The 72,089-nt window shown below is 36.0% G+C and overlaps 1 pseudogene; it reads left to right on the top strand.

The window, feature by feature from the left end:
- Window positions 1–36,386: 36,386 nt before the first annotated feature.
- On the top strand, window positions 36,387–63,427 carry LOC122755027 (annotated as a pseudogene).
- The last annotated feature ends 8,662 nt before the right edge of the window (window positions 63,428–72,089 follow it).

The raw sequence follows: 72,089 nt of genomic DNA, 5'->3' as shown, positions 1-72,089 counted from the left end.
GCAAATACACTAATCATGCCCGTGGAACAGCTCTGAATTCCAGTATACCCAAAAGGCAAATATGCACATTAAATTCTAGTAACAACCCTGAGATATATTTGATTATACCAATTTCTCTTCAAGGAAACTGCAAGAGCTTTGGTAATCAAAGGGAGAGAGGTAAAAGTGATGGCCTCCAGGAGGGATTTAAAATGGAAGAAAAGCTGGAGAAAATATTGAGAAGTGCTGATTAAGGGATTGAGTGAAGGCAGGAAGAACTAACGTGAAGAAATATGGCTCTTACTGAGAGAGTCACTAAGTGAAGAAAAGGGGGTAAATGTTACAGGCAAAGATATCTAAAAAACCACAACAAAACAGGTTGAGAGTATTGAAGAAGCTAGGTTCTGTGCATGTCAGTTGTTATTGCCCCCACCTCACCAATCACTTTATATTTATGTTATATTATCTGTTATGATATTTATTACTCCCCCCAAAGATGTAAGCTTCTTGGGGACAGAGCTTTCTTTACTTTATATTTTTGTCCCCTATCTCTAAATTACACAGCATACATTGTATCTACACAGAAATATATGTATTTTATGTGCATGTATATGTATATACCTAAAATAACTACTTATCAATATTATTTGAATGATTATTTATTCTTAAATAAAAGCTGTGTGTGTGGTCAATTCTATGGCCATTAAAGACAAGTTGTGCAAATGTATGGAGGTGGGGTATGGAATGCCAAAATATGGGGAAGACCAAGTAGGCTAATATGTCTAGTATATGGTTTAATGGAAAGTAATTTTGAGCTGAAACTAGAATTTTAAGGGACTAAAATACACAGCTGAAAGTGTGTTTTGTACTAGAAACCATAGGCCAATATAGGAAGTTTCTTGAAAAAGTGAGTAAAGTGAAGAGAATTATATTTTGGGAAGATTCTTTTGGGAATTGCATGAAGGATGGACAATGGAGGAGTGATGGGAACCTGAAGATTAAGTCAGGAGGTTCTACCAGTAGTCCCAAGAAACTTCTGAAGGCCTTGAACCAAAAATAAGGCTCTAGCTATGTAATAGAGAAAAAAATGAGGATGCAGAGATGTAGATGATTAATTTGAAAAGATTGACAGCCAATTTTACAGTGTATTACTGTGGGAGAGAGCAACAGACTAGAAGTAAAGAGTATCTGAGATCAATTCCAATTTTAAAATTTATTTGTTGGGTGTTAGGTGAATACGTTACTTCTTTGTTCTCATTTCTTTCATCTGCAAAATGAAAGAACTGGACTATATAGCCTCTAAATCCCCAATAAATTGATACAACCAGTAAATGAGAGGAAAGAATCAAGGATAACTGTGAAGTTGTATGCTTAGGTGTTAAACAGTATGGTGGTGCCTTCAACAAAAATACAGAAATTTGGAAAAAAGAGAGGCCTTGGGCATAGATGATAGTTGTCTTTATTAAATGATGAGATACTCAGCTGGATATATAAAAGGCAGTTGTTTTACACATGCATAACTGATGCTCATGAGATATTTATATAATGTACAACATGGAGACCTCTAATTAAACAGTTCATTGAATAAATATTTTCATTAAACAGATATTCATTTATTACCTAATATTCAGTTATGGGCTAGGTACAAATTGAAGGATACAAATTATACATATTGCACATGTTTAAAAGAATATACATACCTCATATATATATATATATTTATTGAGACTTTCACTCTGTCTTGAAGCAGAGAAAAACATATATATGCATACATATGGAATATATATTACATATAAATATGTATAGCATACATAAATTCATACATATATATTCTGTTGAAGTAGAGACATATGTGTATTATGAATACACATGCATATATACATATACAACATATATAAAATTGAGGTATTTGTACATGTCTATAAAATGTAAAGGCATCATGATATAATGGATGGAGAACCAATTTTAAGCTAAGGAGAAATTAAATCAAGTCCCATCATTATAACATATATCGACTTTGACCCAGGCCAAATTATTTAACTTGTAAGACCTCTAAGAAACTCTTTAAGATTATAAGTTGCAAAAAATGTGCTACCTTGCAATAGTACAGAGAGCTACCATTTCAGGGACATTCATATGACAATGAAGTCACAGGTTCAGTTCCTATCCCTATAAAATCAGAATATTTGTGTGTGCATATGTATCTATGCCTCTATTCAAAACACAGATACACAACCCATATCTATATCTATGTCTACATATACACCATTTCCCAATGCCCAGTACAGTGCTTGACACATAGTAGGTATTTTCATAAATATTTTGTTGATACGCACACTGACACACATTTACACACACACACACACAAACACACACACACACACACACAAACCCCTAAAAACATCTCATTGTCCCTGACTTTCAGAATGTTGCAATCTAGCAGCAATCCCAATCTCAGCTAGAGAGACAGCGAGCAAGGCTGGGGTGCTTTGTTGCTGGCAAAGATGTCCTACTCAGTAGAATTTTTTTTTGTCTCCACAAAGTGTACCATTCTTGTTCTCAAAATGACTCAGCTCATCTCTGATTACCATTGCAGTCTATCTAGCAACACCCTGACTCTTGTTATTAGTATGGAGCATTATGATAACATTGAAATATGTGGTCACAAAATAAATAAGCTTTTAAAAATGTACAAATTCAACTATGACTTCAAAGTCTCCACATATTGATGACTTGCTAGTTCCTAGTTCAGCAGTGTCTTAATATAGAGCAAGGGATGCTGTACAAGGAAGATAACCTTCTGACATTCATAAAAAATACATCATCAGAGTATAGAAGGCACTTAATAGGGATCTACATAACTTTAATGGCTAGCAATTGTTTTCTAAAGACTAGCAAGCACCTTAACAAGACACCATTACTATTATAGGATTAGATTTTACTAAACTGGTGTAACTCATTTATTAATTAATAGTTAAAGTTTGTTTTCATAGATTGCAGGCTGTATCCAATTAGTTATCACTGTCTATACTTAATAGCCTTGGATGAAATCTCCTTCCTTTATTCTTCATCATTCACAGTGAATGTAATAATAGTTTTTTTAATAATTCTAAAAGTCCAGTTAAAATACATCATTCTTCTCACTAACACATTTTTTTCAATAGGAAATCAATCTAATTGAGTCATCATTGCGTTTTTGCTGCCACTCTTGTAGCAGATTTCTGTTCAGATGAAGAGGAACTGACCAGGCTGAAGCAGTCTCAGGACATCAGTATTATTGTTAAAACATCACACAGAAGTCACTTTTCATACTTTGGGTCTTTTGCAGATGTGTGCTCATTGGGTACTGTCAATCAAGGCTACCAGCCATTAACTTGGGAGCTATGTGTTCAAGTGGATGGGATGTTCCCAGTTTCACAGGAGGCTTGTGGGATGGAGGAGGTGTGGCTCATTCTCTTTGTGAGGACTCTCCTGGAGAGTGGAGCTAAAATGCCCTCTCCCTTTGACAGATGAATCTAGGCTTTTCTCTCTCTCTTCACCAAGTTCTTATTTTCCTTAATAAATGCTTGAAAGTCTAAACTCTTGGTGTGTATGTGTTTTGTTTTGTTTTTGGTGAGGCAATTGGGGTTAAGTGACTTGCCCAGTGTCACACAGCTAGTAAGTCTTAAGTGTCTGAGGCCGGATTTGAATTCAGGTCCTCCTGACTCCAGGGCCAGTATTCTATCCACTGTGCCACCGAGCTGCCCCAAAGTCTAAACTCTTGCTAATGCTTATAATTTTTGGTGACCACTCATTAGAAATTTTAGAGAGACTAGGTTAATTTTAGCCCCTTACAGTATATACACACATATTTGTGCATATACACATATGCATATATAAAGTACAACTATAATATTCTTATTTCTTTTTATGTTGCTGGTCATAGCTTCCACAACTTGGTTGTAAACATTTTAAGAGAAAAGATTTTGTCGTTACTTTCTTCTTATTCCTACCAGTCCCACTGAATGAATGGCACACATGGTACCTGTGAATGGGCTATCCTCGCCTCTCTAACCAATCTTTTTTTTTTTTTTTGGTGGGGCAATGAGGGTTAAGTGACTTGCCCAAGGTCACACAGCTAGTAAGTCAGTGTCTGAGGCTGGATTTGACACTCAGGTCCTCCCGAATCCAAGGCCAGTGTTTTATCCACTGCGCCATCTAGCTGCCCCTCTCTCTAATCAATCTTGAACCTTTGGTGAAACAATTCAATGTTAAATGGTTCTCTCAGGACCAAAGACACCCTTCTTATCAGCAAACTTTCCTTGCAAAAATTCAACCTTGGATTACTCCTAGTATGTGCTGCCTTCATTTCTACTCAGGTGCTGAACTAAGTTGGGGAAAATTAAGAAACAATGCTGACTAGCTCCACTACAAATTTTAGTATATAATTTCAACTTAGCCTTCATTGTGGTGAGGAAGTCTTCTTATGCTACCCTAATACAATTCACTCTTTAACTCACCATCATGACTTCTCTGAACCTTTTCATTCCTTCTCAAATGACACTCATTTAGCTGAGAAACTTATTTTAATATGTTCACTAAAATAAACAAAACCAAACTTGTAACCATTTTCCTATAGCTCCCTCTTATTGTTCCTTCCTTTTCATTCTCACATCACTCTGATCATTTTTTGTCAAGATTTCCTCCTTCATGCTTTCTTACATGAAGAGATAGCCATTCTTACAAGCCCACACTCTATAACACACAAGTGATTCCATTCCTTTCCATTCCAATCCAGCAGATTGTTCCCTCTATCATTCATACTATGTCATTAATTTTCAATATTTCCTGGTCTACTGATGATTCCCTACTGCCCACAAACATTACCACAAATATTACCATCAAACAATTACCTTTCAATTGATCTATTAATTTTGGCTAGATATCATTCTATATCTCTTCTATTTTTCATGGTTAAACTCCTTGAGAAGGTTATATACACTTGGTGCCTCTTCATCCTTTAAATTCACTCTCTACTTTTTTTGTTTGTTTTTTTCACTCTCTACTTTATGGTCTGGCTTCCAATATTGTTATTCAACTGGAAGTGATTTCTTCTTCTTCTTCTTCTTCTTCTTCTTCTGCTGCTGCTGCTGCTGCTGCTGCTGCTGCTGCTTCTGTTTCTGCTTCTTCTGCTGCTTCTGCTGCTTCTGCTGCTTCTACTCCTGCTCCCGCTCCTACTCCTGCTGCTCCTGGCTGCTCCTCCTGCCTCCTTCTCCTGCTCCTGCTCTCCTGCTCCTTCGCCATCTCCTCCTTCTCTGCCTCCTCCTTCTTCCCTCCTCCTCCTCCACTCCTCCCCTCCTCCCATCCTTCTTCTCTATCCTCTCAGCCATCAGGCTTGTAACCTAAGTGTTGATCCTTGGCTCCTCATAGGTTCTCAACCGAGATATTCATATCAGTTGTCAAATCCTTTTCATTCTATACTTCTCAATACAACTTATATAAAATCCCCATTTCTCCTCTCCACACCGACCATCCTTGTGCAAATCCTCATCATCTCAAGTCTGGACTATTGCAATAGCATTCTGTTGATCTCTGTGCCTCAAATCTCACTAGGCTATGCAATCCTTCACTCAGCTTCAGAATGCATCTTCTAAAGTATACATTCCAATAGAACTTAATAAATTCTGTTTGTCATCCTTTATAAGACATCATAATCTTATGCCTTCCTTTCTCTCCCATATTCTTACACTTTATTCTCCTCCACATAGCTTTGACTGCAGTGACTGCAAGATGTTGTTGTTATTTATTTAGTTATTTATGTATATTTAATTTACTGACTCCAAGCATTTTCAATGGTCAACTTATATTCCTGGAACTTTCACTCCCTCATCTCTACTTTTAGGCCTACCTAGCTCCTTTCACATTCCAGTAAAAATATCATATTCTGATTTCAGAAAAACCTGGAAAGACTTACATGAACTTACACAGAGTGAAGTGAGCAGAACCTGGAAACGAAGTACACAGTAACAACAATATGTTCAACAAACAACTGTGTATGACTTAACCAGCTCAGCAAGACCGTGATTCAAGATAATCCCGAAGGGCTCATGAAGAAAAAATGGCTCTCTACCTCCAGAAAAAGCGCTGATGGCATCTGAATAAGACAAAATTATCTACTTCTAATTTCTTCCCTCCCTCCCCTCCCTCCCTTCCTTCCTTCCTTCCTTCCTTCCTTCCTTCCTTCCTTCCTTCCTTCCTTCCGTCCTCCCTCCCTCCCTCTCCTCCACCTTCCTTCCTTCCTTCCTTCCTTCCTTCCTTCCTTCCTTCCTTCCTGCCTTCCTTCCTTCCTTCCTTCCTTCCATCCTTCCTTCCTTCCTTTCCCCCCCGTTTTCATTTTTGGTTGTTTTCTTCCACAAAATAACTGATATTGAAATATTTTACATATTTACACATATATAACTTACATCAGATTGTTTACTATCTCAGGGAGGATCGAGGGCATGGAGGAAGGAGTAGAATTTGGAACTCAAAACTTTAAAAAATGTTAAAATTTGTTTTTATGTAACTGGGGAAAAATAAAACATTACTAAAAATACAATCCCATTCTCCAGATATTTTTAAAGCTAATGCTCTATATGATTATCTCCAATTGATCCTGTATTTATCTTGTGTCTACATATTGTCTCTGAATAAACTATGAACTTCTTGGGAACAGAAGCTGTTTTTATTTTTGCCTTTATTTCTATCTTCAGTGTTTAGCAAAATGCTTGGCACAAGGTAGATATTTTGTAAATGCATGTTGACTTGTTGATGATGCTTTCCACTCACAAGAGTCATTCTTAACTCCTCACTGTCTCTTGTCCCTCATAACCAATCTGTTTCCAAAATCTATTAATGTCACCTTTGCAATATCTCATGAATATGACCCCTTCTCGCCTCTGACATTGCCACAGTTTTTGTACAGGAACTCATCACCCACACCTGGACTATTATAATAGCCTGCTCATACATCTGCCTGCCACAAGTGTCTCCCCACTCCTATCCATCCTCCTTTCAGGAACTAAAGTGATGTTCCTAAAGTGCAAGTTCTATCATGTCATCCTCATATTCAGTAAATTCCAGTGGCTAAATATCTCTCCTAGGATGCTCTGTTTGGCACTCAAAGACTTTTATAACCCATTTTTCCCTATGTTTCCATTGGAGTTACACTGTATTTCCTTCTACAACCTCTTACATCTAGTGATACTGGCTTCTAGCTTCTTCCATGAATTAGACACTTCATCTTTAGGCTTTGATAATTTGTTCTGGCTATAATCAATGTCTACAATGTTCTCACTACTCTGCCTACTAATCTCTCAGGGACAACTAGGTGGTGCAGTGGATAGAGAGAGCACTGGACCTGAATTTGGGAGAACCTGAGTTCAAATCTCAGCTCAAAACCTTATTAGCCTTGTGACCCTGGGCAAGTCACAACCCCAATTGCCTTAAAATATCTGGGTCATCTCTAGTCATCTTTATGCATATCTTGTCATTGGACCAAGATGGCTCTGCAGGATAGAGTGAGGTCAGTGTCCCTTCACAGCCCTCCCTCTCTTAAATCCAATTCAATGCAAGTCATGACATCACCCAGATGTCATGGTCCTCTTTGAAAATGAAGGAAAACAACAACAACTACTCTCTCTGGATCCCTGAAATCCTGACTAAACCACATCTTTTACTACATATATCTCAATTAATAATTAAATCCCTCTTAATAACAGTGCCTTTTTTAATTAAGAATTTTGGTTCCCAAATTACATGTAAAAAATTAACATTGATTTTTTAAAACTTTGTGTTCCAAATTCTCTACCTCTCTCCCTACCCCCCTTAAGAACTCAAGCAATTCATATAAGTTATACATGTGTAGTTATGCAAACAACAAAAACTTAGAAAAGGAACTAACAAAAAATTTTGCTTCAATCTATATTCAGATACCATCAGTTCTTTCTCTGTAGATGAACTGCATTTACCATAACACCTTCAAAGTTGTCTTGGATAATTTTATTGCTAAAAATAACTAAGTCATTCACAGAAGATCATCTTGCAATATTGAATTTATTTTGTATGCAGTACATTGCACTTTGCATCAGCTCAAGTAAGACTTTCCATGCTTTTCTGATAGCATCCTGCTCATCATTTTTTATAGTAAACTACATTTATATAGTATTTTAAGGAGAGATTTCCTTACAGTAAATCTATGATGTTGATTATGGCAACAATAATAATACAAACATTTATATAGTACCATTATACCTGACAAAAGAATTTTCTTCACATTAGCCCAGCAAAGTAAGTACATACATTTATCATCCTCATCTTCATCCTCCTTCTCCTCCTCATCTTACATTTCTCTTGACTCTGCTTCAAAATTTTTCACAGTTACTATTGCTGTTTCCCTCCATCCTATTCTCTACCCATGATATTTACTCTAGTTTGTATCTTCTTTCACCCTATCCTTCCTCAAAAGTGTTTTGCTTCTGAATTCCACCTCCCCCAATCTGTCCTCCCTTCTTTCAACCACCACACCACTTATATCCTGGCCATCCTTTCCTGCAGGGTAAGTTATATTACTATACTCAAATGAATGTGTATGTTATTCCCTCTTTGAGTCATTCTGATGAGAGTAAGGTTCACTCACTCACAACACTTCCCCCATCTTCCTGTCTACTACATAAGCTTTTTCTTACTTCTTTTATGTGAGATACTTTACCCCATTCCACTTCACCCTTTCCCTTTCTCCCAGTGGATTCCTCTCACTTCTTAATTTTATTTTTAAAAGATATCATTTCTTCATATTCAACTCACACCTGTGCTCTCTATCTAAATTTACTCCACTCAGCTGCCCTAATAATGACAAATTTCTTATGAGTTATAAGCATCATCTTCTCATGTAGGAATGTAAAGAATTTAACCATTTAATATTCCTTATGATTTCTTTTCCCTTTTTAACTTTTTATGTTTCTCTAGAGTCTTGTATTTGAAAGTCAAATTTTCTAAATAAAAGTATTTTATTATTTTCCAGTTACACGTAGAAACAATTTTCAACATTTGTTTATATAAGATGTCAAGTTTGAAATTTTTCTCCCCCCTCCCCTAGACAACAGGTAATCTGATATAGGTTATATATACATAATAATATTAAACATATTTCTGCATTAGCCATGGTATAAGAGAAGAATCAGAACAAAAAGGAAAAACCTCAAAAAAGAAAAACAACAGCACCAAAACCAAAAGAAATAGTATGGTCCAATCAGCATCCATATCCCATAGTCCTTCCAGGTTCCTCTGAACTCCTCTTGCTCATTGTTTCATACAGCACAATAGAATTCCATTACTTTCATATACCACGATTTGTTCAGCCATTCCCCAATTGATGGACATCCCCTCAATTTCCAATTCCTTGCCACCACAAAAAAAGCAGCTATAAATATTTTTGTACATGGAGGTCCTTTCCCCTTTTTATGATCTCTTTGGGAAAAAGGCCCAAAATTGGTATTGCTGGGTCAAAGGGTATGCACAGCTTTATAGCCCTTTTGGCATAATTCCAGATTGCTCTCCAGAATGGTTGGATCAGTTCACAACTCCACCAACAATGCATTAGTGTTACAATTTTTCCACAGCTTCTCCAACATTTATTATTTTCCTTTTTTGTCACATTAGCCATTTTGATAGGTGTTAGTTGGTACCTCAGAGTTGTTTTAATTTGCATCTCTCTAATCAGTAGTGATTTAGAAGCATTTTTTTCATATGGGAATAGATAGCTTTGATTTCCTCATCAGAAAACTGCCATTTCATATCCTTTGACCATTTCTCAATTGGGCAATGGAGAGTCAAATTTTCTATCCAGCTCAGGTTGTTTCATCACAAATGCCTGAAAGTCCTCTTTTTTATTACATTCCCATGTTTTCCCTTGAAAGATTATACACAGTTTTCCTGGGCAGTTTATTCTTGGTTGTAATCCCAGTTCCCTTGCCTTCTGGAATATCATATTCCTAGCTCTCTGATCCTTTAATGCAGAAGCTGCTAGATCTTGGTTTATCCTGACTGTGGCTCCACCATACTTGAATTATTTATTTTGGCTGGTTGTAATATTTTCTCCTTGACCTTGGAGTTCTAGAATTTGGTTATATTATTCCTGGAGGTTTTCATTTTGGGATCTCTTTCAGGAGGTTATCAGTGGATTCTTTTGATTTATATTTTACCTTCTGTTTCTAGAATATCAGGGCAATTTTCCCTGACAATTTCTTGGAACATAATGTCTAATCTCCTTTTTTGATCATGTCCTTCAGGTAGTACAATAATTTTCAAATTATCTTTCCTGGATCTATTTTCCAGGTCAGCTGTTTTCAAAGGAGATATTTTACATTGCCCTCTATTTTTTTCATTCTTTTGGTTTTTCTTTATTGTTTCTTGATTTCTCATTGAACTTGGAATCAAAAGATTAAGATTTGTATTTGTACCCTGACATTCTGTAGCTCTATGACAATGAATTTAGTGGGTAGAATACCAGGCCTGACATCAAATCCAGGCTCAGAAACTTGCTAGCTGTGTGACTCTAGGCGAGTCATTTAACCCTGTTTGCCTCTGTTTCTTCATTTATGAAATGAGCTGGAAAAGGAAATGGCAAGCCACTCCATTACGTCTGCCAGTAAAAGCCCAAATTGGATCACAAAGAGTCTGAAACAGTGTCAACAACTGAACAACCATAAGCCTAAGTTTACCCATCTATAAACAGTACCTGGCACATTATAGACACTTAGTAAGTAGAAGTTACAATGCTTCCTCTACTGTCACATAAAGTTTTTAAAAGAAAATACCTTGTAAACTTTCAATTTTACTGGTGTATGTTTTGTTTGGGTGTTGGTGGCCATGGCCTCTGATTTCATTAATGTGTGGAACTTTCCCATGAGGAATCAGCCTCATAATGCAGATTGGCAATTTGTCTTCAAGTTTTAGTCTCAGAGTATTTCCTCTGATTCTGAGTTTAATCAATTAGCCCTGGCTCACACAGCAAGGATTTCTTAAAAATTGGATTTGAAAGCAGATCAGTCTGAATCTATGGCTGACTTTATCTGCTCTCTCTAGAATTATTATTAGAAATAAGATTACCTTTAATACTATTTAGATTCTTTGGTGCTATAAATATTCTGAAGTATATATATTTTTAAATTCCATAAAAATCAAAGAAGAAAACATTTTGGACTAAGTCATGGCTGCAGTCAGTCAGTCAGCAAGTTAATACACATTTATTAACCATCTACTAGGTTTCAGGAACTGTGCTAAACACTAGAAGCATGAATTGAAAAAAGTAAATACATATGGAGTGGAATCATAAAAGAAGTACAGGTGAAGGTGAGATCATCTTCAACAGGATCTATGGGAAGAGAGTGGAGAAGGGAGTACAAATGGGCCAAATGTAATGATAGATGCAATATATATAGCTATCAGTTATGAGACCAGGAGAAGTAGTAAAAAAATGTCCTCAAATCACTTTTATAATGTATGATGGGGAAATAATATAATAAGTATACAATTCAAATTCAGTTGTTTGGTGAGAGAGGAAATGGAGGCCATGTAGATGCTGCAGGTACACTATTGATGATGGAAGGAGTAGAGTAAGACCAGACCAGGGAAGCATTTCTTGTGGTAGTTTCCTCTTTTCAACAATTACTCTTAGATACCTAGGGACAATTTTCCTGTGCTGCTGAAGTGAATGAAAGTGCTATCAAAATTTCAAAGTAACAAGTCTATAAAGGATGTATTATTTCAGAATCATGATCCAAAATTTTTGTACCTTCTAAATGTTGTTGCCCTGAGGCAAAGTGCTAATTATCATGCCCTAATTATACCTCTACACAGATAATTGGGAAAACCAGCAAAAAAGTAATAAAATGAAATCAATCAGTTCTTATTATATATTTTCTTTTCACTGAGAAGGAAGCAAATATAAAAAAATCTTTATTCTTGTTGAATGTCTGACTTCTGCATATAAGCAATTGATTCTGGCAAAATGTATGTATTGTAAGTAGAAGTTTGGTAGGTAGCTATAAAATGATAATAAAGAAAAAAGTCCTTGTATATGAGGGAGAAAAAAGAATCAAATATAATCAATTAAGTTAGGCTACAGACAGATGTTAGATAAAGTGTAAATCAATGCCATTTCAAAGGTAGATTTAAACCATCCTTCTTTTCACTGTTTATGGGTGAGGCAGCCAGAACAGATAGGTTTGTTGTTCAATTTAAATTTAAATTAAAAAAATAATAATAACCTTGGAGCTGAAAAGCCACTGGCATGAAAAATCAAAAGGCCAGGGGAAAAAGCAAATGATTAGTCATGGAAAATCAAAAAGAAGGGGGATGTAGAAAAGGTAAATAGAGAAGCACTGAAGATAAAAGCAACAAATTATAAAATTCATCTTTGCTCTGGTTCTTGTTACTTTGGAACCTTCTATGCTTTGTATGGAACGAAAGAGGAATAAATACTGACTACTTTAGGAAACTCAGCCAATCATTATTTAGATAAATATTTTTTTATAATTTAAATAATAAATAAGTATATGATTTAAAAGAGACAAAATAATGAAGCTCAAATAACAAGGTAAACTAAATATAAGTCATTTATTTCAAGGCAATGCAAGCTTTCAGAGTATGTGCTTAATCTCACCAAACAATAAATGTCCCCAGTGTAAAAATACTTCTCAAAAGACCCTACATTAAGCATTGGCTAAGTATAATTGTTCTTTGTTGAAAAGATGGGGAAAAAAAGAGATAAATGTGAATTTGAGTACTTACAGGAATTTAGAGCTGTCAGATCATCTGAAAAGGAATGCAAAAAGTAGCTCACATTTGGAAAGCTAATCTGTAGCACAAATGATTGTAAGAACATAAAATGTCTCTAAGTCTAAGAATATCAAACATGGCTAAAACTATAAATAAATTGTGAAAATTGCCATATTACCTGATAACATTTATACAGAAATTAATTTACCAAAGAAAAGATCAGTTACTTTGGTTTTAAGTTATTTTATATATTCACACATCAGAGGAACAGAAACCACTTATTTGACAGTTGCAAAACAACAACAACAACAACAACAACAACAACAACAACAACAACAAACCAGGAGTAGCTCCAAATTAGAAAGTGAAACAGAGTAGTAAAAATTATGTAACTAACTCTATTAATTCATGTTCAGATACATTGCTCATTGGAGAGTTTATAAGCTTGTAAATAGAATATCATTATTTGATAAAGAATTCATTTTATTAGTTTTCAATTATATTTTCTGTTTCTTACATCACCACAGTATTCCACGTTTCCCTGCCACTTCCCCTCCTAGAAAGCTTTCTCTTATAATAGTTTTTTTTTTTTGTAGTGAGGCAATTGGGGTTAAGTGACTTGCCCAGGGTCACACAGCTAGTAAGTGTTAAGTGTCTGAGGCCGGATTTGAACTCAGGTACTCCTGACTCCAGGGCCAGTGCTCTATCCACTGCACCACCTAGCTGCCCCTATAATAGTGTTTTTGAAGACAAAAAAAGAGTCAACACAATTGATTGACAACATTGAAAAAGTCTGAAAGCATAGGCAATGTGTAATAACTGTGGACCTTCCACCTCCATGAAGTTGTAGGTTGTAGACGTCTTTTCATATCGCTTCATTCAACTCCTTTTGTTAACAATGCTAATTTAGATATGGGTTTTCAACCTTACTGCAGAATTTAAACAACAAATTAGAAAGGAGGTCAAAGAGACTTGGAGGAAAATGTGGATGTCAACAGGAAGTCATAATGAGAGCCTTATTAGAAATAAGGAGATAAAGAAATCATAAAAATTACATACAAGATGTAAAAAGTTAGGGAGTGAATGCCCAATAAATTATGATAATTACTGAATGAAGAAAACTGTCCTATTTATAATTACAATATCTGATTTTCATAATAATAATCTAGTGTCATAAAGAAAATGTTATATCATATTCAGGGATATTTTTATTTTTTGCAGTTGATATAATGGTTTATTTAGAGAACCCTAGAAAATAACTAAGAAAAACTGATCAAATAAATTAACAACTATAGCAAAGTTACAGAATATAAAATAAACCCATACAAATGATCCACTTTTTGTATATTTCCAACAAAATGCTCCAGAAAGAGGTAGAAAGAGATATTCTATTTAAAATAACTAGAAACAATGTAAGATATTTGTGAATATCCCTGCCAACACACACAATATATATAAAGACAATTAAAAATATCTTCCACCAAAAAATACCAAATCTAAATAATTGGAGTAATATTAATTCTGTATGGGTAGATCAAGTATATATAATAAAAATTACAATAACATTTCTCTATTTGTTTATTTGGTGCTGTACAAATCAAACTACCAATAAATTACTATATAGAGTTATAAGATAGAAAAAAATATCATTTTGAGGGCAAAGAAATCTAAAATATCAAGGGGAAAGGATGGAAAAAGAAAAAAGATGGGAAAGCCAACGGACAGTATCTAGTTCTCAAACTGTATTACAGAGCTGTAATCATCAAAACAATTTGTTACAGGCTGAGAAATAAAGAGGACCTACAGTGGAGAAGATTGAGTACACAATATATAGAAATGAATGAGCACAGTAATCTAGTGTTTGATAAACTCAAATATTTTTGCTCTTGGGAAAATCACTCACTATTGGACAAAAAAAAAAAAACTATTGAAAAAAAAACTATAAAGTATGCTGGCAGAAACTATGTTTAGACCAAAATCTCATACCACATACCAAGACTAGTTTAAAATGGGCACATGTCTTAGATATATAGGATAATATCCTAAGCAAATTAGTGGAGCATAAAAGAAACTAACTTTCATTTTTATGCTCTCTCAGAACCAAAGAAGATCCAGAGGCTTACAGGAGGTAAAATGGATAATTTTGATTATATAGAATCAAAGATGTTTTTGCAAATTTCTTTTACAAGAAAAAAAAATCCAGGTAAAAAGACAAGAGAAGCAAAAATCTTCTAAGCAAATATTTCTGAAAAAGAAGTAATTTCCCAAATATATAGGGAATTGAGTCTAATTTATGAGAATAAGAATCCTTACCCAATTTATAAATGGTTTAATAATATGAACAGGAAGCTTTCAGCAAAGAAATTGAAATTATCAATAGACATAAAAATGCTTTAAATCAGTAATAATTAAAGAAATACATACTTGTAACAACTTTAAGCATTAATTCATATGCAACAGATTGAATCAATTGACCAAAAAAAAGGAAAATGACAAGTGATAGGGGAGCTATAGGACAATGGATAAATAGGTTATATGTTACTATGACCTAATCTGAGCATTCTTTAAAGTAATTTGAAACTGTGTCTCCAAATCTATTAAACTCAACATATCCTTTTATCCTAACAAATATAGGTACTTAGGGCTATGCCCATAAAAATATGAAAGGGAATTATATGTATGAAAATAGTTATCATAGTTCTTTTAGTGGTAGCAAGAATGGGAAACTGTAGAGATGTCTACCAATTGAGGAATGGCTAAATAAATTATTGTATATGAATATGATGACATACTATGGGCTATAAGAAATAATTAATGAAATGATTTCAAACAAAACTGGGAAGACTTCTATGAAATGACTGAAAGTTACAGGAGCACCTAGGTGGCACAGTGGATAAAGCACTGGCCCTGAATTTAGAAGGACATGAGTTCAAATATGGCCTCAGACACTTGACGATTACTAGCTGTGTGATCCTGGGCAAGGCCCTTAACATTCATTGCCACCAGAAAAAAAAGACTGAAACTTAAAAGGAGAACAATTAATAGAACAACAACATAATAAAGATAATCAACTTTAAAGACAACAATTCTAATCAACATAATGTACTATTCCTAATTTCAAAGACCTTATGAAGGAACCTGATATCTACCTCCAGATAGAAAGCTGATGGACTTGAAAAATGAAGTGTATTTTTTCTTCTTGCCTTCTTGGTATGTAGACGAGGGGGGAAGAATATCGAGATTTGAGAACTGAAAATAAAATATAATTAATTCTCTAAAGCAATAAGGTAATTTTATTATTCTATAATTCTATAAATTTCAGACAGTTATAATGGTCTTCAGTGCTAGAGGGAGTTTCCTCATACATGATTTTCCCATATTAATGAAATCAAATGTCCAGTCACTATCCTTTCCTCTTTTCCCAGTATACTATTTTTCACACCTTAATTTTTTTTATCATAACATCAAAGTGAATTTATACCTATATGCTCTATGTATACTCCTATATGTCCAAATAGAGATACAGTTCTCAAGAGTTAAAAGTATTATCTTACTATCTAGGGATGTAAACAGTTTAACCTTATTGATTAACATTGTTTGTTCTTGCTTAACATTTTATACTTCTTTTAAGTCTTGTATTTGAAGATTTCAATTTCTGTTTAGTTCTGGTCTTTTAATCAGGAAACCTTGAAATTTCCCTATTTCATTCAATGTCCATCTTTCCTGCTGAGAGATAATGCTAAATTTTGTTGGATAGTTGGTTGCAATCTAAGCCCCTATGCCTTCTGGAATACCATATTCCAAGACCTCCAATCATTTAATCTTGAAGTGGACAGGAACTATGTAATCCTGACTGTGGCTCCATGATTTTTAAATTGTTTCTTTCTTGCTGCTTGCAATATTTTCAGCTGAGAATTCTGGAATTTGGCTACAATATTCCTTGGAGTTTTCATTTTGGGATCCCTTTTAGGTGGTGATTGGTGGATTCTTTCAATGACTATTTTATCCTCTGGTTCTAGGATATCAGGGCAGTTCTCCTTGATAATTTCCTGGAATATTATATCTAGACACTTTTTTTTTTGATCATGGCTTTCAGATAGTCCAATGATTCTTAAATTTTTTTCTCCTTGACCTATTTTACAGGTCAGTTGTCTTTCTGATGAGGTATTTCACATTTTTTTTCCTATTTTTTCATTCTTTTGATTCTGATCACCTGATTCCTGGTGTCTCATAGAGTTATTAGCTTCTACCTGCCCAATTTAATTTTTAAGGCATTATTTTCTTCAGTAAGCTTTTGTACCTCCTTTTCCATTTGGCCAACTCTACTTTTCAAAGAGTTGGTTTCTTCAGTGGATTTTTTTTCTATGTTGATGCAGAGGACTTTCATTTTCTAATTTTTTGTTATTGCTCATTTGACAGATGAAGAACTGAGGGAAATAGGGTTAAGTGACTTGACCAGGGTCACAGCTTTAGGAAGTGTCTGAGCTCAGATTTGAATTCAGGAAGATTAGTCTTCCTGACCCCAGGCCTGGCTCTCTATTTACTGTTACACCTAGCTGCCTGTTTAGTATAGTGGTGCTTAATAAATGCTTATTGTGTGATTGCTTGGAACAGCTGGGATTAAAATCCAGATTGCTGCACTCCAATCCTCATTCTACTATATCCTACTTCTTCATTATAATCCAATAACATTCCTTTCACTTCACCATCAGAGTTACTGAAAGATAATCTGTTCTGGTGGCCTCTTGTTTCTTCCTCACCCAATAATGCTTAAGCTATTTATGATACAAAACAAACAACAAAATGATAAGATTAAGAATCTATTGCGGGGGCAGCTAGGTGGCGCAGTGGATATAGCACTGGCCCTGGATTCAGGAGTACCTGAGTTCAAATCTGGCCTCAGACACTTTACACTTACTAGCTGTGTGACCCTGGACAAGTCACTTAACCCCCATGGCCCCTCAAAACAAACAAACAAAAAAAACCCCAAGAATCTATAGCACTTTGCAATTTAACATTTTCTTCATGACAACACTTTCCTGAATATTCTTTCCCTCCCCAGCAGTGATAGTCTTCTCAACTTTTAAGTAGCTTCTTTTCATTTTCCCTTATATATACAAATCACATTCTAATTTAACTTTTAGCTACTTGTGTTCTTGTTTCCTCAATACCAGGGGCAATACCTTCTGTCAGTTTGTATTCCTCAGTACCTAGAATGCAGTGGGTATGTAATGATTTTTTGTTGAACTTGAACCCATGGTCATCTTATAGCCTCAATAAACCTATGAATCCCCTGAATACTTCTGCAGTCTTCTCCTGTGTTGGTCATTCCCTATACCGGGCCTTTTCAGCAACCTTTTTATGGACTGTCTTCACCTACTAGAATGTGATCCTTGGAGGCAGGAAATGTCCTTTTTAGGGGCCAAATTTTAATTGGGGAGGGTTAGTTAGGTGGCTGGCTCCAATATTGGGGCAAAGAAGGAGATTAACAGCCTCTTTCAAAAACAGAACAGCGTTTATTAACAAGAATTAACTTAAAAACACAACTAAGATTAGTAGAATTAAGGGAAAGGGAAAAAAAAGGAATGGGGGGAAGGAAAACAGTACAACCTGAATCACACCACCGCCCAGGGCTCAGCAGAACACACAGCTGCATCCTGTCTCTTTCCAGCTCCATACCAGAATGGCAAAACTCCTCCCTTCTCCTTACCAGCAACCCCCAGGCTCCCAGGAAACAGGGTGGGTAGACACACGGGCCCAAGCTAATTGGCTGGCAGCCCTGATTGACAGAATTAACAAGCCACTCTACAACTGCCAGCCCCCCTTCAGCTTCTGGACACCCGGAGGTCACCTGACCACCCTCACCAGGCTTCCAGTCATGGCGGGGCTGCCCTCATTATAATTTGGCCAGGCCCATGCAGGCATGCAAGTGCATGCTTGAGTGAAGTCAGGGCGCATGGGGTTTCTAATTTTAGGCAAAGATGGGGTCATAGAAACCTCAAATCACAATTAATTTTCCCCTTTTTCCCCTTGTAATTGTATTCCCAGGGTTTAACATAGTTTCTGCCATAGTGAATGTTTAATAAATGCTCTATCAATCTTTCCGACTATGTAAGTATATGTTTATATGTATATCCATATATATATGTATATGTGTGCTTGTATCTCTCTATATATGTACATGGACACATACATACATATATAGTATGTACATATGTCTATCAACTGAACATCAGGAGCTCATGGCATAGTTCTGCATTTGACTTTTTATATATAGACAGTCTTAAAAGGCTATTTTAAGAAATCAGTCAACATGAGAAATTCAGAGAAGCATGGGAAGGCCTATATGAACTATTATAGAATGTAGTAAATAGACCAAGGATAGCAATATCCATAATAACTACAATAATGAAAAATGAAAAACTTTTAATGAGGAGAACAAATTATGCATAATTGTAACAATCTTCATTCCCAAGAAGGGATAAGTAAAATGACTTCTTTGTCTCAATAGAGAAGAACTACAAGTTCAGAAGGGTGTACCAAAAATCTTATTGCAGCTTTAAGTCATAATAACTTATTTATTGCCAGTTATAGTCAATGGCTCTTTTGGTTTTGCCCATTTTCCTTTATTACAAGGGAGGGTTCAATGGGAAGACAGTATATTTGGAGATGACTGATGTAAAAACATAAAGCATCAATAAAACTGATTTAATGGAAAAAGTGGCAGTGGATTAGAATAAATTTCAAATTTAATTACATGGCACCAATAATAATCCACACCCTTGTAATATTCTTTAGGGAAGTGAAGGAATCTATTTGACTTCCTGTTCAAGGACTATCTCTAAACAAGCAGATACTTTTATGAACTGACTCAGGTAAAGCCAGGATTTATTACTAAAAAGATGAACAATAAATTTGTTATCACTGATGTCTAGAAGAGAAAGGGAAAACAAAAGTGAATAAAACTTTACTACTGATAATAACTACAAACACTAATGATCCTACTTCAGGAAGAATGGTGGATTTTGAGACAATGATTAAACAACTGAAGGGAAAGAAAGAGAAAGAAAAGCAGGAAGGAAGGAAGAAAGGAAGAGAAATAACTAGCTTGAAAGAAGATTTAAAGTATTGGACAAAGAACAAGTACTTCAGAAGATAAGAGAAAATATAAACTGGATTTTGTCTCATTGAGCTTTTCAAGAACTAATAAAATAGAAGCAAAAGAATTTTTAGAATATGATTCCAGAGCAGAGAACAGACACAACTTATTTAATTGTACAACAGGTATAATGTCCAAAAGGTGAAATGAAAAACAATGGTGAGTTGAAGTGAAAAAGTACAATAAGAAGTAGAGAAATATTAAAAATAAGAAAGGAAGATAAATGCAAGGACCTGCTTTATTATGTCCTCTCCCAAAAGACCTCTGATTCACATCTAGGTGGCATGGTACATTGAATGATGAATCTAGAATGAGGAAGATCTGAGTTCAAATCCAACCTCAAACAGTATCTGTGTGACTATGGGCAAGTCACTTCACTCTTGTCTACCTCAGTTTCCTCATCTGTAAAATCATGATTATATAAGCACCTATCTCACCATATATATATGCACATACATATACATTCATACATATATAGTGGGGCAATGAGGTTTAAGTGACTTGCCCAGAATCACACAGCTAGTGTCAAGTGTCTGAGGCCAGGTTTCAACTCAGGTCCTCCTGAATCCAAGGCTGGTGCTTTATCCACTCTGCCAACTAGCTGCCCTGATGGGATTATGTATTGAAAGAAACAAGGAAATTTAGAGACCATAATTTCAATGTCTTCATTTTAGAAATGAGGAAACTGAGGTACAGAGAAGGGAAATTATTTGCTTCAGTAATAGAAGTAGTATTTATTATTTCTTTTTTAGTATTTTTTTTTCTCTCTGAATCTGAAGTGTGGAAAACTTGTGACATTTAATATTTCTTTTTTTTTTGTAGGCAATGGGGGTTAAGTGACTTGCCCAGGGTCACACAGCTAGTAAGTGTCAAGTGTCTGAGGCCGGATTTGAACTCAGGTACTCCTGAATCCAGGGCCAGTGCTTTAACCACTGCGCCATCTAGCTGCCCCACATTTAATATTTCTTAAAGAATCACTGAAATTTTCTCATGAACCCCTATGCAATTCCAAAGTTTCCAATTTGCTTCTGGGTTTGCTTTCTCTTTTTTTTCTAAATAGCTTATTATATGTAAAACAAAATAGTTAAAATAATGAACCTCGGAAAGGATTATTGGCATACAACTGATCCCTTATTTCCTCCTCCATGACATTAACTCAGGAGATTCTTTTGCCTTAATTACAAGAAGAGGCTTGCCTAAATGAATCCATGCAGTCAATAGACAGTTTTGCCTTAGAGATGAAGAAAGGTATTTTAAGATGACTATCAAGTACATGGAGTTTCAGGGAAATCTGTTGAAATCAAGCAATCACAAAACATTCATTAAGTTTTTGCTATGTATTTAATATGTACTTTGTGGTAGGGAAATAGTCCAAGCTATGCAAAATCACAGAATAATAACCACAGGGTTTATGGAAAATGGGGTTAAAGGTACAATGTTCAAAAACTTCAGTCACAACAACAACAACAAACACAAGAAATGTATTAAAAAACAGTAGCAAACCTTTATACATGTTAAATCGTTGAGGAATCTTTAAATACTATAATAAATTGTGGCATCAGCTGCAGCCTCAGACTATCTATGGCCTTGTACTCCTGCCCAGCCAGTACTCAGGTTTCCAAGCACCCCATGTTGACAGTTTCACTCCAAATGGACAGCCTGGGACAATGAGACAATGGGACTTGTATGGTAGAGTGATGCTCCAAAGAGAAAAGGCAGCTGAGTCATGGTACCAAAGTCTAGAGAGAGTTAGAAGCACAGCAAGTTAATGAATGAAAATAACAAGCCTTTAAGTGCTTATTATGTGCACAATATACACCATGATGGGTGCTGAGGATACAAAGACAAGGGTGATAATATTCCTCTCCCTTAAGGAACTTCCAATTTAACCAGAAGATAAAACATGCACATCTATAGATATGTGCAAAATAGATATGAGGCAATTTTGAGAATAAAATGCTAGAAGGTAAGGTGATTCAGAACAATCTCATAAGAAAGGCAACAAGTTAAACCCTCAAGAAAAGTAGGGATCATACGTGAGAGAGGTGAGAAGAGAGCTCATTATAGGCATATTGGGGACCAGTACAAAGTACAACTCACTTTTCTTCTGCCTCTGCTCTTGACTATTTCAACCTTTCTATCTACATCCCATTAACTGGAAATCCTTCTACCTCTGCTGCTATCTCTTTCCTCCCATTGTTGAGGAAGTACCCAGGACAGCCACATTGTACTTCTTTCTTGGTTTCATTCCTGATTATCCCCTCCTTCTTTTTCTCTTCCCTCCTTCTTTTCCTGCTCTCCTCTTTCTCCTTCTGTCCACATGTGCAGTCATACCCTTACATGTGGGTGCTTTGCCCAAAGGAATATAAATTTTGATTACTTATACTTTTGAGGTATCTTGGGGGTTGGGAACTAAATTCTATCATTGCTTTTTTCTAAAAAACTTGGGGAATTAACTTTTTTGTCTTGTGTAGTTTTCATTTAAGATTTCTTGAAATATAGTTCTAAAAAATCAGGCTTTGATAAAGCCCACTGAGTTTCAAATGGATATACTTGCTTATGGCTTTAAATTCAAATCACTCTGGCTCTCACTGATTGGCAAATAATAGGTCCCAGCTCAAGCCTCACTTGCATATTGTTTGTGTTTTGATGGCTCAGAGTGAGTGTAAATAGCAATTATTTCTATTCAGAGGATCTTCCCCTCCCAAAGTGATTCTTTTGTGAAGGCAAATTAACCCATGTTTGGCCTCCATTCTGACCTAGGCTTTAATTACTGAATGGGTGTTGCCTTAAGACAAACTGAGACCTGGGAAGGACCTTGGCTTAAGAGGCCAAGGTCACCTACTGCATCCCCAGGGCCATCACTAGTTATGCTGATCTATGTTTTGCCACTGTACTCAGATGACTCTGGAAGAGAGAGTGAGGCTTATGTCTTTGCCCAGTCCTGCCTCAATTAAATCCAATTCACTTGCAGGTCAAGGTCTTACCCTCCTGGTGTCATTGGTCCTTTTCTAGAAGGAAGGAGGAGCAAGAAGCAACAACAATCCAGACTCCCCAAGGTTTCTCACATTGCCATTCTCTGGAATACCTTCTCTTCCTTCTCTCTTTGTATTCCTAGTACTTAGTACCATACCTAGTACATAGTAAGCACTTAATAAATGCTTATTTACTGTTTGGCTAGCTTTATGGGGAACAGTAAGAAGATTAGTTTGGCTGGACAGCAATGCAATTGAAGGGCAGTAAAAACATGGCTACTCACAAGAAAATTTTGAGTTTTGTGGTGGACAAAGAAAGGTTTCAAACTTTGATCAATATAGTATATATATATATATAAGTATATATATATATATACATATATATACTTATATATATATATATATATATAAGTACATGAAGGTTAAAATTTTTGCTCTTTCAGCAGAGTGCAGTATCAGTATACTTTTTCCCTGCTAATGTCCCTTCTCTCCCTAGGATTCAGGAAGACACAGGATGAAGGGAATTTTAATAAGATAGATTATATAATTTGCAATTCATATTTTAATATGATGCAGAGTAGACTAATTCAATTTGACAAGCCAAAACTTTTCACTCATCTGATCAAGGAAAGGGCTTTTGTTCTCTCCAATCATAGTGAAGTCACAGACTATTAGCAAAGGAAATGAATGGAAAGAAAGGGGCACATTAACTTATTGTCAAATTCTCAAAACATTGGTCTCTTATTTTGGTTTATCTCATAAGATAAATGTCAAATGATAGGTATCCATTCCACCCAAGAAAATAAATTCCTCTACTTGGGAGTGTGCTTGCATGAAAATCACATTTTATTAAACCAAAATAAGACAGAATATACTCACATTGACTTTTCTTTTTTTCCTGTAGACATCATTGTCTTTCTTCATTTAGCTAATTTTATAAAGTTTCTGAATGTTGTTCTGGGCATAGTCACCAACATATTGCACAAGCAAGCCTGATAATCATAATCTCAGTTTTTATGTAAGGGTGAGGAACCTCTTTCATCTCAAATGATTAATCAATGGACTTATTACGTGTCAAATGTGTCAAAATATAGGTTACCTCCTGTAATCTCTTTGAAATGTTTGAATCGTTTTGATGAGGTGAAGAAAGAAATCAATGTGATTAGTTTAGACATGGAAAGGTAGGAGGAAATAAACCTGTACATGGCACCTACCATGTGTCAGGCATTATTCTAAGAGCTATACAAATATTATCTCATTTTAGACTAAAAAACCTCTATGAGGTAGATGCTATTATGACCCTTACTTTACAGTTGAGTAAAGTGAGTCAGGCAAAGGTTAAGTAAGTGACTTGCCTAGGATCACACATCCAGAAAGTGTCTGAAGTCAGATTTAAACTCTGGTCTTGATTTCATACCCAAAACTCTTATCCACTGAAACACCTAACCACCTCTAGAGGCAAGCAGTTTGCAAAGTATTGCCAAGCCCCAGGGGTATAGAGATACTTGCAGGGAATCTGCAAGATTAAATATATTTTAATAGTAATACAAATACATTTTAATTTATAAAGCTGTAAATATCAATAGATATATCCCCCAGAAACAAAAGATCTCTAGGGATCCACAATTTTATTTGTTTTGTTTTGTTTTTGTTTTTGCGGGGCAATGGGGGTTAAGTGACTTGCCCAGGGTCACACAGCTAGTAAGTGTCAAGTGTCTGGGGCCGGATTTGAACTCAGGTAGTCCTGAATCCAGGGCTGGTACTTTATCCACTGCGCCACCTAGCCACCCCCGGGATCCACAATTTTAAGGGTGTAAAGTGGTTCAGGAATCAAAAAGTTTGAGAATTTCTGACTTACTTGGTGTGGTGTAGATCAGTCACACAACTGAACCTATGTGTAAAATAACATCAATCTATCAGTGAACTCATTACAGAAGGGTACTGGCCTCTATGGGGAAGAATTAAGTTCCAGAAGTGATGATCCCTGTTTGAGCCAAACCCCAAAGAGAGAACTGACTGCTTGATTCTTTCTAGTGAGGAGGGATTAATAAGAGATAATAAATCAAATCCAGATCAGAAAGAGACACAGCAAGGACAATCACAGACAAACACTGAAATGAATAGATGCAGAAAGATTTGCCACACAAGGGTGTATGTAGCTTCAAGATATGTAACTCTTCATATAAGAAAAGACTGCCAGATAGGGACTCAGGAGACAATTTCTAATAACTACGAATAATGTGTGTTTACCTTTTGAAAAAAAATGTTCTATAAAGATATTTCATTATTTTTATACTCTAAGTAGAAGCCCACTTCTCTCTTGGACTCTTTAAATGTTGACAGGGGTGCCCCAGATTTGGGAGCATGCTTCCAAGGCTACTGTCTTTGCTAACCTTCTTAGTAGAAGTTAAGTTAAATGTTAATTAATTTTGATTAATGGGAATAACACTGGTGGAGGCATATGAGTTATTAAACTAGGAACCCCAGCCTTTTAGACTTACCCTTAGAAGCTTAAGGGGTAGCAAATATTCTCTCAGACTGAACCTGCTAACACTGGTGGAAATTTAGGAAATAGTCCCAGTGGGAATTTGATATTTTAAACAATGTTGCCATTAACTTGTCAAAAAAAGTCACACTATTCTAATCTGAAATTTAACTGCTAACTTGAAGACATCAATGTCATTTTGTAATTTTAGTTCATACAAGCTTATTGTTACTGAAGAAAATGTAAGAATGATGTAAAAATGTAGTGGCCACATTTAAATATCAATTTTATTCCAACCTTTTGAATAATGGAAACAAAGGCCTAGAAATAGATTTTTTCCCAGAGGAAGGCCAATAGTTTGTTTTAATTGGGGCAAAACTTTCTCCAGTGTGCAAAATGTGACATTTCATATGTCATTTAGATATGTAATATTCAGCTGAGGTACAACATCTGCCTATCAGCAGACTTCTGCTTTTACCCAATTTTCCAGTTGGGCTGAAGTGTAAAGAGGTCAAGTGACTTTCCAAGGTCACACAGTGAATTGGTGCCTCAGCAGGAACTGGAAGAGAAGGCACTTCTCATTTGAGAATCTTTTACTGTAACAACTGATAGTGAAGTTTGCTTTGCTTATAATTCTAAACCAGGGCTTTAGATTTTTAAGTACATCTATATTTTATGACCAAGTAATATATATATGCTAAATAGTAATGAATATATTTAAATATAATCTTTCACCTAAAAGACCCTGATATTCTTTGCAAAATTAAGCTGATTTGAAATTTCCAGAGGGATCAATTAACTGTTATGACATATGGCAGGTAGCTTTTCAGATAACACATGGCTAAAATAATACATGCCATAGTACAGGTGGCAGAGACTCCTATGACCACATTGAAATACTGGGGGAGTTCTATGTAGATATGATGAAATTATCTCAAATAAAAATTGCATCTCAATTAAGACTCCAAAGATGACAACAACAAACCTTCTAGGAGAAATTTAGCTCAAGATTTTCTGTGGCCAAAGTATTTGAAAACAAAATGTTATCTTCTCTACTTCCTGCTAACAGCCTCCTTGGGTTTTTGTTCATAATGTCCAGTCTTCAATAGAAATGAGTGTGCTTGATTTTTTCTAATTAATTTATAGTTGAAAAGGGTCTTAGAAGCTATATAGTCTGACCACAGAACTTTTTATTTGAAGAAAATAGGGTCCAGATAGGTTAAGTATTTGCTTAACCACTATTACTGCTGGGTCATATGAACTCATGAAATAACCCAATAAATTATGCACAAGAAAACACTCACAGCTGTTTCCATGAACCAAGGGAACATTAAAAATAACAAAGTAATAAGCTAAAAATTAATAGCAGAGGAGGCTAATCCCTAATCTCTAACATGTACTCATCACCCCCTCTTAAGAACATAAGCAATTCAATATGTTATACATGTGTAGTCATGCAAAACATTTCCACATTAGTCAGGTTGTGAAATAAAACACACAAAAAACTTTACAAAGAGGAACAAAAAAATTTATTCTTTGATTTGGATTCAGATATCATCAGTTCTTTCTTTGTAGATGGACTGCATTTTTAAAAAATCCTTCGGAGTTGTCTTGGATTATGGTATTGCTGAAAATCACTAAATCATTCACAGCACTTCATCTTACAATGTTGCTGTTAGTTTGTATATAGTACATTTCACTTTGCATCAACTCATGTAAGTCTTTCTAGGTTTTTCTGATAGCACCCTTTTCATAATTTCTTAAATAGTAAACTACATTTATATAGTACTTTAAAGAGAGATTTCTTTACAATAAACTCATGATGTTGAGTATTGCAGCAACAATAAAAGATAATTATATAGTCTAGCTTTATACCCAACAAATACTTTTCTTCCCAATACCTCAGAAAAGTAAGTACCATAGATTTTATTATCTGCATCATAATCATCATCGTTATCCTCATCATTTTATATTGCTCTTGCCTCTGCTTCAAAATGTTTCAGTTACTATTGCTAACTGTGTTTCCCTTCATCCTATTCCCTCTCTATGATATTTACTCTATTTTCTATCTTCTTTCACCCTATCTCTCTTTAAGTGTTTTGCTTCTGACTGCCCCCAAACTCCCCTCCCTTCTTTCAACCTCCCCATCTCCTTCCCATCCTACTTTCCCAGAGGTTAAGAGAGATTATTATACCTAATTCAGTGTTTATGTTATTACTTCTTTGAGCCAGCTCTGAGGAGAGTAAGGCTCACTCACTCCCCAGCACTTCCTCCATCTTCCTCTCTACTCCATAAGCTTTCTCTTGCTTCTTTTATTTGAGATACTTAACCCAATTTGACCTTTCCCTTTCCCTTTCTCCCAGTGAATTCATCTCACCCCTTAATTTTATTTTTTAAAGATATCATCCCTTCATATTCAAATCACACCTGTGCTTGCTGTCTCAATATACTCCATTCAACTGTCCTAATAATGAGAAAGTTCTTATGAGTTACAATTATCATCTTCTCATGTAGGAATGTAAAGGGCTTAACCTTTTAATATCCCTTATGATTTCTTTTCCCTGTTTACCTTTTTATGTTTCTCTAGAGTCTTGTATTTGAAAGTCAAATTTTCTATCCAGCTCAGGTCCTTCAGTCTTCAATGCCTGAAAGTCCTCTTTTACTGAATTCCCATTTTTCCCCTGAAGGATTATACACAGTTTTTCTGGGTAGTCGATTCTTGGTTGTAATCCTAGTTCTGATCCTTTAATGTAGAAGCTGGTAGATTCGGGTTATCCTGACTGTGGCTTTACCATACTTGAAATATTTGTTTCTGGCTGGTTGTACTATTTTCTCCTTGACCTGGGAGTTCTGGAATTTGGTTATAATATTCCTGGAGGATTTCAGTTTGGGATGTCTTTCAAGAGGTGATCAGTGGATTCTTTGAGTTTCCATTTTACCTTCCGTTTCTAGAATATTAGGCCAATTTTCCTTGACAAGTTTGTGGAAGATGATGTCTAAGCTCTTTTTTATTTATCATGGCTTTCACATAGTCCAATAATTTTCAAATTACCTCTCCTTAATCTATTTTGCAGGTCAGCTGTTTTTCTAAGGAGATATATCACATTGACATCTATTTTTCATTATTTGGTTTTGCTTTATTGTGTCTTCGTTTCACATAAAGTCACTAGCTTTGATTTGTTCAATCCTAATTATCAGGCAATTATTTTCTTCAGAGAGCTTTTATACCCCTCTTCCATTTGGCTAATTTGGCTTTTCGAGATGCTGAGGTTTTTTTCATAACTCTTCTGCATCAATCTCATTTCTCTTTCCCTTTTTTCCTGTACCTCTTTTACCTTATCTTCAAAGTCCTTTTTTATTTCTTCTATTGCCTGAGACCAATTCATATTTTATTTCTTGGAAGCTTTGGATGTAGAACTTTTGACTTTGGTATCTTCTTCTGAGGATGTCTTTTCATTTTCCTTGTCACCAAAGAAACTTTCTAGAGTCAGTATTTTTTTCTGTTTGCTCATTTTGTCAGCCTATTTCTTGACTTTTTCCTCTTCATTAAAGTGAGACACTGCTTCCAGAGTGCACTGTCCCAAGCTTCAGGAAGTTCCAGGTGATACAACTTAAGGAGAGACACATTCACCACTCCCTTGGCCTATGCTCTGGTCTGCAAGTGATGACAGGCCTTCATTCCCCCTGACCTGGAAGAGAATCCTATTCTACTGTATCTGCAAGCTCTGGTGTGCCTGCACCCCTCCCAAAAATGGGCTGCCACTCAAGACTGCAACTTGGATCCTAGAAAGGTCAAAACAACAGAGTCCTACCTCAGTGCCAGCAGAGACCCCTATAATCTCACCTTGGCCAATTGCACAACCCCCTCACCATCTGTGTGCTGAGTTCCAGAAGCAGCTGCAGCCGCAGATAAGAGGCTCCTTTGGAGAGGCCTGACTGGAGCTGTATCTGTATGCCACAGCAGTGGGGCTGTGCTCTACTTTCAACCCAGCCCAACAGATCTTTCCCACTGACATTCTAAATTGTCTTTGACTGGAAAATTATCTCACCCCATCTGTTTGTGGGTTCTGCTGTTCCTGGAATTGTCTTATGGCATTATTTGAAGGTATTTGGAGGGTTATTGGGGAACACTGCAGGAAGTTACTGCTTTTCCTCCACCATCTTGCCTCTCCCCTCCCCTGCTCATTCTTTTTTTTTTTAATGTATAAGGTATTTTATTTTTTCCATTACATGTAAAGATAGTTCTCAACTTTTGTTTATACAAGCTTTACAATTTCAGATTTTTCTCCCTCCCTCCCTCCCCTCCCTACCCCCTCCCCTAGACAGCAGGTAATCTGATAGAGGTTATATCTATATATCTCTATACATATAGATATAGATATATACACACACATATATATACACATAATAACATTAATCCTATTTCTGCATTAATCCTGTTACAAGAGAAAAAATCAGAAAAGTGATGCAAAACCTCAAAATAGAAAAAAAAAAACAACAGCACAAAAACAAAAGAAATAATATGGTTCAATCAGCATCTATACTCCACAGTTCTTTCTTTCTTTTTTTTTCTTGGATTTGGAGATCCTCTTCTATCATGAGTTCCCTGGAACTCTTCTGTAACATTGCATTGGTGAGAAGAATATAGTCCATCACAGTAGGTCAACACTCAATGTTGATGATACTTTGTACAATGTTCTTCTGGTTCTGCTCATCTCACTCATCATCAGCTCACTTAAGACCCTCCAGGTTTCTCTGAACTCTTCCTGCTCATCATTTCTTACAGCACAATAGTATTCCATTGTATTCCTATACCACAACTTGTCCAGCCATTCCCCAATTGATGGGCACCCCCTCAACTTCCAATTCCTTGCTACCACGTAAAGAGCAGCTATAAATATTTTTGTACATGTGGGTCCCTTTCCCCCTTCCATGATTTCTTTGGGCAAAAGACCTAAAAGTGGAATTGCTGGGTCAAAGGGTATGCACAGCTTTATTGCCCTTTGGGCATAATTCCAAATTGCTCTCCAGAATAGTTGGATCAGCTCACAGCTCCACCAACAATGCATTAGTGTTCCAAATTTCCCACAGCCTCTCCAACATTTATTATCTTCCTTTTTTGTCATTTTAGCCAATCTGATAGGTGTCAGGTGGTACCTGAGAGTTGTTTTAATTTGCATCTCTCTAATCATTAGAGATTTAGAGCATTTTTTCATATGGGAATAGATAGCTTTGGTTTCTTCATCAGAAAACTGCCTGTTCATATCCTTTGACCATTTCTCAATTGGGGAATGACTTGGATTCTTATAAATTTGATTTAATTCCCTATATATTTTGGAGATGAGGCCTTTATCAGAAGCACTGGCCTCAAAAATTGTTTCCCAGTTTTCTGCCTCCCTTCCAATTTTGGATGCATTGCTTCTGTTTGTAAAAAAAAAATTTAATTTAATATAATCAAAATCATCTATTTTGCGTTTTATAATATACGCTATCTCTTGTTTGGTCAAAAACTGTTCTCCTTTCCAAAGATCTGATAGGTACACTATTCCTTTCTCTCCTAATTTACCTATGGTATCACCTCTTATGTCTAAATCATGTATCCATTTTGACCTTATTTTAGTATAAGGTGTAAGATGTTGGTCTATGCCTAATTTCTGCCATACTATCTTCCAGTTTTCCCAGCAGTTTTTGTCAAATACTGAGTTCCTATCCCAGAAGCTGGAGTCTTTGGGTTTATCAAACACTACATTACTAGTGTCATTTACTACTGCATTTCCTGAGCCTAGCCTATTCCATTGATCTACCACTCTATTTTTTAGCCAGTACCAGATAGTTTTGATGACTGCCGCTTTATAGTAAAGCTCCAGGTTTGGTACCGCTAACCTACCTTCCTGTGAATTTTTTTTCATTATTTCCCTGGATATTCTTGATTTTTTGTTTTTCCAGATGAGATTTGTTATTATTTTTTCTAGCTGTATAAAATAATTTTTAGGTAGTGTGATTGGTATGGCACTGAATAAGTAAATTAATTTAGGCAGTATTGTCATTTTGACTATATTAGCTCTGCCTATCCATGAGCAATTGATATCTTTCCAATTATTTAGATCTGATTTGATTTGTGTGAAGAGTGTTTGGTAGTTGTGTTCATAGAGTTCCTGGGTTTGTCTTGGCAAGTAGACTCCCAAGTATTTTATATTATCTACCGTTACTTTAAATGGAATTTCTCTTTCTATCTCTTGCTGCTGGACTTTGTTGGTCATGTATAGAAATGCTGATGATTTATGTGGATTTATTTTATATCCTGCTACTTTGCTAAAGTTGTTAATTGTTTCAAGTAATTTTTGACTTGATTCTCGAGGATTCCTTAAGTATACCATCATATCATCTGCAAAGAGTGATAGTTTTGTTTCCTCCTTGCCTATTCTAATTCCTTTAATTCCTTTCTCTTCTCTGATTGCTAAAGATAACATTTCTAGTACAATATTAAATAATAGGGGTGATAATGGACATCCCTGTTTCACCCCTGATCTTATTGTGAAGGCCTATAATTTATCTCCATTGCATATAATGCATGCTGATGGTTTTAGGTAGATACTGTTTATTATTTTAAGGAAAGCTCCCCCTATTCCTAAACTCTCTGGTGTTTTTATTAGGAATGGGTGCTGTACTTTGTGAAAAGCTTTCTCTGCATCTATTGAGATAATCAGATGATTTTGGTTGGTTTTCTTATTGATGTGGTTGATAATGTTAATAGTTTTCCTAATGTTGAACCAGACCTGCATTCCTGGTATAAATCCCACCTGGTCATAGTGTATTATCCTGGTGATCACTTGCTGTAATCTCCTTGCTAATATCTTATTTAAGATTTTAGCATCAATATTCATTAGGGAGATTGGTCTATAATTTTCTTTCTCTGTTTTTGCTTTGCCTGGTTTTGGTATCATCACCATATTTGTGTCATAAAACGAATTTGGTAGAAATCCTTCTTCACCACTTTTTCCAAATAATTTGTATAATATTGGAATTAATTGTTCTTTAAATGTTTGGTAAAATTCACCCGTAAACCCATCTGGCCCTGGGGATTTTTTCTTAGGGAGTTCATTAATAGCTTGTTCAATTTCTTTTTCTAATATGGGTTTATTTAAGGATTTTATTTCCTCTTCAGTTAACCTGGGCAGTTTGTATCTTTGTAAATATTTATCCATTTCATTTAGATTCTCAAATTTATTGGCATACAGTTGGGCAAAATATTTCCTAATTATTGCTTTAATTTCCACTTCATTAGTGGTAACATCACCCTTTTCATTTTTGATACTGGTAATTTGGTTTTCTTCTTTCTTTTTTTAAATCAAATTAACCAATATTTTATCTATTTTATTGGTTTTTTCATAAAACCAGCTCTTAGTTTTATTGATTAATTCTATAGTTTTTTTTGCTTTCAATCTTATTAATTTCTCCTTTAATTTTCAGGATCTCTAATTTAGTGTCTAATTGGGGATTTCTAATTTGTTCTTTTTCTAGCTTTTTAAGTTGCATGCCCAATTCATTAATCTCCTCTTTCTCTTTCTTATTCATGTAAGCATTTAGAGCTATAAATTTTCCCCTATGCACTGCTTTGGCTGCATCCCATAGATTTTGGTATGTTGTCTCATTATTGTCATTCTCTTGGATAAAGTTATTGATTGTTTCTATGATTTGTCATTTGGCCCATTCATTCTTTTTTTTTTTTAATTTATTTTTATTTTTGGTGAGACAATTGGGGTTAAGTGACTTGCCCAAGGTCACACAGCTAGTAAGTGTTAAGTGTCTGAGGTCGGATTTGAACTCAGGTACTCCTGAATCCAGGGCCGGTGCTCTATCCCCATTCATTCTTTAGAAGGAAATTATTTAGTTTCCAATTGATTTTCATTCTACTTTTCCCTGGCTCTTTCTTACATGTAATTTTTATTGCATCATGATCTGAGAAGGATGCATTTACTATTTCTGCCTTTCTACATTTGACTATGATGTTTTTGTGCCCTAATACATGGTCAGTTTTTGAAAATGTGCCATGTACTGCTGAGAAAAAGGTATATTCCTTTCTATCCCCATTCAATTTTCTCCAGACATCTATCATGTCTAACTTTTCTAGTAATCTATTCACCTCTTTCACTTCTTTCTTATTTATTTTTTGGTTAGATTTATCTAATTCTGAGAGGGGGAGATTCAGATCCCCAACTAGTCTAATTCCTCTTGTAACTCATTTAACTTCTTCTCTAAGAACTTGGATGCTATACCACTTGGCGCATACATATTTAATATTGATATTACTTCATTATCTGTAGTACCTTTAAGTAAGATGTAATTTCCTTCCTTATCTCTTTTAATGAGATCTATTTTTGCCTGCACTTTGTCTGATATAAGGATTGCTACCCCTGCCTTTTTTACTTTAGCTGAGGCATAATATATTCTGCTCCAGCCTTTTACCTTTACTCTGTGTGTATCTCTCTGCTTCAAATGTGTTTCTTGTAAACAGCATATTGTAGGGTTCTGGTTTTTAATCCACTCTGCAATTTGCTTCCGTTTTATAGCAGAGTTCATCCCATTCACATTCACAGTTATTATTACTGACTGTCTATTCCCCTCCATTCTATTTACCCCCTTTGTACTTTTCCCCCCTTCTTTCACCCTATTCCTCCTCACCGACGTTTTACTACTTACCCCTGCCTCCCCCGATCTGCCCTCTCTTTTTATCACCCCCCTCTCTTTTCTTTACCCTTTTCTCCCTTGCTTTTGTCCTCCCTTCTATCAGACCCCCTTTCCCTTCCCCTTTTGTTTCCCTAAAGAATGAGTTAAGTTTCTTTATCCCAATGAGCGTATATGTTATTCCCTCTTTGAGTCAAATCTAATGAGAATAGGGTTGAAACAATGTTCCCCCCTCCTTTCTTTCCCTCTATTGTAATAGGTTTTTTTCCACCTCTTCATATGATATAATTCATCCCATTCCACCTCCCCTTTCCTCTCCTCCCCATAGACTCCCTTTTTAACCCCTTAATTCTTTTGTATCATCACATCAAAGACAATTTATATTTATACCCTCTATATAAAGTCCTTCTCTCTGCCCAAATACATTTACAGTTCTTAAGAGTTATGAGTATTATCTTCCTGTGTAGGGATATAAACAGTTTAACCTAATAGGGTAACTTTTTTTTTTCCCCTCTGTTTACCTTTTTAAACTTCTCTTGAGTCTTGTATGTTGAGATCAAATTTTCTATTCAGTTCTGGTCTTTTCACCAGGAAAGATTGAAAGTCCCTAATGTCATTAAATGTCCATCTTTTCCCCTGAAAGAAAATGCACATTTTTGCTGGGTAATAGATTCTCGGCTGCAATCAAAGCTCCTTTGCTTTCCGGAATATCATATTCCAAGCCTTGCGGTCCTTTAATGTTGAAGCTGCCAGGTCCTGAGCAATCCTGACTGTGGCTCCATGATATTTAAATTGCTTCTTTCTGGCTGCCTGGAGTATTTTCTCCTTCAACTGATAATTCTGGAATTTGGCTACAATATTCCTTGGAGTTTTCCTTTTGGGGTCTCTTTCAGGAGGTGATCGGTGGATTCTTTCAATGATGATTTTATCCTCTGATTCTATGATATCAGGGCAGTTCTCCTTAATAATTTCCTGGAATATGGTATCTAGATTCTTTTTCTGGTCATGGCTTTCAGGCAGTCCAATGATTCTCAAATTGTCTCTCCTCGATCTGTTTTCCAGATCAGTTGTCTTTCCAATGAGGTATTTCACATTTTCTTCTATTTTTTCATTTTTTTTTATTCTGCTTGACTGATTCCTGGTGTCTCATGGATTCCTTATCTTCCAACTGTCCCACTTTAATTTTTAAGGCATTGTTTTCTTCAGTGAGATTATGCACCTTTTTTTCCATTTGGCTAAATGAATTTTTTAAGGTATTGTTTTCTTCAGTGAGATTATGCAGCTTTTTTTCCATTTGGCCAAATGAAGTTTTTAAGGCTTTGTTTTTTCAGCTTCGTTTTCCAAGCTGATGATTTTTTTTCATAGTTTTCTTGTTTTGCTTTCATTTCTCTCCCCATTTTTTCTTCTACCTCTCGCAATTGATTTTTAAAATCCTTTTTAAGCTCTTCCAGGAAGGCTTTTTGTTCTTGGGACCAATTCACCTTCCCTCGTGAGGCTTCAGATGTAGACAATTTGAGGCTATTGTCCTCATCTGAGTTTGTGTTGGCTTCTTCCCTATTGATACAGAAGCTGTCACTGGACAGGGCTCTTTTTTGCTTCTTACTCATTACTGCAGCTTATTTATTTATTCTTTAAGTTGAGGTCTGCTCTGGGGGCACCAGGGTCCCTGTTTTGGGCTTCTTGTGTAGGGGTATAGGTGCTGTGTGACCGGGCTTTTACTCTGAGGCCTTTATGGTGTGTGGAGAAACCCCGCCCTGCACTTCCTGTCTGATTGCGCTTGACCAGCCAGGCGCCAGACCCCGGCGTCTGATCCCGCCTGACCCGTTCGTCTCCCTCCCGGCCGGTGCAGGTAGGTTTTTCCACTGTCCTTCTTGGCCACCAGATTTTTGAACCAGGTTCTAGGAGCCTCAGTTTTCCGGCTGTGGCCTGCAGCTCCTGCTGACTTGCCCCGACCCCCTCGGCGCTGGGTTGCTGCCCTGCGCTGGGCCTCCCTTTTGCCCGAGTCAGACCGACCTTTTCCTGAAGTCTTCTAAATTATCTCTGGTTGGAGGACTGTGTCTCTCTGTCTCTTTGCAGGTTCTGTAGTTTCAGAATCCGTCCAGAGGCTTGATTTAATGTTTGTTTTGAGGGAACAGAAGGAGAGCTCAGGCAGCTTGCTGCTTCCTCTCCACCATCTTGGCCTCCCCTGCTCATTCTTAACATACCATTCTGGTTCAGCCAGCAGTGGACCTCAACTCTGCCTGATATTTTGTGAAGGAGGGAGAAATTTAGACAATAAGAAGCATGTTATGCTTGAAGCCATAGTATGGCATACCAGTGCTCAGCAAGAAAAATAGAAAACAAAGGAAACTGGGGTGTGATAAAAGCTCATGGGAGACACTGTTTTGACACTGAAGAAAAGAGGACTGGCATACAGCTGGAGCAAGTTCAGTCTTCCCAGAATTCATTTAAGTTGGTCAAAGAGGCCATGGAAAGTGAGTTTACTACCATGGGAGGAGCGTGAGACTGCTTTTATGTCTGACCATGATGGGGATTCATCATGAAAAGGAGGAGTCAGGAAGACAGGCATAGGAGAATGTAAGAAAAATAGATTGAAATCACTAAAAATCTCAGGAGAAAGAATCATTTAAAGACCTAGAGAACAAGAGTTACATCAACAGAGAAGAAACTAAAATAGAAAGAATATGACCACTAAGACATCTAAATAAGTCCAAATATTTCTAAATACATATTAAGACAAATGCAATTTAACCAACATGATGCAACAGTTCCTAGGGATTCTCAAGAGAGCATGCAACAATAGTAAAGATATTCTTGAAAGGTGCAAGAGAAAAATGCAATTTCAGAGAGCAGGAACATACGACAGAATTTATGGCCTACACAGCAGAAATAATTACCAAAATAAAAAGAAAAGGAATTTTTGGTGGAGAATCTCCCAAAAGAAACATAAGAGAATAAATGATTCAGAATGTAAATATACTGAAGTAGAGGACAATCTGGAAAAAGAGAGGCAAAATGCAGTACAGTTAAAGAACACAATTTCTATACAAACAAAACACATGGCTCACAAAAACAGGATACATGAACAACTTAAAGATCAAAGATTTCTCAGAACAAAAATCTGAACATCCTAATACAATAAATGATGCAAGAAAACTGCAAAGAACTTTTGAGCACAGAACATAAGGCCAATTAAAAGAACCCACAGATTTCATCCAGGGAATAAAACAAAACTAGCAAACGAACAAAAACCTATGCCATGAATTACATAACAGTTAAATTGAAAAGTTCTATTGAACCAAATTCATTATCTCTACTGACCCCTCCAAAATCTCCCCTCTTTCTAACTTTTACTTTCAAGTGTGCCAACCATTCTTCTAATCACCCAGTCTTGGAACTTAGATGTCATTCCTAACTGCTCACTCTATCCCTCCCCCTTATATCTATCAGTTTACAAGTCCTGTCATTTCTACCTTCCTAATATCTTTGTGTTCACCCTTTATTTCTGCTGATACTGCCAACAGCCTGATGACCTCATTCCGGGATTATTGAAATAGTTTGCCAGCTGCTCTTGTAGGCAGAAGTTTCTCCTGGCTTAAATAGGTTCTTCACTTAGCTGTAAAAATGATCTTCCTAAACTCATGTTTGACCTTGTAAAAACTTTGTTTAGTAAACCCCAGTGGCTCCCTATTATCTCCAGTATCAACTATAAAATCTTCTTTTTGGCTTTTAAAACCATTCATAATCTGGCTTTTTTCAAGTATCAGTAAAATCCTACCTTCTGACAGAAACCACCCCCAGTCCTCCTTACTTTTTGTGCCTTCAGTGTGAGATTACCTCCAATTTTTCTTGTATATATGTTCTTGGCACATAATTGTTTTAATGTTTTTCCCCCATTGAATGATGAACTCCTTAAGAAGAGGAACTGTTACCCCCACACACACACACACACCTCTTTCTTTGTATCCCTAGAACTTGGTACTGTGTCTGGGCCATAGTAGGTATTTAATAGTAATTCTTGACAACAATTTCTGTGAGGAACCAAGAGTATTATACCACAGGTCCTCTGACTTCAAGTCCATTGTTTTCCCCCATATACAATGATGAGTGGATATAGGCAAAGACAGAGTGATGCACCAGAATTTTCATGCATATGTCAGAATTTTACTCTTCCTATAGTATATAAGTGAATTGTACCTAGGGGTACTGTGGATAGAGTTCTGCATCTGGAGTCAGACAGACCTGAGTTCAACTCTCTGTGACCATGGACAGACAATTCACTTAACTTTTCTCAGACTCAATTTCTTCATTTGCAAAGTGCAATTAAAAAATACATCTGGGGGCAGCTAGGTGGCGCGGTAGATAAAGCACTGGCCCTGCATTCAGGAGTACCTGAGTTCAAATCCGGCCTCAGATACTTGACACTTACTAGCTGTATGACCCTGGGCAAGTCACTTAACTCCCATTGCCCTGCAAAAAAAACCAAAAAAACAAAACAAAAACAAAACAAAACAAAACAAAAAAATACATCTAACTCCTACTGTGGTTGTGAGAATAAAATGAGATGATATTGGAAAGTGTTTTACAAACTTTAGTGGTATATAAATGCTTGATTTGATGATGAATATGATGAAGAAGATGATGATGATGGTGATGAAAAGTAGACAACTCAAAGTGAATGCATAAGTTTCATACTGATCATGGAATTTTCACCAATACTTCAAAGTAAGGGGGGGGGGCACAGTCCTATTCATATAGAAATCTAAGGAAATAAACCTGTCCTACATCACTCATCCAAAAGAATGCCTCTTTTCCTTCAGTTGTAGTTTGTCCTTTACTCTCTAAGAGGGCTATGGCATCAGAATGTTATCATGACTTGCAGTGAATTGAATTTAAGTGAGGGAGGGCTGTGCAAATTCATCAGCTTTACTCTCTCCTCCAAATCCATCTGGGTGCAGTGGCAAGATTAGAATGACTGGAGATGGCCACAGGTGTTTTTAGGCAATTAGGGTAAAGTGATTTTCCCAGGATCACATAGCTAGCAAGTATCTGAGGTGAGATTTTAATTAAGGTTCTTCCAACTTTAGGGCCAGTGCTCTATTCAATGTGCCACAAAGTTGCCCCCTCTTTTCCTTTAATGTGTGTCATAAACTACATAAGGGTCACCCTCTGCATTAAACATCCAACTGCCCTTCCTCACCAAACTACCCAGTATTTAACTCCTTTTTAAATATTTGCATTCACTTTTTTTTTTTAGGCAATTGGGGTTAAGTGACTTGTCCAGGGTCACACACCTGCTAGTAAGTGTCAAGTGTCTGTGGCTGGATTTGAACTCAGGTTCTCCTGAATCCAGGGCTGGTGCTCTATCAACTGCGCCACCTAGCTGCCCCATTTGCATTCACTATTCTACATTTATTACTTACGTCCTTATATATGTATTAATCAACTACCCCATTAGAATGGAAGCTTCTCAAGAGTTGGGATTGTTTGATTCTTTGTGTTTGCATCTCCAGTGCTTGTTATGCTTTAGGCACTTAATAAATATCAGTTGAGGAAAAAAAAATTAAAAATTAGTTTCTGTTTTCAGATACCATCAGATGGAAATGCATTTTTTTTTCCTCTTTGACATTCTCTTAATCTGAAATTTTAGGTTTTTTTTCAACTGGTTTCTCTCACAACCTAACTAATGTGGGAATGTTTTCCATGACTACTTACGTATAACTTATTTTGAATTGCTTGAGTTCTTGTGGGTGGGGGTGTGGGAAGGGAGGGAGGAAGAGAAGTTGGAAAACAACGTTTTAAAAAATTGATGTTAAATTTGTTTTTACATATATTTTGGAAAATAAAATTCTATTCAAGAAAAAATAAATATCTGTTGAATGATGTATGTATGAACATACCATGTATATCTTTTGCCATTAGCCAATCATTCAATTACTTTACTCCAGAGTAGATAAGAAAAATCAAATGCCCTTAGAAGTCAGGATGTCTGTTAGCATGTTCCAGTTAGCAGATGTTAATTGTCCCCAGGAAGAATAAAATTCAAAATCAGAAATCCTGAAAGAGCTCTTCTCTGAATTTCTTCTTGTTTCTTGAAGGCAGGTTTTGTTTTTGTTTTTTTAAATTTTGGTCCATGCTACTGTATTTAGAAGATTCCATTAGCATGAAGAAGGAGAGAATATAAAATGTATGTGTGTATATACATACATACACACATAGAGTTTGGATTCCTTGCATGTTTTATTGAAGGATACATAGAGAGACAAGTTTCTAGGGGGCCATAGGTAACCATAGCTCCTCTAATTCCTCTGCCAAGGAATTATCCTGAATATTGGATATAAAAGACAGTTTTAGAATTTTGCTCATTATAGATTGTTATTGTTTCATCATATTAGTACCATCCCTCAAAACACTACTCCTCTGAGTAGCTTTCTAAAATTCTCTTCTTGTTTAATAAATCAATCATTTTTCAGTATGAACCTGATGTCTAAAATAACTTCCAACTTCAATTTTGTGTTCTAATTTAATAGATTTACTATAACTCAAGTGTCTGACCCAGGATAAAATAAGAAGACAGAAAGATAATCAGATATACCTATTGTCTAAGTGGGTCCTATTCTACATATTAATTCCTACAGTTCACAATCATCATAAGACATTTCATGGTGTATGTATGTATGTATACATGCATACATGCATGAATGCATTTATAGCTACTTATCTATTTCCTCTTAACATAATAGTTAGAAGTTCCCAATTATTCTGTAGCTCTAGCATAGCTTGTAACAATTGGGCTTTATGTCTAACTTTTAAAACTTCTAACCTCTTTTCTTTTTATCCTAAGCTTCTAGCCTGACATATTAATCATATACAACATGCCTCATAATCATTATAACACATCCCAAACAAAACACTAATGAAACCAATTAATAACAGTAAAGATTCAAGAATTAAAAGGGGCCGGGTATTGTCATATATACACACACACACACACACACACACACACACACACACACACACATATATACATGTATATATATATGTATGTATATATGTATATGTATGTATATGTGTATATATATATGTATATTCATTATTAGAGCCAAGATGCAATATTTAAAAAATTCCTTTCTAAGTTTCTAAAGTGTCTATTTTAATAGGAGTATACAAGCTATCTTGTCTAAATTTGCTTCAGGATGCCAACATCTATGAAATTAAACTGAAAATCATTTGAAGTCTCCCTAATCCTCTTTTAGTAATCTCATGAAAGGTATCACCTCTTAAACCTTGTTATTTGGATTCAGTTATTAGGAGACTGATTGAGATGTAATGCTATAAATCTTGATAAAATAACAATACCAGTAATGGCTATTTGAGTTAGGTTAATAGAAAACAAACTACAAAACCGAAATTATCACTGATATGCCTTCTCTGGGTGGGCAAGACACTAGACAAAAACTATCCCATTCAATGCTCTCAAGAACCCTATGAGGGAGGTACTACAAGGCATACATGTGGTAAGTGTCTAAAGGGACTCAGTGACTCAACTGGGTTCACATGGTTAATAAGCATTGAGGACAGGGTATGAACCCAAGCCCTATTCAGGTAAAAATCCAGGGTTCCTGCCCAAAATACTATAGCCTCTTTAATTTTTATGCTAATTCTGCTGGATTTTCTTAAAGAAAGAAACTGGATGCATATTCCAAGATGCCAAGGTTACTTAGACAGTTAGAGAAAGATCTCTTATTATTACATTCTCAAGACCAAAACTGCTTTCCTATAGACTGGAATTCTTGTAGTTTGAAGTTCCCAGTTTTTATTTGAAATCTTTTTAAAGGGGCACCTAGGGGGCAAAATGGACAGAGTGCCAGGTCTTGAGTTAGATAGTCTTAAATTCCTGAGTTCAATTTCTGCTTACAGACTTACTAGTCTGAAAGGCTTCAGATAGCTATATTTGGAGGATCTTGAGACAGGCACACACTACTCAGGAATAGTTGGGGATGAGAACCCTAGAAAGGGATGGAAGGAGATTTCTTTCTTCTCCTTGATCCATCACTTATGGCACTTAGAGTAGTCTTTCTAGAAGGATAGAAACTGTCCTATATTTGGAGAGTCAGTTTGAAACAGAGAGATTGCTGGCCAGGACGTGACCAAGATGTAAACCCATGCAGGGGAAAAAGAAGGAATTTCCTTGACTTCTTCCATGTGTATAGCCTTAAAGAGAAGATAAAGGATTAGTAGGAAACTCTTATTACCATTGTCTAAGACCAGTTTTCACATAGATGCTTATACACACACAAACACATATATATATACATACACACACATATATATATATACATACACATATATACATACATATATATGAGAAATAATTCACAATTTTTTCTTTTGTTCATTTTTAATCGATCCTTTCCTTGTTGTGACAAGAGTAGTCAGATTTAAATTTTTATGTATACCAGGAACATAGTAATAGGTTGACTGATGGCCCAGAAACCCTGAATGATTAAACCCAAGTTTCTAATCCATTTGTGCTATCTTTATAGCTCTTTGAAGCTTTCTGTATTTGTTTTCCTTTTAAAATTAGAGAGCTTATCCTTATAAGGCAAGGGAAATTGATATTTCTTTTGAAGGGAACATGAAGGAAAGATTATATTGAAAGCTCAATTCCATATGTATTTCATGGATCTCTGGAGAAATTTTGGCACTAGTTAAAATGATTCAGGAATTTTAACACCTCCAGAATTCAAAAATTAAACCTGGATTATGTATGTAGTTTCAAAGGAAAAGGAATCCTTATTGGGAAAGTGAGACAGAGAATACTCCTCCCAACCTTGGACCAGAAGTGGTTTGTTGTATCATTTGGTACCTCATAGAAAAAAAAAAAAAGATTGGAATAGCTGTCCAGACCTCTCACCCATGCTCTGTGCAAGTAGACTCATATTGTTATACAAGCACTAAGATGAAGTCATTTGGTATGTCAATTCAAGAGAGAAGAATTTATCTATAAGGAGAGTTCCAGGTAGTTTGGGAATTCTGTAGGGACAAGGCTTACCCTCTGAAGGGGGAGGATTGATTTTCTTTTTCTTAGGGGTTGCAAAATGCCTTTGCAAGCAATAAGATATGATGCAACCTAATAGTGGAAAGTATTACAAGAAGTAGGCAAGTGGGGTACGACTACACTTGAGTAGGCTTGATTAAAGTTTCCAAAAGGATAAAAAATGTTCGTTGTATTATTGTTATTTACAGCCATAAATAATCAACATTGTTTCCTTTGGAATGTACTAGTCCCTGAGGGGGTATGATGGATATCTTCTGTGCTTCCTCTATACAGATAGAAATTTGTTAGCCCTGAGGAAACTATCCCCTTTGGGACATCATTTAATTAGGGTCTCTACACAAAAAGATCATACATGAAGGAGACTTGACTCATGGTCTGCCTGGTCCAGGAAATTTTTTACCCTACAATGTTTTCTCTATCTTATATTCAAAGGATTGGCATATTTTTTCAAGCTTAGATGATTTATGCAGGTCTGAACAAAATCTTGGCCTGGATTTAGTTTCATGAAACTATTCCTTCATATCTGTTTTCTGAGGATTCAGTAACATATCTTTCACGTAAGTGTTCAAGCTATGTTTGTAAAACTGAAATTTTCCTGTAACAAAGCCTCCTGAACAATGTTCTCCCACTGATCATTTATGTCTCTGAAAAATGGAATAAGAGGACTTTGAAAGAAGAGAAAGTAGAGGTAAGCTAAAGCGTAGTTGAAAGATACACAGCGAATACAATGCATGTTGTCCATGATAACTTGCTTAAAATGAATTGAGGATATTCATAATGGGAATAGAAAATGGATTATTGATGTATTGTGCAACAGATAATTAAAAGTATCAGATGATTGCTTCCACTTCATTGGGTAGATCCTTTATGCATGATTTGTGGAAAGAAATGGGGAAGAATCTCTTGATAGAAAGATATAGAAGAAATTATGGAAGATCTTACTCCCTTCAAAACAATTAAATAAATTTAACAGAAATTTATGAAGCACTTACCATGTCTAATGTATTTAGATTCTGATGACATATATCAATCAAAAGTTATTAAATGTCTACTACGTGCCCTGCAGGGTGCTAAATATTGGGGATACAAAGAGAAGTAAACAACAGTCACTTCCCTCAAGGGGTTCATGATATAATTGATGAGATAATAAGTAAATGCATGCAAAGAAGCTACATACACACACACACACATATATATGTGTATATATATATATATATATATATATGATAAATAAGAAATAAATAATAGGCAGAAAGCACCAGAATTGAGAGGGACTGGGAAAGAATTCCTATAAAAGATGCAATTTAACTTGGTACTTAAAGGACGCCAGGGAAGAATGAGATAAACAAAACCAGGAGAACCATTTATAAATTAAACCAGCACTATAAAGACGAACAACTTTAAAATCTATAAGAAATATGATCAATGCAATGACCATTCATGATTTCAGAGGACTGATGATAATAATTGCCATCCATAACAGAGAAGTGATAGATTTAAAGTGCTAAATCAAATATATATTTTTGTCTACAGCTATTTAAAGGATTTGTTTTGCTTGACAATGTACATTTGTTACAAAAATTGTTATTCTTGTTTTATTTTCCTAATGCAATAGGAGTGGGAGAGATATAAAATAGATACATCTCAAAATTTATCCCCCCATCCCTTCTACTTAGGCATACCTCCTCTATCTTTTTTCCTCTACCCTCCTCTAAACAAGAAAAACAGACAGTACCTGGACATACAGGATGGCTGTACCTAACCATTGTCTGAAAAGTCTAATGTTACAATCTGTATTTTGGGACACATGAGTATAGGATTAAATAGAACTTTACTAAAAACACAAAAAGAATGTAGAGAACTCTAAATGAGGGACTGAGGATTTTCTATTTAATCCTATAGGAAAGAGGGAGCTAATTAAGATCATGGGTCATGTGTTTTGGGTATAAAAAATTCAGTATTTGGAGGAACCACAATGAAAAGGCAAAGAGTATTTTTCTTCTAAACAAGTTTACATTTTCAGACCAGAGTAATAAACCAATAGCTTCTGTCATACCCAGTTGTATGACTGTTGGGATAGTAGTTCAATTACACTCATGTCTGGTTGCTGGTATAGGAATTTTGCTATGATTCTACAGAGGAGTCTGCTATAGTGGAAATCACATGACCCTAAGCTCTTGCTTATCTTCACTGGCACAGGTGCCCCTTAGATTTTTTTTTATTTAATCCAGACCTTCAAGGATCTGTAATTTCCTTGGTATGACCGTCCTCCCTCTCACTGATGCATGGTACTTTGTGACTTAACTGACAATCATGAGTTTCTGTGGATGAAAAATGCATCACCTTCAGTCAACCTGGTAATGAGTTTCGCTGAATTTAAACAGGGTGGTCTCATACAATAGCCATATAATCTATTAATATGCCTTTATTAGATTGTGTATGGCCTGGCAATTTCACTGATGCTCTAGCAGCCATGTGTGAAAAGAAAAGAGAAGCATAATCAACTCCTGTTAAAGCATTCAGGAAAATAATGGTTATCCCACTTGATTTTAGTTGGTGTCACAAGCTCAGAAGACTAGAGTTCATTCAATTCCTTTCCCCCACTTATTTAAAAGCTTTACTGTCAAGAGAAGTGCTTAGAAAACCTCAGACTTCAAAATGAATATGTTACAAGCATTGAAAATACATCTCAAAAAGAGGAGCAAGTTTCATTAGTTATTTTTTTCACTCTTAAAGCAAATGGCAAAGTATATAGCTAGATGAAGAAAAATATCAATTTCCAAAAAACCACAGGAGTGAAAAAGACGATTCTTTATTTGGTCCAGGAAACATCCTGCAATACCAAGGATTAAATCAATGAGACATTTAAAAGTGCATACTAGAAAAACCTTACTCTTTCTAATCATAAAAAAAGAAAATGAGCCTAATGGCATCTCTTGGCTAAGAACAAATCTCTCTCTCTCCCTCTCTCTCTCTCTCTCTCTCTCTCTCTCTCTCTCTCTCTCTCTCTCTCTCTCTCTCACACACACACACACACACACACACAAATATGTGTACTTCTATATGTGTGTGTATGTATATATATATATTATATATATATATATCACTTGCTATATACCTATTACTACCTATCAATGGATCAAAACATTCTTATTAATTGCATATTATGTGCCAGACAATGTACTAAGTGCCAAAGATACAAAAAGAGACAAAAATAATTCCTGCCCTCAAAGAGTTTGACATCTAAAGGGGGAGACACATGCAAACGTATCTATCTATCTATCTATACACAAAGCAAGCTATATATAGGATAAGTAGGAAATGAGTAACAGAGTGAAGTCATTAGAATTTAGAGAGGTTGAGAAAGACTTCCTGTAATAAATGGGATTTCAGTTATTACTTGATGGAAGCCAAGGAGGTTAGTAGTTGGTTCAAAAATGGAAGAACATTTCAGTCATGGTGTGGAGGAAGCCAGAGAAAATGGCCAGAGCCAGAGATGGTGTCTTATACTTGGAAAACAAAGGAATCTAGTGTCATTTAATTGAAGAATACATGAAGATGAGACATGTAAGATGTGAAAAGACTGGAAAGATATAGGAGGGTAGGTTATGAAGGCTTTTGAATGCCAAACAGGATTTTAGATTTGATCCTAGAGGCAATAGGAAGTCATGGATATTTATTGGGTGGGAGTGACATGATCAAACTGGTGCTTTAGTAAAATTACTGTAGTGGTTAAACAGAAGATGTATTGGAGTAGGGAGGGACTTGAGGCAGGTAGGAATATCAGTAGGCTATAGCAATAACACAAGTATGAAGTGATAAAATCTACATTTGCGTAGTGTCAATGTCAAAGAAGAGAAGGGAGTATATTGGCAAGATGTTGTAAAGGAGAAATTGTCAGGTCCTGACAATAGATTTGATGTGAGGGTGGGGTGGCAAGGGATGAAAGGGTGAAAGATACTGAAGAGCACAAAATTACCCCCAGGTTGTGAGGAATTGTGAAGATAGTGTGGCCCCCTACAGTACTAGGGAAGGTAAAAACAGAAGAGCCTCTGAAACCTCCATCCTCCAATCAGAGGCAAATATCCCAAGGACAAAGGGTATTTTTTTGAGTTACAAGGCTGAAATGATCTCCCAAGTTGAAGAGGTTCCTGGGATATGATAGAGAAATTCTGAGGAGTAGATATTGGTGGGGAAAGAATTTAACTCCCACTAGGGTATAGGTTATTTTAACTTAACTTTGTATCCCCCTCACCTACCATAATGCCTTGGAGATAGTGGGTGCTTAATTAATCATACTGAATTAAGTTTAAGTGGAGGAGGCAGCTAGGTGGTGCAGTGAATAAAGCATTGGCCCTAGATTCAGGAGGGCCTGAATTCAAATCCATCCTCAGACACTTGACACTAGCTGTGTCAAGTCACTTAAACCTCATTGCCTCCCCCCCAAAAAAGGTTTAAGTGAACACAATCTTAGAGATATCCATACTTTGCATTTGATGTTTGGAGATAGAGGGACTTAGGATGAATATGATTTCAAACTCAGATTGACACTTAGTGGGAGTGCTAGGACAATAACCCAGGTCTCCTGATGACTATTCTTGAGTCCTTTCCTCTAAACCACAGGCTTTGTATTACTATATATTGTGCTTCTTCTGTCATTGCTCCCTATGATGATTGACCCTTTATATATTTAGGCCCTTTCATATGTGATCATTTCTGCTGCCATACCTTTACTTCAGTTATCCCCCCCCCACCAAGAGCCTTAAGTAATAATTTTGGGGGCCCAGGATAAAACTTGGTGCAAGTCATATGAAAAGTGACCTCCATTTTGGGTGGGGAAAAGGGGTAGACAGAGGAGGAATTCATTCCAACTCACCATCTGGTGTATTTATGTTTGAAGTATTCTGGCTAAATATATATATTAAACTTTGTTTTTCTACATGAACAAAATACTTCAAGTCCATTTCCTCTAAATTTGGCACAGTCATTCTGTGCTAGTTATAAAACTATTACCCAATTTCTACCCAGAAGTCCCATTTTCCTTTCCCCCATGTAAATTCTACTCTTCCTGAAACTTTGTCCTCCATGGAATCTTCTTAACTCCATTTGTTGCCCCCATCACCTTTCAGAGCTTAGAACCCTCCCTTCTCTGAGTTCCTATTATTCTTATAGGTACTACCATAGAATTAAGAGTTTCATTGGTTGGGGGTGTACTAAATCCTGTCTCATCTCTCCAGCCAGAATATAAATCCATGAGGGCAGGGGTCCTGTTTTAATGTTTTTATATCCTTATATCCTTGCTCAAAATGCTGGGTCCATTAAATACATGATTATAAATCATCCTCTCATTTTTATTTAATTGTTAAAGAGTAAAATTTAACACAGCAATTTCTATATTAATATACTTATGCTCTTTCTGCTTTTTATTTTTTTTAACTGAACTTTGTGGAAATAACTTTATAAGCCTTCAAATATTATGAATATTAATTCAAAGGATCATAGATTTCAACTTGGAAGGGACCTTAGTTGTCATCAAATTCAAACCACTCATTTTACAGATTATAAAACTGAGACTAAAAGAGGTGATTTGATTTACCTTCTCTCCCCCCACCCCCTGGTTCATGCAACAAGTGTCAGAGGAAGGATTTGAACACGTATCTTCCTGACTCCTAATCTACTGATCAATCCATTCCAGTTTTCTCTTATCATTTTCCTTGTATTGCATAGTTTCCCACTACATCAGATAGTAAAGCTATATATTCCATCTTTTTTATGGTAGGAAGAAAATGGGATATTCTGAGTAGGGGAATTGATATTACAGGGCTATTGCTCTCACTTTAAACTACCTTGCACATTTAATAGAATAAAAATGAAGCCTCAGTCAGAAATACATTGTTGATGTTGTTGGCAGCCCATGGTCTCACACACAGATAATATGGCTGCAGGACCTGTCCATCCAAATATTGTGAAAAATGACCCAGACCATTGCATCTTTTTTGAAAAGCCACTAGCTAATCATCTCCCATTAATGTAGAGGGTAATTGAGTTCCTGGTGTTCTGTAGACAACGATGGACAGCTCCTTGTACAAACACATGTCTCTCAGTGGTGTCATCAATAATGAAAATTCTGGAGGATGAAAGCTTCCAAATTAGCAGTGTGTCACTGAAGACCTCCAGCCTACTATTTTTATAGACTTCCCTTCAGAAGCTCATCTTACCTTCTATAATCAGCACCAGAATGATTCACTTGCTCCCTGTTAAGCTTTTATCTCCATGCAGTGAAGGTGACAATGAAACACTCTTCTGTAAAATCCTTTTGGCAGCCATCCCATAACGCCTGCTGGACTGTTTTGATCCCATTCCATATGTCCACAATTTAAGCAGCCCTACAAGTCTCTCTGAATTGTATCATACAGCCCTGCAGGGCACAGTCCTGTGTTACCTGAATTTGGAAGTAATCTTTTCAGCCTATTTCAATTTTCACATTAAAGAACTTGCTGCCTGAAACTTGATGATTACAGGTTTGTAAGGACAGGATCAAACATAAGAAGATGTAGCAGAAAGTCAAAAGGGAAAGTATTATTCTGCATACAGAGCTGACTACTTCTCTTTTTAAAACTAAATTTAGAGCTATCTATGCCATAATTGGCTTAAGTATAGTCCAGCAGTTAAATATTATTATAAATTCATTCTAATGAAGTATAGAGGTGTGACCCTTTATAAAAAGGCTTTCCTCAAGGCTTGCCTTTAGACCTTCAGACACAGAATTAGAAGGGTTAATATACATAAGATTTGTAATTCAGAAAACTTCCCATATAATGAATGCCCAAAGCAATAAAATTATCAATTATTTGTCTCTTGATTAAGGACTAAGAGCATTGATTTCATCCTTGGACGAATTCATTTCTGTTTCGACACAATTAGTTCTCATCAACAGGAAATAGCTGTTTTTTGCTTAGTCTGTCAAGTGTGCTTATTTTGTATTGCATTAGACTTTTATTAGAATTACTGATTGTTAATACAGTAATTCTTCAGCAATGAAACAATTTGTCTTGTCAGCATATTTATAAATGAGGTAGTAAAGACTCATGACTGGTGTAAAGCATTGATTTTCTGTTCATTGAAAAACAATTTACTTGAAAGAAAGTCTACTTCTAATCACTAGGAGGTTAATAAAAATAAATTTGGGCATACAAACACAGTAAAATGAAAGATTTCCTAGACAAGTCTATAAACCAATACTGCTAGAGTACTGTATAGTCCACATTCTTTGCTTTTAAATTTTTTGGATTGTATTTAAGCATTCTAGAGGCTGAATACAATTCCTCAATTAATGATTATAAAATGTTTTTTTCCATAAATTTCTTGATAATGCATGGTTAGGCAAATACCCCAAAGACAATCTGAACACTCACATCATTATGTGTGCTATGTTTTCTTAGTCAACATCCTTTTTTCACCTAATCATCTTAGCCTTTTTAAGTTGCAACTTTTAACTATATTGTAACACATAGTTCAAAATGCCCTTCTGTAGCCTTGTCATACACTTAAGCAGATCACTTAGCATCTATACGTACTGGAGAGGGTGTCTGATTCAAGGTGGCTAAAAGAGACCATACAGTGTGATTATTTTAGTTCTTTCCCATGTAATCTTTCCCTTTCTAGATCTTGAATATCACCTGATTTTTCCCTTATATGATCTACCTATCACAGAATCTCCAAGTCATATTATGACTCATTTTATATGTCATCCCTAACACAAGGCCCTACCTGAGCCCTCCCCCTACATGATGTTAGTATTCTTCCAACTGCCCAAATTTTTTATTGTTGTTTTATTTATATTCTGTATTTTCATTTTTATTCTTGCTGTTCAGTAATTTCAGTCATGTCCAACTCAGTGACTCTGTTTGGGATTTTTTTTTTTGGTAAAGATATTGGAGTGGTTTGCCATTTCTTTCTCCAGCTCACTTTACAGATGAGGAAAGTGAAGCAAACAGGGTTGGGTGACTTGCCTAGGGTCACATAGCTGGTGTCTGCGGACATATTTGAACTCATGAAGATGAGTCTTCATGATTCCAGGCCCAACACTCCATCCACTTTGCCACCTAACTGTCTCTTCATTTACTTATCAATGTACAAATTTTCCTCTTCCTAGCTGGAAGCCTTTTACACACAATGCAAATTCTTTGAGAAGAAAGAATTGTTTGATTTTTGTCTTTCTATCTTCAGCATCTAACACAAATCATTGTGGAACTGAATTTGTGCATATATATTCTATACCCTTTACTAGATCACAACCTTCATGAGGGCAGGGACAATGTAGGTATTAGTTGTCTCTGTTAATTATTTCTCTCATTGTCTGAAACAATTTGCACATAGTAGACACTTGCAAATGTTGAATTTAAACTGAATTATTTGTATTTGTAGGATAAATTTTTAGATTCGATTCCTCCGCATGTAGTCAGCCAGTTAGTCAGCTAAAATTCATTGAGATCCTTCAATATTCCAAGCACTGTGTTAAGCTCTGTGGATAAAAAGAAAATCAAAACACTGCTTTCAAAGAATTCATGGTCTAATTGGAAAATATCATACACATCTCTGTATAAACAAGATTATATATAACAGTTATATCTCTATATCTCTATACATATGTAACATGTATATCTATCTATCTATCTTAGAAAAAGCAACTGTGTGTTTATATGCATACACACGGGATAAATTGGAGATAATCAACAGAGGAAAGGAATGAAAATTGATGAACATCTAGAAAGTCTTCCCTTAGAAAGTAGAATTTTGGGGCAGCTAGGTGGCGCAGTGGATAGAGCACTGGCCCTGGAGTCAGGAGTACCTGAGTTCAAATCCGGCCTCAGACACATAACACTTACTAGCTGTGTGACCCTGGGCAAGTCACTTAACCCCAATTGCCTCACTAAAAAAAAAAAAAAAAAAAAAAGTAGAATTTTGTCTGGACATGAAGGAAGCCAATGAAGCTAGAAGGCAGAGATGACAAAGATAATTTCAAGGATGGAAGATAGCCAATGAAATATGTTCAGAATTTAGAGGGGGAGTGCTGTTTTCAAAGAAAAACTAGGAGGCAAGTGTTTCTAGATTATGGAGTAAATGGAAGGGGTGTGGTATAAGGTGTTAGAAAACTGGACCAGAAGAGTTGGAAGGGGCTACCTTATGGAGATCGGGAAAAGCAGGAATCTGAAATTTGGCCATGGAAGGGTCTGGAAAATATAATTGCTGAGTTAGCACTTTTTCTTCCTGATATAGGAGATATGGAGTGACTCATAGAAATTGTTTTTAGATGCAGAGGATTGTGAAAAGCTACTGTGATGTGTGAGAGAGAGGAGAGGAGAGGATGTTTGTTGAATGTGACTTGTCTTCATTGTGATAGCCAGTCTATGGGAAATTTTTGACCAATGTATTAGACTTACATGATCAGTGGCATACTTTAACTCTGAACTAATTTGATTATTGCAATGACTCATCTTCCTCCCCTTTCCCTGTTCTTTTATGTCTGATAGTACAGATGTTTCATCCAAATTTTTCTTTATTTTAAAGTTTGCAACTTGTTGTATTGGTTCATTGGGCCTGGAGTCAAGAAGACCAGATGCCAAATATGGCTTTAGACACTTACTAGTGTGACCCTGGACAAGTCACTTAACTTCTCTCTGCCTTAATCTAGTGGAGAAGTAAATGGCAAAGCACTCCAGTATTTTCACCAAGAAAACCCCATGGGTAGTCTGAAGAAATAGATACAACTGAACAATTTTCTGTTTTAAGTGGTACTATAATACTAGATTACTCTAGATATACAATTATGATTATTAATGTGCACATATTATTTGTGCATTTCATTCATTGCATAGAAAGAAAGAGTGAAGGCGAAAGATGGAGGGAGAAAAAGAAGAGGTAGAGAAGGGGGAGGAAGGTTTTAGAATATGTAAGGAGCCTTAGGTCTGAAAACTATTTAAAACATTCAAATTCAGTTCTAGCTGGGGTCTCTGAACTCTCTATATGAGAAAGAATCTCACTGACTTATTAATTTTATAAATCTCCAGAGTGAGACAGTAAACCATGTGAATTCAGAATGTTAACCTTAGGCAATGCCTAAGCCATAAGTAAGTATGCTTAAGTGATGGAAGAATGAGAGTTATGTTAAATGCCTGTACTTTTCTCAGATGCTCATGCTCCTTCTGAGTTAGAGGTGGAGTTTGGACATTGAGTGAGGGAAACTCACACCACAGGCCAACTAAGAGAGGAGTTGGAAAAGAATGAGTCTGCCCACATTCTGAAGAATGTGGGTATTAACTAAAGAGAGAGTAGTCATCTCTAATTGCACCTGCTACATAATGATAATCAGTGTAAGCATTTTTATCTGAATTAACTGTATGTTATTATTATTATTATTAATTTTTGCAAAGCCTCATCAACTACATTCAAGTATTCAGTGGACATAACCTAAGTTTCACTCATATTCTAAGAGTAAATTATCTAGCTCCTGAAACTTTTCCTTCTCTTCTTTTTCTATGTATTCTAACTGCTGTTAATTGTGAGGGTTGTGTCTGAAATTACTCTGTGCTGAATAGTATTATCAATTATTGAACAGGTTTTATAGTTTTATAAGGCATTTAAGGTACATCTCATCTTGATATTTATTCTTCTGGGCCACATTTAAGTAATATGAGTTTTGTTAGGAGTCATAAAATTCTAGTCCAAACTTTGCCACCAATAGTATAACCCCAGGTAATTTAAGTTCTTTATTAAGAAGTCTTAATTTAAATGTTTCTTCACTCAGACAATAAAGGGTTGGGGATTGATCTTTAATTTCCATTGCAATTCAAAAATTCTATGATTCTAGGTGTATTTATTTCCCATTTATGAGGTAAGTCAACATATAAAAGGTAGATGAGAGTGATGATCTAGGAGGAAAATTTTTCTTTACTAGCACAGCAACATGATACATGAATAGAATCTCAAAATTGCTTTCCTTTTTGCTATTTTCTTCTTAAATTTGGTTAACATGTATTAAGAACCTACTATGAGACACTCTACTACATGCTGCAAGCACCAAGAAAAAGAAATGGAAAGAGTTACAAGCCTGAAATAGCTTACATTGTAGGACAGAATTGTAGGGTCACACTAGTAAGTGTCTAAAACCATATTTAGCATCTGGTCTTCTTGACTCCAGGCCCAATGAATCTTTCAAAACTTAGTACGATGCAGGATAATTTCTTCTGGGAAGGAGGACTAACAAGAGGAGGGAGCAAAGAAGGCAGCGTGCAGAAAGGGACTCATGAGTTGTCTTAAAGGAAGCAAAATATTTAAGAGGAAGACGTTCAGACTAAGTATTTATATTCAATCAATCAATGAATCAATATTTTAAAGTGCCTTCTATGTGCCAGGTGCTTTGCTTGCACTGCATGCATTCTTTGTTGGAATTTCAAACGATATAGTGAAACAATTAGTATTTATATAATACTCGAAGTTTGGTAAGGCACCTTACACGTTATTTCCTTGGATTCTTATAACAACACTGAGGTAGATGTGGACATATTCATTTTACAGTTAAAAAACTGGTGCTAGGAGAGGTTATGTGCCTTTCATAGGGTTATACAGCTAGTCCCTGTCTAATTTGAAGAGAGATCTCCCTTTTTCAAAGTCCAGCATTCTATGTACTGTACCACCTCACTGTTTATCATGGAAAATAAAATAATTAGCATATTATTGGCGGTGGGCTGGGGTCTCTAGCATGTATATAGTTACATAAATACCATTTAGTGCTAGCATGCTATATCGGTAGCTAATTGGTTTTTTTTTTAATTTTTTTTTTTTTTTTAGTGAGGCAATTGGGGTTAAGTGACTTGCCCAGGGTGCCATAACTAGTAAGTGTTAAGTGTCTGAGGCTGGATTTGAACTCAGGTACTCCTGACTCCAGGGCCAGTGCTCTATCCACTGCGCCACCTAGCTGCCCCCTGTACCTAATTAGTTTTAAAAGGTACAAAACAGATTAAAATATAGCTTGATTTGTTTTAATCTTATCCTGCAGAACACATGCTATTCAACCTCTTGAATAAGAAGAGGAGATATATCTGTCTCTCCATTCTGCATATTTCCTAGAGTTGAGTCATTGAAAATCATTCACTAAAAATCACTGTGAGCTGAACACTTTAGTCTGTACTTTGGACTTTAGTTTAGTCCTATTTGGCATGCAGACACACATACAGATATGAAAATGACCAAAGTATAGGAACACTCACTAGAGGGCAGATGACTGTATTAGAATTTATAATGTTGGAACAATTTTCAGATGGGTCTGTTATCTATTCCAAGCATCAGCTGTGAAACTAAACATGTATTTGAGGTCACAGAAAATCTTTGGATTATGAAAAACCGTGTTTAGAAAATGGCAATTCATAATCAAATAGAAACTCTTAATGGAGAACTTTGCCTGACTGCTCAGGCAAAGTCTCCTGGGATGTATATATTTGGGTGATTAAAAATCCCAAGTCCAGAGACTAGCACTGAGTTTTGCATGTTTGGGAATTTGATTTTATTAATTCTTCTAAGGACATTCAGGTTGTGAGAAATCAATTTATGGTAACCTAACTCACAAGGGACAGATTGGCAAACCAGGTTACTAGTTGATTATTTGAGATGAGTAAGTCAGCCAGCAAGAAAATAAGAGACAGCATGGGGGCCCAGAGGATAGATTGCAGGACCTGAAGTCAGATTTGTCATTAGATTACAAGATCCTTGATGATAGTGATGGTTGTTTGCCTCTTTTTGTATCCCCAGCACTTAGCACAGTGCCTGGGACAGAGTAGGTTCTAAAAAAGGTGTTTATAGATTGATTGCCTAAAGACCTGTATTCAAATCTGGACTCAGTTTCTCACTAACCATGTGACCAGGGGCAAGTAACAACCTTTGTCTGCTTCAGTTTCCTCCATTATGAAATTGGGATAATAATAGTAATTATCTCCCAGGGTCGTTGTGAGGCTAACATGAGATACTTTTAAAGAGTTTAGCATAGTGCTTGGTATATAGCAGGTGACTAATAATTGCCATTTCCCTCCTTTTGTTTACTAATATGTAAAATGAAGGGTTAAATGCTCCAGTCTCTAAATCTGTGATACTATATTAGTCCTTTACAGAGGGCTTCCTGGTGGACAGAGTTAAGTTAGCCATCTAAGTTGTTAAATCAAGCTGGGTGAGTAAGAAAATATAGCAAAGGTAATTATGTCTTCTCAATGAAGTTTCCTCAAGTTAAGTAGTCACCAAAAAACTTGTCATTACAATACTTCTACATGACAGTTAAACTACAGGTCTCATGATAACAATTTATCTTTCATTGATTGCACTCAATCAATCAAGAATCATTTATTAAACAGTATTTCTATGCCAGACATTGTGCTCATATATGGGGATACACAGACTCAACAGTTCAAATGACTTGTTATCTCATCATTGTAATCTCTCACTCTAAAGCTATAGCCCACACTAAATTGCCATCTTTTTTTCCCTATATGATGCTTATCCTCACCCTCCACATGGGATTCAGACCATAAAGTTCTTCTAGATCACTTAAATTATATGGTACATGGTACAGGCTACAGGACACTGACACAACCATCCATCTGCTATCCCTCCCTCATTCATTCTAAACAGCTTACTTTGTTTGTATTTGGTTGATGTATATTTGACACCATTTTTTGCTCAAAATTTATTATTGGTAAGATAATATAGCTTGCTTATCTTCCCTACGTACCTTTCCAATGCCCCATAGTTCATTTGAAATTTTGATTATTTAGAGAAATAAAATTAAGAATGGATACCTATATGCCCACAGATATATACTTTCAGTGATTCTTCATCATTTATGTGATGGAATTCCATGTATTTCAGTAATAATTAGTAAGAAGTTATAGATACTGAAAGACATAAACAGTCCATGCCCTTTACAAAGTTACATTCTACTGAGGGAAGCACTTCTGTATGTACAAGGATAAATATATTTTAAAGTGGTTTCAAATGAAGGAGAAGACTGGCAAATGTGGGGGAAAGAGAAAAGTTTACAAACTATATGGAATCTGAGCTGAGACTTAAAAGAAAAAGAAAATGTTGAAAAGTGTAGATAATAGTAATTCACATTAATAAAGTCATTTAACAATTTCAAATTATTTTTGAATAATAAATATTTTTATTTATAGTTTGGGGCTTGAATTTTTATCTCTCTTTTATTCCCTTCCCTCCCCCCTTTCTGAGGTGGCAAACAATCATATATGTGTTATACATGTATGATTATGTTACCACATACCACATTTGTCATTTTGTACAAGAAATCTTGATTAAAAAAATGAAAGTGAAAAATAGCATGCTTCAGTCTGTTCCATCAATATCAGTTCTTTCTTTGGAGGTGGATTATTTTGTTTTATTTTATTTCATTTTATTTCATTCATTCATTCATTTATTTGTTTGTTTGTTTATTGTGGGGCAATGGGGTTAAGTGGCTTGCTCAGGTTTGCACTGCTAGTAAGTGTCAAGGGTCTGAGGTTAGATTTGATCTCAGGTCCTCCTGAATCCAGAGCCAGTGCTTTATCCACTGCACCACCTAGCTTCCCCATGAAGTGGATTATTTTACAAATATTATCTAATTTAGCCCCACAAGAACTCTATGATTTAAGGAAAACATTACCAACAATTTGGACCATAGATTTAGAACATGAAGAGACCTGGGAGGCTATCTAAATCACCTGCTTCATTTGAAAAAATGAGAAAACAGATAACTAGGGGTGTCCAAGGTCATACTGATAATGTATGTAATACTGGAACCTTCTTTTCCATATAATAATAAGCACTTTTATTTAAAGAGTTGAGTTCCAAAGTCTATCCCTCTTTCCCTTCATCCCTTCCTCCTCTCTTAGGTGATAAGCAATCAGATATAGGTTATACATGTGCAATTATGTGAAACAGTACCATATTAGTAATTTCATGTAAGAAAACTTGAATAAAATAATTAAATGAATGAAAGTGAAAAATAGTGTGCTTCAGTCTGTATTCAATCACTATCAGAATTTTTTTTGGAGATAGATAGTATACTTTATCATTAGTCTTCTGGGATTATCTTGGATCATTGTATTGCTGAAAATAGTTAGGTCATGTAATAATTTTTTTTTTGCAGGGCAGTGAGGGTTAAGTGACTTGCCCAGGGTCACACAGTTGGTAAGTGTCAAGTATCTGAGGTCGGATTTGAACTCAGGTCCTCCTGAATCCAAGGCTGGTGCTTTATCCACTGCACCTCCTATCTGCCCCAGGTAATAAACGTTTTAAGACATTTGAGCCTAGATGAATTAAGAATTATCCAAATTTGTCATGGGGTGTCTTGGGAGGTGATACGGTACTCATTATAGGAAACCATAAAGTATAATATTATATATAAATTCCTTAGGGATTTCATAACAAGTATTTGTATTCAGGCATAAGCAGGATTAGATGACCTCTGAGGTCTTTGCAGTTCTGTGATTATACATTAATCATAATATTCCCCTTTGAAGCTAAGTATCCCCAATTCCCTTAACTATTCATTCTTTTATAATTTCTAGACTTTTGCTGTCCTACTTGCCATCTTCTCAGTATAATCCTTAACAGTAGTGTAACTTGCAATTAGAAGACTCTAAAGTTTTTAGTAAATTAAATAGTGAATCTAATAGTGGGACTGAGTCTTACATTCTGTCCAGATGATGTGGTTTTTTAAACAAACGCTATTAATTTTTGGAACCTATGTCATAATTTTCACTTATATTAAGGTATTGGTCAACAAAATTTGCTTACACCATTTTCAGTTGAAGTACTTTTAATGCAGGTCTTCTTCATCTCTAACTGAAAAAAGTTGAATTTTTGAACTTAAGATGGTTTCATATTTATTCCAATTAAATTTATTTTCCCTCCAATCCATGCTCGAAAAGTAATATAACAAACTCAATAGCATACCTGACAAAGAAATAAACACAATGTAATTATTGTTTTTCAAGTTCATGACCCATCACATTACAAATTTCCTGTGCATGAACAGTTAGGGATGATGAAATTTCTATTTATATCAACTGATATGATAACAATCTGGTAAGTGTGTTGAATGATGTGTTAAGCTCTAGGCAACCAACTTTGGAGATGTTTCTTATAGTAGGTTCTTTTATTTTTTCTAGAACTGCTGATCTCTCAGTAAGTTCCACATATTATCTATCACTTAGAAATAAGATGCTTCTCTATAAGAGTTAAAAATAGTGAAATCAAACATGTCATAAGGCTGCATGATCTGGAGACCAAGGTGGAGCCATACCCAGCATTCTGGTGTGTGGGAGGCAGGCACAACATCACAGTTCATCGAAATATGCTTAGAGATATTGACTAAGGACATATTGACAAATTACAAAAATCAGCCAATGACTCAGAATTTCCCAGAAGATTGGAAATGGTTTACCAGTAATTGGACAAGGCACTGGTATATGGATATCTTCACTCCACAGTGTGAGGTATTTGGGGGAAAAGTGTGATTTAGCTAAAGTTACATCAGATGCGTGTTGTCAAGCTTGTAGAGTGAAGGAAAACTTCAATACTTTAAAATCTGGTTGAATCAGTTTTCAAGAGTCTATCTCTTTGTGTGAAGATCAACAGTGCATAAGTCACTTGATAATATTATGGGTTTTGTTGAGTTGTAAAAGTATCAGTCTCCCCATAAACAGCCAAAGAGCAAGATCTTGGAAGGCAGCAATGTAGCTTCATCTTTGGAATCAAATTCAAAGGAAGATGGCAGCAACAATTTAGAGTGAAGGAACTATGAACAGTGAGCTTGTTCACAGACCTAATGGATATAATTTGTATAAAACTTCATCAGATTTACCTGTTGTTTTGGAAGACTGGCAGCAGAACCCAAACAGGGAGCTGAATCTTTGTCATAGGGTAGGATTTTGGAAGCTGATATTGTGGAACAGACAACTGAATCTACATGTCTTCAGTGAAGAAATACTTATACTCTTTGTTGGTTAGACTGTATTCTCTCAGTATTAATGCACTTGGAAGGATTAAAGAAAGCTGTGATGAAACTGTTCTGCAGAAGAATCTATGTTCCAACACTTGTATACAAATTATAATTAAGTGAGCCGGCTTTTGACTATTCATCATTTGAATGGAGCTAAAGATGAAAGTTATATAAAGAATGTTTCAGATAGATTTAGAAAGGCTGAAACTCATATCAATGGAGTCAGAAACAATTTTTTACTAAGTTTCTATCAAAACTTCATTTTAAGTTAGGCAATGTGGAAAGCCCCTTGTTTGCATTTCCATTGCTTCTACAAATGGAACACATTCTTCATGTAATTTTTTTCTTGGCACTTTCAGTGTTCTTAGTGTGGAAACAAATAGCAACAGATGTGTTCAAAGAATCTGGTAACTGTCAAAAATAAAATACTGACATCCCCTTGATGGGGGTATAACAATTTGGTTCCTGTAACAATTGTAAAACCAAATTACAAAGAAGAATGGTCTTGGAAAAATTATCTTCAGTATTTATGCTGCACATTGTAGAAGGCTTTTGATATAAGGACTTACAATTCTATTCATTTCATTGTGAAGGCTTATTCCACCAAATAATTTATGTGACATAATATCAAATCAAAGGAACCAAAAGGCCCCAACTCTTCCTTCCTCCTTGGAATTTGAATTCTGATGGAACTTGGCTAGAATATGATAATTTGAAAAGACCATATTCTAAAAGATATCAGATATTTGAAGTTCCTACTTTAGAGGTTCACATGGTTATCTAGGAAGGGAACATTTCCAAAACAATACTTTAATCCATTGTAGAGTTTCCAGTTAAAAAGACAGAAAGTTTCAGCCTTAGCAATTCCAAACCAGAATCTCTAGCATTGTGTTCTGGTAGTGATGCTGCCACCAAAATGTTTTCAACAGTTTATCAAGAGAATATGCTAAGTGCTTCAATTACTGATCCAAATTATGTAGTAGCTACACATCATTAACTTTTTGGTCTAGAATATTTGGTAGACAATGATATTATAACTTTGGTACTTGCAGAAAATCATGTTTAGTCTGAAGGCAATCCAATTGAAAAATCAGCCCATAATAAATCAGTCTGTGAAAAGAGACAAGGAAGTTGCCTAAATTGACACTTCACAAAAGCAAGAATTAGTAATAGCTTCCTTCTCCAAGATCAGCCTCATGTGGAAAAACACCTATCCAATCTCAAACTCTGCCTACAATTATCTTAATATCCTAGCATTGATTTGAAATCAGATCAGCTGAATCCAGAAAATATTTCAGATACTTTTTGCATCTTTAATACCTGATGAAGTTCATGATGGTACAAATATTTTGACTAAATTGTTGTATGAAAATGTTCAGCCCCTCTCTAGTGAGATACCTCCTGAGTAGACTTTTTTTTTTTTTTTTTTGCAGGGCAATGGGGGTTAAGTGACTTGCCCAGGGTCACAGAGCTAGTAAGTGTCAAATGTCTGATTCCAGATTTGAACTCAGGTACTCCTGAATTCAGGGCCAGTGCTTTATCCACTGCGCCACCTAGCCACCCCCCTGAGTAGACTTTTAATGGAAATGAAAATCACATGCCTTCAGGGACATGTGAGAGTCAAACTCACAACCGTTGTCTAAAACTTCTTTAAAAATGCAAGGTAAAAAAGCAAAAAGTGACCATTCTTCAGGCTCTTCAAATAAATGAAAGCCTCCAAAGGAAAGTACCAAGCACTTGTTTCACAATGTAAAGTTGTTATCTGTACAGAGCTAAAATTTTAGCTAGACTGCCTAAAAATCTAATGGGTGGTCACCAGAAATTAGAAGCTTTAGCAAGAGACTTTTAAGTATTTATTAAAGAGCATTAGAATCTAATGATCAGAGAGAAAGGTAAAAATTTAACTATTTCTAAGAGACCCCAGCATTTGACCTGCCATAGCAAGGTCAGAAACCAAAAGGCCCCAACAATTCCTTCCTCCTCCCAGAAACCTCTTCTCCAACAGGAAACAGGGCCATCCACACACACACAGCTCCAAGCTAATTGGCTGGCAACTTCGATCAACAGTACGCATGAACAAACATCACTTCCTGATGCCAAGGCCTCATGGCTTGCCTCAGGCCAGAGCTCACAAAATGTTCCTCCCAGCAGGGGGCGTTATTCCAACTCTCACAATCCCCCCTGTGCCTCAATTGAAGAAAAATCATTTCCTCACATGAAGCAATAACATTACAGATGCTTATGACAAACTAAGTAAAGGGAATGAAAAGAGAGAAAAAGAAATTGAGTGACATATTGACAAAGACTAAAGGCGGCACTCCCCCATTAGCAGGTGGACATTATAAGTAGTGTAAACAATGTGGAAAAGGAAAACAGGAAAATGTCCATTTAAGCCTTTGGAAGTCTTTTCTCAGATGATTCTTGAGATGTCCTCTGGGTGGAGTTGTGGAATAGAAGTCTTTTTAGGTGTTGATGTTTGGATGCTGGTAATCAGGAAAATTTCCTACAAAATTGAGCTTAATGCAACTTTTAAATAGCTTTGTCAATAATCAAATCAAACAGTGAAAGCTCTCAAAAAAATATATATATATATTTAAGGAAATACAGAATCTTAGTTGTTACCCATGAAACATATAATAAAAACAAAAATTGAAACATTCTCTAAAACTTATTATAATATGAATATAATGTAATATAGTATTATTACACTCCACTGAAACTTAATATTACTACAATGATGTATGTCAAAATGAATGTGAAGGCTTGTTAAGGGAACTCTAGTATCACATCAACACCACAGATAACAAACTTAAGGGTACCACACATCCCAGTATTTCCCTGCATAATATCCCAACTAATGAAATTTTTCATAATTATTGTCTTCTCCTACAACTGTTGCCTTGTCTGAATTCCCAAGAAAATTTGGAAAATGGAAATGATATATAGAAAATTATTGTTTTTGGAGATGATAATTATAACATGGTGCCATTACCTAGTGGCTTTGTCAATGGATTCTCTTCTGCATATCCTAGCAAAGACCATAGTTATTTTAGCCCTGTAAAATAAATTCAGTGTGAAGTTCAAATGGACTCATAAATGAATAATTCCTGTGCTAAATAATTAAACTTGGAATAAGACAGATATTCTTGATGAATTTTTTCCTGCTTGAGTATTAAGTTCTTCAGCAGATGGCATAGAATATTTGTCTCAGTTTAATGAATATATGTTTGGCCTTTGAATATTTGTCAGTGTTTTTATAATTTAATATTTCTATCATTAATTTAGAAAAATATTAAATTGTGTTTTCAAATAAAATACATATTGTGCTAAAATGTAAATTAGAAAAAATAGGTACAATACTAGCATTAACATTTTTTTTATTACTTAGGGTGATATGGCTTCTTTGGTAGACATGAAAAGAACTATATAGGCAAATCTAGTCCTCTAGAAACAAAGGAAAATTATTCAGATGTTTCATCTTGAAGAAATGGTATAATTTACAATAAAATTCATGTTAAGTATTGCTGATCAGTTTATTAAATATTTGAATTTTATTGAAATGTAATTACTGTTATACTATATATTCTGGAGAAATGTTTTTAATTCTTTTTTTCCTTCCTTCCTCCCCATATTTACCATCAATGAACCATTCTAAGATCTAAATGTTACACAGTAGGCAGACTCAGTAGATAGAAAGATGAGTTATGAATCATATGCAAAACCATGTTCTATTTGTGGTTCCATCAGAATTTTGCTATGCAACCTTGGGCCTCAACCTCTGTCTTTTTGTTTTGCTTCATGACAAGAACAAAATATGATGCTCTTTATAAAAAGGTTTGATATGCAGAAATAAAACTGCATTAAACATACTTGCTACTCCATCATTTCTTTCTGGAAGGCAGTCTCTGTATATGTCTGACACTTAAACCATTAAGGTTACTATTCATTGAAAATCACAGATACTTTGGGGACATCAATCTGAGCATGAAGTTAGCTTCCTAAGCATGACAACAGTCCTGTAAAGGAAAATACTTTTGGAGTCAAATAATGACTTAACCAAAGTAAATCTAGTATTTATGTGGTACCTTACAGAAGCTAAAAGGTAAATTTAGCTTTTAAATTCTAAGGTGGATTTATAAACTTTTATCTCTTCCAAGCACATACTTATCAAATCATTCTCATTTCATTTCAGAAAGGAATCCATGCATGAGACTAGAGAATGCATTGAAAAATTCATTGTCAGTGAGGAGACACTATAAATGGAAATTATTGGATATTTACAACTATTCATTAGAAATACCTGACATTAGAATTGTCATTCTCTTGTTCTTCTAAAATCATTGGTACCTGTTTGCTGTAATATAGAAATCTCTATAAAACAGATTCACCCCAAATCTCTAAAGATCTTGACATACACCAAATTTCCTATTAGGCAAACTGATGATGTGGATGATGAAAGTATGATTTGACAAGTTTATTAATTATTTGCATAATAGCATAGATGAAGTTATTAATTTCCACATGGCACAAAGTGTAAATGCCAGCTAAAATGCCAAGTCAAGACTCAAAAAGACTCAACAAGGTAGAATATTAGACCAAGTCTAGTAAAATAAAATGCTCAGGATCAAATGTAATGCTTCCTGCTGAGGTTCAAAAAATCAATGTCACAAGTACAGGATGTAATACAAATATATAGTACTTTATCTAAAAGAAAAAAAGCAACAGCTCATTATTTTAGTATAATTAATATGCACTTGATATCTAGCTAGTGCTTAATATAAGGCAAGAATGGAACATAGTTGTCATAAAGCAAAACAAAACACTAATGCATTATTAGTCTGCATTGTCATTCATCCTTCATTTTAAAGAGGACCTATGACATAAGGCTGTGATGTCTTATTTGCATATGAATTGGCTTTAAGTGAGGCGGAGCTGCACAAAGTCATTTGACTCTTCTAGAGTCATCAAAGTCAAGTGGCAGGATAAAAATCTAGATGACTGGTGATGGCCTGGGATGAAGTAGATGACTTTGGTGTCTTAGTGTCAGACCAAGATCTAAGGGCTTCTCAGTGCCTGCTTCAACAACCTTCTTGGTCATTGGAACAAATTATTCTCCTCTACCCATTCTGCTAGGGAAAATCTTCACATGATTGAAGTAGAAATCCCCCTAACTTATTGACAGGTATATTGTTTTCCTTCAACCTGTTTTAGCCTGTCTGCCAAGAAGACTTTACTGGGGTGTTGCCATGCAGCATGCCACAGCTTCTTGGAGTCACAGCTGAGAGTTGAATGAAAGATGAACACCAAAGATGGGTGAGTAGCCCTGAAAAGTGCTCAGCTAGACCTCATTACAAGCAAAGGCACAGGCATGCCATGTTTTCAGTAGTAAAAACTATCAGTATGGTTGTACTGTGGTAATCACGAAGGGGAATGATGTGTAATAATTCTGGGAATGTTAATTGGACCTGCTTGTAAAAACTAGACCTGCTTGTAAAGAATTTTATATTGCAAACAAAGGAGTTTATATTTTATTTTAGTGGTGAAAAAGAGGCATTAAATTGTTTGATGTAAGGGAATAACATGGGACCACCTTTAAGAAAATCACATTGGTAGTTGTGTGAAAGATTCAGTAGAACAGGAAAGACTTGAGGCAAAGACAATGTAAGAAGCTATAGTAGTAACACAAATGAGACGCAATGTCAACTTGAACTATAGTGGTGGATATACAAAGGTAGAGACAGGGATGGGACAAAGAAATATTGCGGTGATAGGAACAAGATTCCATGACAGATTGGATATGTTAGATGAAGGAGAATGAGGAGTTTGGGATGATAGAGATTAGACAACTGGAAGGATGGTGGTGCCATTGATAGAAATAGACTGGGGGAAAAAAAAGTTGGGTTTGAGTAGAAATATAATGAGTTCTATTTTTCACATGCTAAAATGTTCATTATTTAAGAAAATAATGGGCTTTGCCAATGCCAAAAGGCCCCAGCTGGGATTGATTTGGATTGATTGGAATGAGTGAGATTGACTGACTTTGCTGATTACATACTTAAAGTTAATTCAATTGAAACCACACCTGCCTGGCCCTCAAGACAGTATTGTTCTCAAAAGCTGTGGACTTTGACCTCAACATGGGACCACCCTCAAGTCCAGGGAACCAATGGATTTGGGTGATGCTATCCAATTGGCTTGAAACAGTGTGTAAGGACTTCCTCTTCCAGAATGCAGGAAGAACTTCCTCTCTCAGTGCATTGCTTGAACAGGCTGGTGGTGGGTGAAGTTGAGGATGCTAGGCTAGATAGGCCTTTTCTTGGCTTTCTGACCCAGGTGTTCTTTTTTTCACTAAAAAATACTTAATACCCAAGAACTGGTGCTAAAGCTTCTAATTTATAAGTAAACCCTAGCTAGTTTCCCCTACACTTGGGACAGGAATAAGGCAACAACACATTTATTTTTACTTATCACAGTTAGGTTGTTGTAATGAAAAACAAGAAGGAGATATGGCTAAAGACTCTGTAAAAAAAGTTTAAAAGTATATAGAAATTCTCTGAGGAACATTTTTGGGCACGTGCTTCATGATAGCAGTAGAAAAAAGCCAAACTTAAGGGTGTCATCAATAGCCCCTAGACATGTTGCTTTAGAATTCTCCAAAAGAGCTAATTCCTAAATAATAATAGCTTTAGTCCAATCACCAAGCATTTAAAAAGTGCCTACCATGTGTCAAGTTCTTTGGAATATGATTTTCATTTCTCTCCAGGTTCTAGTCCTGATTCTTCAGACATTATACATAATGCCAAGGCAGCCTTTCAAACCTGGAAATTTACTCAAGGCCTGAAATCTCCTCACTCTGAAATTTTACTTTGTCCCTGCCCTTCCTTATACTGGAAATGCAGTCTGCCTCTTCATACCTTTCCTCTGATTGGTAAGTTCCTCTCAGAACCTGAATTTTGGGGAAAATGCCTAGGCCAACCATGTCTTCTTTCACCTCTTGACTCTACTCCTGACTGTAAATTTTCTCCACCTTTTCCCTCTCTCTTTCCCCCACCGATAGTGGCTACCTTATCACTTTCAGTTTCCTTTCATATATTATGTTTCCCTTCCTCACCAGAATGTAAAGTCCTTTAAGACAGACACTACCTATTCCCTGATCATAGCACAATAACTGGCACGTAGTAAGCAATTAGTAAATGCTTATTGACTTGACTTGGAAAACAAGGCTCCCAATTAAACAATACCCAAAGATTTTCTCTATTATCTAAAGGGTCATGATATCTTGGGAGAATACATAATCAGGTGCATTTCTTTTATAATTCAAATAATTAATTAAATAAATACATTTAACTTCCATTTGTTTCCTTAATGCTTGCTAAATTTAAAAGATGCATTAATCTAAGTATTATTTACTAGTCAAAACTTTTGCCTTGTTACCTCATCAAGGGCCATTGTAACCAAAAAGAACCCAAAACACTCCTCCTATAACAAGTAAAGGTCTACACTTTTTAGTCTCTAGACCAACATAAGGCCTGCTGCCTTTAAATAAGTGACTGCAATGTCATTCTCTCTCTAGACATTACAGTTGATCTTAATGGCTAGGTGTGAAGTAAAGAAATAGAAAAAAAAGCTCACTTCCATGCAGTTGCATGCCTAACACCTGTTCAGTGTAAGGTGACTCAAGTTTATATTTAACTCCTAGTTATCATTTGCAAATCTCACACTGTAATGTGTTAGAAGGCACCTTGGATTTTAAGAATACCTTATTTGCGTCAAAATGAGTACATGATTTAGACATAAAAGGGGATACCATAGGTAAATTAGGAGAAAATGGAATAGCCTACCTTTCAGAACTTTGGAAAGGAGAGCAGTTTATGACCAAACAAGAGATAGAGAATATTTTGAAATACAAAATGGATGACTTTGATTACATTAACTTAAAAAGTTTTTGCACAAACAGAAGCAATGCATCCAAAATTAGAAGGGAGGCAGAAAGCTGGTAAACAATTTTTATGGCCAATACCTCTGATAAAGGCCTCATTTCTAAAATATATAAGGAATTAAATTAAATTTATATGAATCCAAGTCATTCCCCAATTGAAAAATGGTCAAAGGATATGAACAGGCTATTTTGTGATGAAGAAATCAAAGCTATTGCCATATGAAAAAATGCTCTAAATCATTATTGATTAGAGAGATACAAATTAAAATAACTCTAAGGTACCACCTGACACCTATCAGATTGGCTAATATGACAAAAAAAGGAAAATAATAAATGTTGGAGAAGCTTTGGAAATATTGGAACACTAAGGCATTGTTTGTGGAGCTGTGAACTGATCCAACCATTCTGGAGAGCAAATTTGGAATTATGCCCAAAGGGCTATAAATCTGTGCATACCCTTTGACCCAGCAATACCACTCTTTGCTCTTTTCCCCAAAGAGATCAAAAAAGGGAAAAGGAACCATGTGTACAAAAATATTTATAACTGCTCTTTATGTGGTGGCAAGGAATTGGAAATTGAGGGGATGTCCATCAACTGGGGTATGGCTGAAAAAGTTGTGGTATATGAATGTAATGAAATTCTATTGTGCTCTAAGAAACAATGAGCAGGTGGAGTTCAGAGAAAGCTGGAAGGACTAGCATGAACTGATGATGAGTGAGATGAGCAGAACCAGAAGAACTTTATACACAGTATGATCAATATTATGTGTTCGTCAACTGTGATAGACTAGATTCTTCTCACCAATCCAACAGAACAAGAATGTTCCAAAGGACTCATGATAGAAAAGGCTCTCTAAATCCAGAAAAAAAAGTAACTGTGGAATATGGATGCTGATTGGACCATACTATTTCTTTTGTTTTTGATGCTCCTGGTTTTCTGATTTGAGGTTTTTCCTTTATGCTATGATCCTTCTCATATAGCATGACTAATGCAGAAGATGGTAAAGGAAAGGCAGTGAGCTCCCGAACTCATGACACGATTGCTCCAAAAAACATCCAAATAACGTCATAGGAAAATGCCCGGAATAGCAAAACTCACAGAAGAATATGCTGAAATCATCTTCTAACCAAGAATGACATGGAAGGTCAGAAGGAGGGAGCTGCTGTGCTGATACAGGAGTCAAGCCCAACCCCACAGTCACCCTGACATAGATCCAGTCCCAGGAAGGCCTCAACAGAAAAGCAGACCCCCCAGAGCCTCTGAATCGGCTGAAGCACCAGTGTTGTCTGGAACTAAGCTCACAGTCTGGTGAGTGGGCTGAGCCCTGGGTAGGGGGTACACTAAAGGGGGTCTATGCTGGTACTAAGGCAGAACTTGGATTTTACACCCCTGCTGAGAACCAGGAAGTAGGCTCGAGTAGCAGTGGCCCAGGTTGGGGGAGGGGTACAGTCTCGTCTGAGCTAACAAGCACAACACACAAAGCTGGTTGATTAGCAAGTTGGTCTGGGGTCATCTAAGGACCAGGGAACAGGCTGGGTGAGTGAAGAACCTGATTCTCCTTAAATCATACCACCTGGGACTTCTTAAGCTTGGGATACTGCAGCCTGGAAACAGTGCCCCACTTTAAGGAGCTAAAAGTCAAGTAAAAGAGAGGCAACATGAGCTGACAGAGAAAGGTCAGGACCATAGAAAGTATCTTCAGTAACAAGGAAGACCAAGGGGCACCCTCAGAGGAAGATGTCAACATCAGGACCCCTATATCTAAAGCTTCCAAGAGAAATACAAATTGGTCTCAGGCCATAGCGGTGCTCCAAAAGGACTTTGAAGATAAAGTTAGAGAGGTAGAGGAAAAAATGGAAAGAGAAATGAGGGTGATGCAGGAAAGACATGAGAAAAAAGTCAACAGCTTGAAAAGTCAAATTGGCCAAATGGAAAAGGAGGTACAAAAGTTCTCTGATGAAAATAATTGCCTAAGAATTAGGATTGAACAAATGGAAGCCAGCAACTTTATGAGAAACCAAGACACAATAAAGTAAATCCAAATGAATAAAAAAATAGAGGGCAATGTGAAATATCTTCTTGGAAAAACTGCTGACCTGGAAAATAGGTCCAGGAGAGATCTATTTTCTACCTGAAAACCATGATCAACAAAAGAGCTTAAACACCATCTTCCAAGATATTCTCAGGGAAAATTGCCCTGAAGTTCTAGAAGCAGAAGCTAAAATAGAAATTGAAAGAATCCACTGATCACCTCCAGAAAGAGATCCTAAAAGGAAAACTCCTAGGAATATTATAGCCAAATTCTAGAGCTCTCAGGTCAAGGAGAAAATATTGCAAGGTGCCAAAAAGGAAGAATTCACATACTGTGAAGCCCCAGTCAGGATAGCACAAGATCTAGCAGTTTCTATATTAAAGGCCCGGAGGGCATGGAATATGATATTCCAAAGGTCAAAGGAAATGGGATTACAACCAAGAATCACCTACCCAGTAAAACTCAGCATTATCTTTCAGCAGAAAAAATAGGACTTTAATGAAAAAGAAGACATTCAGATATTTGTGATGAAAAGACCTGAACTGAATGGCAAATTTGACTTTCAAACACAAGACCCTAGAGAACAATAAAAAATTGGAGCTGGGGGACATACCTGGGGTAGTACAGTAGGCGACTGTCTTGTGTCTAAGGCTGGGTTTTGGCTGGGATCCCCCTGGGTCCAAGGGGGATGCTTTGTCCACTGTGTTACTTAGCTAGGTGATAACATCTTTAGGGTTAAATTGAGGGGTGAAGGGAATTCACTGGGGGAGGGGGAAGGGCAGAAGTGAAAGTATACAGAAGTTACATGAAAGTAACAGGAAAGGCTTATGGAGTGGGGGAAGAGATGGGAGAGGAGCAGGGCAGTAAATGAATTTTACACTCATCAGAAAAGACTCAATGCCCTGAAACTCATCAGAGCTGGCTCAAGGAGGGACTAACAGACACACCCAACTGGGTGTAGTAATCTGTTTAATCCGGGCAGTAAATGAGCCTAACACTCATCAGAATTTGCTCAAAGACCTCAATCTCATTAGAATTGGCTCAAGGAGGGAATAATGTACACACTCAATTGGGTGGATCAATCTCTCTAACCCTGCAGGAAAATAGATGGGGAAGGGAATGAAGAGAGAGGGGCAAAAGAAGGAAGGGCAGAGTGGGGGAGGCGACAGACAGAAGCAAATCCCTTTTGAAGAGTGATAGGATGAAAGAAGATGGATAATAGAATAAATATCATGGGGAAGGGAATAGGGTGGAAGGGAAACAGTTAACAATAGTAATCATGAAAAAGAGAAAAGGGGGGAAAATTGTACAAAAAATATTTATAGCAACTCTTGGTGGAGGCTAAGAATTGAGAATCAAGGGAATGTCCATCAATTGAGGAATGATGGAAAAAGCTGTGTTGTATGATTGTAGGGGAATGGTTTTGTGCTACAGGAAATGACAAACAGGATGATCCCTGAAAAACCTGGAAAAACTAATGAACATCATCCTTGTATAGTGATGTGAGCAGAGCTGGGAGGACATTGTGTGTAGTGAAAGCAGTATTGTTCAATGAGAAATTGTGAATGACTTAACTAATCTCAGCAGTGCAATGATCCAAGAAAATCCCAAAGAACTAATGATGAAGCTTACTATGCACCCCTATAGAAAGAACTGATAAAAAGAACACTTGTAGATTGGACATTTATAACCTGATTGTGATCTTGTGGAGGGGAGAGGAAAGGGAGGGAGAAAAATTTGGAACTCTAAATCTTATGAAGATGAATGTTGAAAATTACCCTTACATGTAACTGGAAAATAAAATAAATGTTTGTTGCTGAAAAAAAAAAACCATGACTAATGCAGAAATATATTTAATGTTATTTTGTATATATAAACTATATCAGATTATCTGCTGTTTAGGGGAGGAGGGGAGGGAGGAGAAGGAA

The sequence above is a fragment of the Dromiciops gliroides genome, chromosome 4 (genome assembly GCF_019393635.1).
Source record: "Dromiciops gliroides isolate mDroGli1 chromosome 4, mDroGli1.pri, whole genome shotgun sequence".
Classification (NCBI taxonomy): domain Eukaryota; kingdom Metazoa; phylum Chordata; class Mammalia; order Microbiotheria; family Microbiotheriidae; genus Dromiciops; species Dromiciops gliroides.
The sequence above is the reverse complement of the archived record's forward strand: the minus strand, read 5'-3'. Positions and strand labels throughout refer to the sequence as shown.